The following is a 72,089-nucleotide window of genomic DNA, read 5'->3' on the forward strand; positions in this document are numbered from 1 at the left end:
AGCCCACCTCCCCCGCACCCCGTTCCCCAAGTCGCCGCCTCACCCCGTCGCCCCACGCCTCCCCCCACTCCTCACCGGAGTTCGGCCGCCACCGGAGCTCGAGGAGCTCGATCACGTCGCCCCTGGCTCCCTCTTGCCTCGTCGTCGCCTTAAACGGACGCCGGGGCCCCGCCGCCATCCCCTGGTACTCTCGCCGACGCCGGAGGACCACCGGAGCCCCATCCCCGTCGACCACCGCCTTCATGTTCGCCGGAGAAGAGCCAACATCGGCAGCCCCCTGTGAGCAACCCCCCCCCACCTCCTGTAGCCGTTAGATTGTAGATCAACGCATATGATTAGAATCCGCATACCCCTTCGGTTTGTAGTAAAAAAACCGAACCGGTTTTTCTCCACTTATTATTTAGCTGTACCTTTTGTTTAGATTACGGGCGTTTGCTAGTTTGTCGACGCAGCGCACACATCTTAGCCAATCAGGAGCTGCCACATACACCCCCCCCCCTTCACTAGTTAGTGTTTCTTTTTTTTAGTTTTAGTTTAAAAACAGAGGCAGATCAAGTTTTGTTTTCTCTATAACTTTTGTTCTAGGACTCCAATGGAGTTGATTCTTTTTCCCAGTAGATCACAATTTTCTTGTAGTTTCCGAAAACATATTATTTGCCTATGTTTGAAATTTCATAATTTGAATTAGATCAGATTTAGTTTAAATCTTGTTTTGCTTATTCCAGGAGTTCAAAAATAGCTTTTAATTTGATTCTTTTTGCTGCTGCTTCCTAGTGATCATATCTTTCAGTAGTTTAAGCTTAAATTTTTTTTAAATATCTTTAGTTGGGGTTTTATCAAAAACAGATTCTGTTTTGTTTATGTTAAGTGAATTTCTTCACTTTATGCAATGGTGTTTATATGTTAGTGATGTTACTTTGTTTGTTAGTGATTGTAGTACTTACTGTGTGTATTTTGTTTGTATCGATAGATCACCCGGAGTGCGAAGCGTGCTACTTAGAAGCACTTGACCACGACAACTATCAGCAAGGCAAGTCATTTGATCGTTTATTACCTATGTTTTATGCACTCAAGTTCTACCGTTCTACACCCTATTGCATGCTGAGTAGGTACTTGGAAATATTGGTTACTTGTTGTAGTATCATGTGGAAGGCACCAACAACACCGTTACTTGGCTCGAGACGACAAATTCTATTTTGCTATACTTGTGTAAACGGGGTTCTGGTTGAGAGTTTATCACAAGTGATGCGAGATTAATTTAATAATCAAGACCGGTTAAGTCAAGACTTACAAGACCTCGTGATGCAATGCAACTCTGGGTGAAGGACGGTTTAGATGGGCTCCCTGGAGAAACCAGTGGACGACCCGGGATGCATGGGGAAGTGCCATGACATCTGGCGGAAAGCTTCACCCAGGCTCGAAGAGATGGACGGAGGCTTCAAAACCCAAGGCTTACCTGCACAGCCACAAGTTATTATGGGCTCTGGCTTGGTTGGACAACGCGGAGACTCTGGACAGGCGGTGCCAGCAGATGTAGAAGAACGGTAGGATTGGATGGGCACCAACAGGGGATCAGACGGACCCGTTGAAAGACCATGTTTTGATCATCCGGTCTTCAAACACCCTGAAATGCGAGGACATACCCGGAGGCGATCAAATCTTGTGGGGAACGTGTGCAAAACTGTGCATAGTACCCAAACCTAATTGATTAGCCATGTCCACGGTCATGGACAACTTGAGCCGGAGGCATTGAAATTTTCTAGAACTCTCAACACAACTTAATAATGATGTGGGTATTATTGACAACTCGGGTACGAGAATTGGTTGGCGGAACCATCTCGTTAACAACCAACAATGTAGTAATATTTTGCTTTAACCCTCTCTTGATGTAGGAGAAAACTCGCTTTTCACTAAAAACTTATAGCCCCACCTCCCATATATGCATGTAGAATAGATGATTATTATTTCACCCCCTCTCTTTGATGACTTGCCGGCATATTCCATAGGCTGACCTACACGGCTGCAACGTATCATGTTGCAGAGTACTTTTCCGACCAGGAGTGAGGCTACGATCTACGCTCGGTGATATGCCCTGGAGTCGGATGGACTCGTCTACTTTTGAAGCTTCCGCTAGTCTTCGTTAGTTTATCTCATGAGATGGCCTTCAGCCACTTTATTGTAATTCATTATTGTAATAAAGTACTCCATATGAGATTTCGATTAATAAAGCTATGGGATTGAACTCTCGATATATACATTGATGTACTGTGTGTGTACCAGCATGATCTTGGGATGTTACGGAAACACCAGAGACTTGGTCGTTTCAAGTCAGGTCGCTACAGATATGGTATCAGAGCACACGCTGACCGTAGGACGTAACCTCTAGGAATGGAAAAGCCTTAGGAAGAAAACTATTTTTCTTATGTCTATAAATCTTCTATTTCCTCTTCTGCTCATTTCTTACTTCTCTCTGATGTTCCAATGTTTTTAGATGGCCACCTTGTCCCCGTTAAGTTCACGGAGTTTTGCCAGCCCGACACCACTATGCCTTTCGAAAAGGAGCTGATGCAGATCACCAAGGACTTGAGGATTGCTCTGCCGACTATCACAGGGAAGCCTACTTTGTCTTACTCGGAGGATTCACGCTACAGGATTGAGGTGCACATCCCCGGAAGGACATTCGAGCCGCGCACTGAGCCTGTGGACTTCAAGTTCATCGCACCCAGCTGGATTCTCGGAAGGGACATGGCGGTCCATTGTGGACTCATACGTATCAAGGAAGTGTACAGAGGCTTCCCTATTTCACCGGACCTATTCACGGTATCCCGGAGAGGAGAAGATGGAGAAGTCATCTCAATCAAGACCAAAGACGCTCTCATGTCCTATGCCCAGACCTTGGAGAAGCACAGCGGGACTCTGGAGCATCGTGTGGTCAAGGATGCGAGGAAGATCAAGCAACTGTCGCTCCGCGAACTCGAACTCGAAGAAGCAGCCCGGGAAGCCCACTATGAGTATGAATTGGAGGTAAAGGACTTCTTGGAGAGGATCGAGAAGCTCAAGGCTCGTGTCGCATATCTGGAGGAAGAACTGGACATGGGCGAGAACCTTCATCCTGAAGGAGACGTAGCCCCCTTGATCAGCAATGAGGAGGACTACGAAGTAAGCTCCACCGAAGGACCCACCACCATGCTTTTCTGAGGAGGACACTTAGACTAGTCCAACAATTTATCTTATCGTTAAACGCTTAGACCGATGTTTAGGTTATCGAAACGTGTATCCCCGTGTGTGAACCTTTTGTGATGATACTGAATAAAATGTGTGGTGTGATACTTGTTTGTTGCATTTCATATGGCTAGTGTAATTACTCTTTAGACCATTGTTCTATGCTAATCCCACCCCTCTACAAACACCAGATGCCTCCGAGACGTGACCCTGCTTCCAACTTCCCGCCGGAACTCACATAGTTGATTCAGCAACAGAATACCCTGATGTAGCTAATCATTCAGAACCAGAACAATAACAACAACCATCATCCACCCCAGGCCGAAAATCTCACCCGTTTCTTGAGGTTGAACCCTCCGAATTTCTCCAGCAGCATTGAGCCCATTGTGGCAGATGATTGGCTCCGCAAGATGGAGCGGGAACTAATCACTTCTAGATGTACTGAAGCTGAGAAGGTGCGCTTGGCCGCGCATCAACTTGAAGGCCCCGCAGCTGCATGGTGGGAGAACTACACCACCACATACCCCATTGCTGGAGTCACTTGGGAGCAGTTCAAGCAAGCCTTCCGCACCGCTCATGTCTCAGCTGGGGCCATGAGTCTGAAGAAGCGTGAGTTTCGCAACTTACGCCAGGGAAATCGCTCTGTGGCTCAGTATGTTGATGAATTCAGCATGCTCGCTCGTTATGCACCTGGAGATGTGGCCGATGATGCGGCAAAGCAGGAAAAGTTCTTGGAGGGACTCAACGATGGCTTGAGCATTCAGCTGACTGTAGCCAACTTCAACAACTACCAGGAGCTCGTAGATAAGGCCCTCATCTTGGAGGGGAAACATCAGCAGATTGAGAACCGCAACCGGAAGTATGGCAATGGGAAGTTCAACTCCGGCACTCAGCAGAAGACTCGCTACACCCCCCTATTCAGGGAATACCGGGACTGGATCCAGTAAGTTTAGAGGACACGTCCAGCATAACCACCCAGTGCACAACCATGGAGGCCACAACCATGGAGGAAATGGGAACCACCGCAACAACAGCAACTTCAAGAATGGCGGTACCGGCACTCAGCATCATTTCGCTCCAGCTCAGAAGGACCTGACTCATATCACCTGCTTCAAGTTCTAGAAGACGGGACACTATGCCACTGAATGTCCCCAGAACAAGCAGGGAAATGGAAATGGCAACGGCAACTCAGCAGCAAAGAAGCCCAATACTTTTCCCCGAGCTCAGGTGAACCACATTGATGTTGAAGAGGTCTATGATCACCCCGATACTGTGGTTGGTAAGTTTTTGCTAAATTCACGTCCAGTATTGGTACTTTTTTATTCTGGTGCAACGCATTCATTCATATCAAGGGTAGTTGTGGAAAAGTATAGTTTACCAAGTAGAACCCTCAGCCAGCCTATTAAGGTCAGTTCCCTAGGAGGCATGATGATAGCCGGGATAGGATGCCATGCTTTGAGTCTCAACATTGGGAACCATAACTTTCCCACCGACCTCATCATATTAGAGTCTCAGGGATTGGATGTAATCCTAGGCATGGATTGGTTGGCCAAGTACAAAGGGAATATTGATTGTGCCCTTAAGTCTATTTTGCTCACCACCCCCGAGCAAAAGCGGATTAAGTACGTATCCCAGCGCCCGACACGGAGTAATCGGGTAAACTCTCTCACGGGAGTAGTCCAGGAGGAAGTACCGATTGTGCAAGAATACCCAGATGTATTTCCGGATGAATTGTCGGGCATGCCACCGGATAGAGAGATTGAGTTCCTGATTGAGCTATTACCCAGAACAGCCCCGATACCCAAGAGACCCTATCGGATGCTCGCAAATGATTTAGTAGAAATCAAGAAGCAAATTAAGGAGTTGTTGGACAAACGGTATATCCGCCCAAGTTCTTCACCTTGGGGAGCGCGAGTGCTCTTGGTTGAAAAGAAGGATAAGTCCTTGAGAATGGTAGTCGATTATCGTGCATTGAACGAGGCGACCATCAAGAACAAGTATCCCCTGCCGATGATCAATGACTTGTTTGACCAGTTAGTTGGAGCCTGAGTGTTCTCCAAGATCGATCTTCGATCCGGGTATCATCAGCTGAAAATTCGTGAACAAGATATACCCAAGACAGCCATCACCACCCGGTATGGTCTGTATGAGTACACGGTCATGTCATTTGGACTGACTAATGCTCCGGCATATTTTATGAATCTGATGAACAAGGTATTTATGGAATACTTGGACAAGTTTGTCGTGGTGTTCATCGATGACATACTGATATTCTCCAAGAATGAGGAGGAACACAAGGAGCACTTGTGTATGGTTTTGGAGAAACTTCAAGAGCATCAGCTGTATGCGAAATTCAGCAAATGTGAATTTTGGTTGAAGGAAGTCGGATTCCTCGGACACGTCATTTCAGGAGAAGGAATAGCAGTGGACCCTGCCAAGGTCGCAGCAGTCACCGAATGGGTAGCACCCACTTCAGTTGACGAGATCCGCAGTTTCCTCGGACTTGCCGGATATTACCGGAGGTTCATTGAGAATTTCTCAAAGATCGCCAAACCCATGACAGAGTTGTTGAAGAAGGAGTCCAAGTATGTTTGGACTGAGGAATGTGAAGCCAGCTTCCAAGAGTTGAAGAAACGTCTGGTTACAGCCCCAATGCTGATATTGCCGAACATTCGGAAAGATTTCTAGGTTTATTGTGATGCTTCTCCTCAATGACTTGGAGGAGTGCTCATGAAAGAAGGAAAATTTGTAGCCTATGCATCCAGGCAGCTCAGAACTCATGAGATGAACTATGCCACACATGATTTGGAGTTAGCAGCCGTAGTGCACACTCTCAAGACCTGGAGACATTTCCTGATCGGAAATAGTTGTGATGTTTACACTGATCACAAGAGCCTGAAATATATCTTCACGCAGAAGGAGTTGAACCTCCGACAGAGGAGATGGATAGAGTTGATCAAGGACTATTGTTAGAGCATATATCTCCATATGTGGTTTTGGTAATTGATGACAATTCCTATGGACTAATGGTTGCCTTAAGTTATATTTATAGGATTTGTCCATAGGCACTTCTTGAAGTCCATCTGTTGGGTTCAAGGAGTTTATGTGATGACCAAGAGGGTATTCAAGGTATTATCCAAAGAATGGTCATACAGACACTAGGTTGATCACCATCTCAGACAAAGAGTAAATCAAGATGATCAACACACAAAGCGTATAAGATGTACCGAGAGGGATCAAGTGATCCCATGGTATGGTAAGCATTGTCCATTACGTGTTTGTGTACTAACCCATGGTCTTTGTGAGAGTCCTATGTGGGGGTTCGGTGTGCTTCCATGGGCTTGCGTCAAAAGGAAGATCTCATACAACCCACGAAGGATGACGTCATGTGGTGATCATCATCAAGATTGTGGTGTGCAAGTTCAAGTGGATCCGCACGAATATATCATTGAAACTATTGTTAATGATCATGTGTTGATAAGGACAAGCTCATGTGCTAACAAGGACAAGATCAAGATAAGCATTCCTCAGCACTACATGCTTGATTCTTGTGGATGTTCACATGGTGGACAAATGAAGATGAATACATAAGCTAGGCTTTCCACATTGTGTATGGGAGAGCTGCTTGAAGACTTCATCATGTCTTGCTTTCAACTTGAGCCAAGAAGGAACAACAACATCAAGCTCAAGTGAAAGGGCTAACTCAAAGGTATGAGTTCCTTTGACGTTAGTGGTGCGGAGTGATGATCAGCGAATAAAAGTATACACTCAAGTATGGATCATCAATACCCCTTTTATGATTCTTGAGTCTTTAGGGATCCCGCACTATTAAGAGGGGATCACAGGTTTTGCGATGAACTTGCTCAAACCACATCTCTACTTTTCTGCTCGTACCACATCTCCACTCCTCTGCTGTTATCTGAAAACAGAACCAGTGCCTCGGACATCCGGCTTCCTCCGGACGTCCGAGGGACGGACGCCCGACCACTTCGGAAATCCGGAACCTTATACTAGAGAAATCCAGACTCAAATAACTCGGACTTCCGGCTCTCTCCAGACGTCCGAGGCCCGGACGTCCGGCTCTCTCCGGATGTCCGAGGGTCGGACATCTGAGGCCCGCACGTCCGGCTCTCTCCGGACGTGCGAGGCCCGGACGTCCGACTCCCTTCAGAAAACCGGAACCTTGCACCAGAAGAAATTTGAGTCAAATAACTCGGACTTCCGGCCTCCTCCTGACATCCGAGGGCCGGACGTCCGGCTTCCTCCGAACGTCCGGTCCCTGTTCGACTACACAGTAGTTCCATATATATATATACATCCCTCGGACGACCGACCCCTATCAGACGTCCGACCCCTTGTGGGAGTCCGGACATCCGAGAACTGCTAGACGTCCGACCACTGTCAGACTTAAGTGACCCCAACGGTCACTTTCCCTTCTCCAATATAAATACACCCCCCCCTCCCACTTCATGAGAGGGGGCCCAACACAGCCATATCCTCATAAGAACACATTTCTACCTCACACACATTTGCTCACACCAAATCTTAGATCCCAAGAGCATTTGTGAGCGCCTTTGAGAGTTGTTCCAATCAAAAGATAGATCGTCTCCCTCTCCTCCTCTCAATCCAAGCTGTTTGAGATTTGAGCAAGTTTTGAGCATTCCCCGTGATCTTGTTACTCTTGGAGGTTGGAGACTCCTAGGCGGTAGGAGTTCTTCGGAGAGGAATCAATCCGTGTGATTTCCCCCGGAAAAGTTTGTGAGGGTTTCGAAGCCACCTCAAAGGCTTACCACTAGTGGTTGAGAAACGCCTTCGTGGTGTTATCTCAAAGGGAGAATAGGGTGAGCCTTCGTGGCGTTGGTGTGCCTTTGTGGTAACATCCACCTCTCTAACGGTGACTAGCTTCCCTCCAAGGAAGTGAACATCGGAATACATCTTTGTCTCAGTGACCTTGGTTATCCTTAACCCTAACTCCTTACTTGTGGTTTACTTGTGTTACTTGAGCATACATACATTGCATATTGTTTGTGCTCATTATATTGTGTTGGCTATTTATTTGTACAAGATTAATCGTTCAAGCATACCCTCTATATCCACACGTTCACACTTGCAGCTTTTGATATATCGTGTGCTATAGTGTGATCTAGTATCTTGTGTCGTTCACCTTCTTGTCGTGTGATATAGCTCAAGTAAGTTTGTGTAACTTACTTGTGCTTGTTAGTAACCGTGTTGTGTCCATCTTGGTAGATCGTGTTGTTGGTGCATGTTGCGGTGCCTATTGCATTTAGGATTTGTGCTTGAAAAGTATCCTCTTAGTTTCTTTCCGCATTAGGTTTAAGCCAAATCCGAAGAAATTTTTAAATAGCCTATTCACCCCCCCCCCTCTAGGCGTCATCGTGGTCCTTTCAATTGGTATCAGAGCAAGGTCTCTCTTTAATTAGGTTTCACGACCTAGAGAGTATCGATGTCGACTATTGGATTAGTGCACAATGACACCTTTGACTTTGATGGCACAAATTATACCCTATGGAGAATTCGTATGCTTCATCACTTTCGGGCCATGGGCCCAAATACTTTACGAATTGTTCTTGTAGGGATTGCCGACAAAAAGGATGATGCATCTTCATCTACTAATGAAATGTATCTTGATTGTGAGGCTTTTCTTGCCATTCATTGAACCATAAGTCCTGAAGTGTTTAAGTCTATCTCGACTTGCAAGTCAGCTCATGAAGTTTGGACTAAACTTGAATATATATATGGTGGGTCCAATCTTGTTGAAGATGATATTATGATGAAGGAGTTGGTGCATGAGCTCTTCACTCTTTTTGATCTTTAAGAGTCCACCACTACTTCCATATCCGATTGCTTGCACACCTCATCATCTTCAATCTCACAAGGTAATGATATGGTGAGTGAAGAAATATATGTTGATGAAAATGTCATAGCCTCTATGGACACGAGCATATCTAGCACCACACATAGTGTAAATTATTGTGCTGATAGGTCATGCATTTCACCTAAAGATCCCTCGACAAATGTCTGTGGTGATATGCCTGCTTTCCCGTGTCCTCTTGATCAAAATATCTTGTTTCTCCCTAGTTGCTCTATGACTAATCATTTAGGGGAAATCAAGAAATATGAAGTACTTTTGACTAATGAAGAATCTGATTCACCAAAAGAATCATCATCAACTCCTCCAGTTCACATGTGCCTCATGGCAAGAGGTAATAATGAGGTATCATCTTCCCTGTGCAATAACGATGATATTTGCAATCAGGATGATGATGATGACTTGACTGAAAATATCTATGTGATCAGTACAATTCTTTATAAAGCTAAAAATAACGCTCTTCAAAGATTCCAAGATGTTTTTGCTTAATTTGAAAATTGTAATGATTCACTTAATCATGAACAAGCTAAAAGTGAACAACTTGAACATGAACTTGAGGAGAGTCATCAAGCATGTAGAGACTTAAGATCTTCAAAAGGAGAGATTGAAGTTGCTCGTGATAAACTTAAAAAGGATTTTGAGGTCCTTCTCCTTGAATGCAATAATGTCAAGGGAGAGCTCATCAAAACCTCTAAGATCTATGAGGAGCTTCAATCTACTCATGAGAAGTCTCTACTTGCTACTTACTCCTCTCATATTGTTGATGATACTTGTACATCTAACTCTACCTCATTTGAAGTATCAGCATTGAAGGAGAATATTGAGCTACGTGCTCAACTTGATTTACTAACTAGAAATTATGGGAAGTTGGAAGAAAACCATGTAATGCTCACAAGCTCTCATGCCGATCTTCTAACATCCTATAATGTGCAAAAGTTAGCTCATGAGGCTATCATCAGCAAGGTAACATCAAGTGAGCCTCATGTGGACAATGGCACTACTTCTAGTCAAAGTACTATATTTCCATGTGCTAGTCCTCATAATTCGTCTACTCATAATGTTGCTACCTCGTGTGATGAATTACTTTCCTTGCCTTGTTGCTCTAACATTGAAGCTTACACTTCCTCTAGTACTTGCATTGATACTAACCGTGCAGAGGAAATCGAAGAGCTCAAGGCCCAAGTCACTTCTTTGAAGAAAGACTTGGAACAGTGTCATGAAGGGATGTCCACACTCAACAACGTCCTGTGTGAGCAAACACCTCCGAATGACAAAAATGATGTTGGAGTAAACTCAAACAAGAACAAGAGGGGCCTAGAACAAGTCAAGAATTCGGCCAAAATCATTTGCTTCAAGTGCAAAGTTAAACGGCACCATATTAGATCTTGCCCTCTGAAGACGAAGTCTCAAAGTCACAAGCAACAAGGGAAGCGGCCACAAACTCAATCACATATTCAGATACAAGTTGAAGGAATGCCTCTTCCCAATAAGACCCAAGCCAACACTCCCCGAGGTGAGAAATCAACTGGGAAGAAAGCAAAGGGTAGATGTTGCTACTTATGTCGTGATAACGGTCATGTCGCTTCGTCTTGCACAAGAGGTAACTTATCCAACCCAATCACTATTGATGATATCTATTCCCTTGGGAAGGATAAGGTTGGCAATGTGTTTGCCAAGTTTGTTGGTACTCAAAATGGTGTCAAGAAAAGAACCATTTGGGTTGCCAAGCCTATTGTGATTAACCTCTTAGGACCCAACGTAGTTGCGGACCAACAAGCTCAAACTTGATCAATAGGTGACTATGGAGGACATTAGAGACTTGGATACATAATGAAGAATTAAGGGGTCTTCATCATTCATATTATCTCAAGCAGAGTCATTTGGATTATCGATTTTCTATCTTATATCCAATATGCCTCCTTACGGTAACTTATACTTAAACTGTTTACATTGTTAGGTGCTTGCCCCTTTGCATGTTGTGCTTTTGTACCTTGCATGCTTTTGAATATGTTGTGCTTCCAACTTGCTTATCTTGAGTAATCGAGTATGTGTATGTTGGTTTGCATATCATGTACATGTGAGTCTTGTATTGAGCCTTTTTGCATCTTGTTTGTATTTTTGTTGGCTCTTGTGAGAGATTAATGGATTATCCCATTGTGGGGGAGTGATGTGCTTTGCACACCTCACAATCCTATAAATGTGTATACATGGGGAATACCACTTAGTTTTGATATTTCAAGATTATCTAGTTTCTGTGTGGTATGTCTTACTCATGAGAAATTCAAATTCTATATGGTCCATTAAGTATCTCTTGTTGGTTTTAATTTGCCACTTGTTAATATTGTTGGTTTATCACATTATGGGGGAGTAATATGCTATGTGCATATTACAAACCTAGAAAATGTGTACATTTGAGGCGTTGCCACTTAGTGTTGATATTGTAAATTATCTTGTTCCTAGGTGGCATGTTAGCTCTATAAGTGTCATTTGCTTGCGTTTTATGGGTAAAGATGATCTTGGATATGTTTGCGATCTACCAATGAGTATCACTTCCAAAATACTTCTTGTCCTTGACAATTGGTATTCCCATCATGTGATAGGAATTGCTAATCGTCTTTACATTGGATTTTGTGTTTCATTTGTCTTCCTTGCCTCTTATGGATCTATTTTAACATGTCTAGTGTTTTTATAGATATAGAGAAACTGATGATCCCATCGTGTGCATTTTGTATTTAAATGCAAATTCTATATAATGCACGTCCCTTGGGGGAGCTATCCTATTTTCTTTAGAACACTCTCTTTATTCACCCATCATAAAATCTTTTGATCCCCATCAAGTGTGTGTTGATGGGAGGCAAGTCTTGCTCTTTATGATGCTTTGTGCCATCATGAAAATTTGTCGAGGGCTTGGTTTGTTGGAACCTAGCTCTCTTTTGGAAATTAGATACCTCGTGTTTGTTTTCCTTCAATTGGTTTCTTGTTTCCTTTTATTTGGCATGTGTCAATGGATATCTCATTCCTTGAGGTATCTTTTAATTGATATCCTTCAAGTGATAGTTCTTTTTTGTTTAGGATCTTATTATCACTCGATACCTTGTCTTTTGGTGACTTATCAACTTTGTGTTGAGTTGATTCTTGAGAGTCTTGAGCATGCATATCTACTATATACAACTTCTTTTGCTTGCTTTCCTTCTTTGACCCAATATATAGGGGAAACTCCACCTTGTCACAAATTGGCTAAAGTGTGCATGAAATTCAAATTCATATCTATATGCACATATGTATGTGGAGTTTGTCCTATGTATTGCTGGTTTTCTAACTCTTTGGTCCCAATGAGTTTGGGCACCATTTTGTTTGTTTTGCTGTTCCAGGAACAACTGGAGATGCATTGGATGCTCGGCTCACCTACAAGGAAGGTGTTGAGACCATGTGATTATTGCAGCCAAGTTAGGATGATCAAAGAACAACTATCTACTACATCAATCCAATGTTGTCTCGGTAACAAGTATCCACTTCATGCATTCTTTTCTTGCAAAGACCCCAACCTATCTTTTCTTTTCCAGGTTGCATCATGGCATGAATCTCTTGATTCGTTCTTGTAGTACTTGTTTGCTTTCTCAAAGCATCCGAACGATGATGTTTTACTACTAGTTGGGATGTCTTTGATGTTCGTATGTTGGAAGTTCATATTGTACAATAAGAAAATATTAGGCCATGTGCTATGCTTCCAAGCAAAAGATCTCATTGATATATTTATGACTTCCTTTTGGATATCTAGTTTGTTCCTTCTTGTAACCATTTCGTGTGTACATCCTTCTTTGTGGATATATATCATCATGATTGTCTTCTACTTAGAATCTTTTACACATGATAGAAGTTACATCTCTAATTGATATCCTCTTTTCTTTCACGTCCATCGTTACATTTCCTTTTTCAGTTTTTGCTGGCTTCGTGAAAGGATTTGTTTTGAGTGCGTATCTTATTTTCCTACATCTTGATGCACTCTTTGGCCGTGAAGATTATATTTCCTCATGCTTGTCTTGATGAGGGTTTTCCCATTTCAATTAGTATCCCTCCTCTTGACAAGGTTCTTACTTCCTATCTTCACAATGGGTTGTCACAAGCGTTGGTTCATATTTTGTTTATTAGTAAGCTTGTGAGCCCATTTTCTAGTATGTGTGTGTGGGAATGATATGTCTTGCACTTTGTATCTCATTTCATCAAGACTATGTTGATGAGTAATGCTCATCCTTATCTTAGTCTTCGCAAGTGCTTTGCCATGACTCACACACATTACTTTGGTTGAGCCTATTCTTAAGTTGCTTCTTTTACATGTTGCTCAACCATTTGTTTTGTGCAATTGATATGCTTATTGTCTCATCTATCTTCTTGCACTCGTTGTGTGTTTTTATTAATTTTGGGGGAGCAACGATCCTATTTTGTGCACCTATATCAAATACAAAAATCTCATATTAGTGCACAAATCATGGGGAGCTTCTCTAGTTTTTGATAAAACACTATGTTGCCTTTATCATAATATCTTTTATTCGTGTGATTCGAAGGACCATATGATTGTTTGTTCCATCTGGAATATTTTGATTGCTTGCCTCTATTTTTGTATGTCTTTGTGGCATACGATCCTTTTATTTGCAATCTTTGGGTCCTCAATATAGTTTGTTTTCCTCCAACTACTTATCATTGTATTTGTGTATTTCTCTGCACTCATTTCCTGAGAAGTACACACTTTTTGGAGGACCACCTACTATATTGGCTTTCTAAACTTTTCATCCATTTTGGCAATCGATGCCAATGGGGGAGAAGTTTAGAGAGTTTACTTTGGATATGTTTAGAGGGTTTTGCTTTTATTGCGTAAGCATTTACATCTTGCACGCATGCATTATTACCTTGTATGTGTGCGCTTGGTTATGCTTATTTCCTTATATAAACTCTCTTGAAGTGGTTGTCTTCAATTACCAAAATGGGGGAGATTGTTAGAGCATATATCTCCATATGTGGTTTTGGTAATTGATGACAATTCCTATGGACTAATGGTTGCCTTAAGTTATATTTATAGGATTTGTCCATAGGCACTTCTTGAAGTCCATTTGTTGGGTTCAAGGAGTTTATATGATGACCAAGATGGTATTCAAGGTATTATCCAAAGAATGGTCATAGAGACACTAGGTTGATCAACATCTCAGACAAAGAGTAAATCAAGATGATCAACACACAAAGCGTATAAGATGTACACAGAGGGATCAAGTGATCCCATGGTATGGTAAGCATTGTCCATTACGTGTTTGTGTACTAACCCATGGTCTTTGTGAGAGTCCTATGTGGGGGTTAGGTGTGCTTCCATGGGCTTGCGTCAAAAGGAAGATCTTATACAACCCATGAAGGATGACGTCAAGTGGTGATCGCCATCAAGATTGTGGTGTGCAAGTTCAAGTGGATCAGCACGAATATATCATTGAAACTATTGTTAATGATCATGTGTTGATAAGGACAAGCTCATGTGCTAACAAGGACAAGATGAAGATAAGCATTCCTCAACACTACATGCTTGATTCTTGTGGATGTTCACATGGTGGACAAATGAAGATGAATACATAAGCTAGGCTTTCCACATTGTGTATGGGAGAGCTGCTTGAAGACTACATTGTGTATGGCTTTCCACATCTTGCTTTCAACTTGAGCCAAGAAGGAACAACAACATCAAGCTCAAGTGAAAGGACTAACTCAAAGGTATGAGTTCCTTTGACGTTAGTGGTGCGGAGTGATGATCAGCGAATAAAAGTATACACTCCAGTATGGATCATCAGTACCCCTTTTATGATTCTTCAGTCTTTAGGGATCCCGCACTATTAAGAGGGGATCATAGGTTTTGCGATGAACTTGCTCAAACCACATCTCTACTTTTCTCCTCATACCACATCTCCACTCCTCTGCTGTTATCTGAAAACAGAACCAATGCCTCGGACATCCGGCTTCCTCCGGACGTCCGAGGGACGGACGCCCGACCACTTCGGAAATCCGGAACCTTATACCAGAGAAATCCAGAGTCAAATAACTCGGACTTCCGGCTCTCTCCGGACGTCCGAGGGCCGGACGTCCGGCTCTCTCTGGACGTCCGGCTCTCTCCGGACGTCCGAGGGCCGGACGTCCGAGGCGCGGACGTCCGGCTCTCTCCGGACGTCCGAGGCCCGGACGTCCGACTCCCTTCAGAAAACCGGAACCTTGCACCAGAAGAAATTTGAGTCAAATAACTCGGACTTCTGGCCTCCTCCTGACGTCCGAGGGCCGGACATCCGGCTTCCTCCGAACGTCCGGTCCCTGTTCGACTACACAGTGGTTCCTGATATATATACATCCCTCGGACGACCGACCCCTGTCGGACGTCCGACACCTTGTGGGAGTCCGGACATCCGAGAACTGCCGGACGTCCGACTACTATCAGACTTAAGTGACCGAACGGTCACTTTCCCTTCTCCAATATAAATACCCCCCCTCCCACTTCGTGAGAGGGGGCCCAACACAGCCATATCCACATAAGAACACATTTATACCTCACACACATTTGCTCCACCAAATCTTAGATCCCAAGAGCATTTGTGAGCCCCTTTGAGAGTTGTTCGAATCAAAAGATAGATCGTCTCCCTCTCCTCCTCTCAACCCAAGCTGTTTGAGATTTGAGCAAGTTTTGAGCATTCCCCGTGATCTTGTTACTCTTGGAGGTTGGAGACTCCTAGGCGGTAGGAGTTCTTCAGAGAGGAATCAATCCGTGTGATTTCCTTCGGAAAAGTTTGTGAGGGTTTGGAAGCCACCTCAAAGGCTTACCACTAGTGGTTGAGAAACGCCTTCGTGGTGTTATCTCAAAGGGAGAATAGGGTGAGCCTTCGTGGCGTTGGTGTGCCTTCGTGGTAACATCCACCTCTCTAACGGTGACTAGCTTCCCTCCAAGGAAGTGAACATCGGGATACATCTTTGTCTCAGTGACCTTGGTTATCCTTAACCCTAACTCCTTACTTGTGGTTTACTTGTGTTACTTGAGCATACATACATTGCATATTGTTTGTGCTCATTATATTGTGTTGGCTATTTCTTTGTACAAGGTTAATCGTTCAAGCATACCCTCTATATCCACACGTTCACACTTGCAGCTTTTAATATATCGTGTGCTATAGTGTGATCTAGTATCTTGTGTCGTTCACCTTCTTGTCGTGTGATATAGCTCAAGTAAGTTTGTGTAACTTACTTGTGCTTGTTAGTAACCGTGTTGTGTCCATCTTGGTAGATCGTGTTGTTGGTGCACGTTGCGGTGCCTATTGCATTTAGGATTTGTGCTTGAAAAGTATCCTCTTAGTTTATTTCCGCATTAGGTTTAAGCCAAATCCGAAGAAGTTTTTAAATAGCCTATTCACCCCCCCCCCCTCTAGGCGTCATCGTGGTCCTTTCAACTATGACATGAGATTGCATTATCACCCAGGGAAGACAAATGTTGTAGCCGATGCCTTGAGCCGTAAGAGTTATGTGAACACTCTCATAGCGGGAGGATTACCCCAGGAGTTAGACGATGATCTCAGAGAACTCAAATTGGAGATAGTTCCAAGAGGATTTGTAGCAACGCTGGAAATCCAGTCCACCTTGACCGAAAAGATCCGTGAAGCACAGAATTCAGACAAGGAGATAGCTGAGATAAAGCAGAGAATGAATGACAGGAAGGCTAAAGGTTTTCGTGAGGATGAACACGGAACTATATGGTTTGAGGATCGCATCTATGTACCCAATGATCCTGAACTCGGGAAGTTGATACTTCAGGAGGCCCATGATTCCCCGTACTCGATACATCCAGGCAACACCAAGATGTATCTGGACTTGAAAGAAAGTTTCTGGTGGACAGGAATGAAGAAGGACATTGCCGAGTTTGTAGCAATATGCGATGTTTGTCAGCGAGTAAAGGCCGATCATCAGAAGCCAGAAGGATTGCTTCAACCTCTGCCGATACCTAAGTGGAAATGGGAGAAGCTTGGTATGGACTTCATCACAGGATTACCCAGGACCCGTTTTGGTTATGATTCTATCTGGGTTGTGGTCGATCGTTTGACCAAGGTAGCTCACTTCATTCCCGTGAAGACTACCTACACGAGTGCTAAGATGGGCAAGATATATATGACCAGGATCATATGCCTGCATGGAGTACCAAAGAGTATTGTGTCAGATAGAGGAACTCAGTTCACTTTGAAATTCTGACACCAACTACACAAAACCTTGGGAACAAGATTGGAGTTCAGTACAGCTTTTCACCCTCAGACCGACGGACAGACCGAGAGAGTCAATCATATTCTGGAGGACATGTTGAGACCTTGCGCACTAGACTATGGGTCTAGCTGGGACGACAATTTACCTTATGTCGAGTTCTCATACAACAACAGCTATCAGACCAGTCTGAAGATGGCCCCTTTCGAAGCCCTATACAGAAGGAGGTGCATAACACCATTGATGTGGGATGGTGTTGGAGACCGACAATTTTTGGTCCCGACCTTATCCGAGATTCTGAAGAGAAGGTCAAGCTGCGTGACCAACTCAAGATAGCTCAGTCTAGACAGAAGAGTTATGCTGACAGCAAACACAAGGAAGTAACCTATGAAGTGGGAGACCGAGCATACCTTCGGGTGTCTCCACTTCGAGGAATCAATAGATTTGGTGTAAAAGGAAAGTTAGCACCCCGATTCATTGGCCCCTACAAAATTCTTGAACGTAGAGGCAAAGTTGCATACAAACTGGAATTGCCGGAAGGATTGTCCGGAGTTCATGATGTCTTCCATGTTTCCCATTTGAAGAAATGCCATGCTGAGATGGTTGATGTTCCGTTGAGAGATACAATGCCCCTAGAGGCCATACAGCTTGACAGTGATCTGACGTATGAGGAGAAACCCGTCAGGATTCTCGAGACTGCCATCAGAGTTACCCGCAGCAAGATCATCAAGTTCTACAAGGTTTTGTGGAGTCACCACACTTAGGAAGAAGCCACCTAGGAACGAGAATAGGATCTTCGATGGGACCACCCGCACCTATTTGCTAGCCAACCTGAATCTCGAGGGCGAGATTCATCTTAAGGTGGGTAGGTTTGTAACATCCCAAATTTCCTAATTTGGAATGTTTTACAATTGTAGCTAAGCATCTCTACATATTGGTTGAAATAAAGTTGGCATTGCATTTCTTTCAAATTTTCCTCTTTGCATTTCTATTTATTCTTCGTGCAAGAAGTGCCGGGAAATAATTTCTTGCAAGCAAGAAAGAGAGGAGGAATATGACCCTCCAAAACCAGGGGCACTTTTGATATATTTTGAGCCAAGGAAACAAAAAAACTTTATTGAGAAAATAATTTCAAAAAGAAAATAAAGCTTTTAGGGTTTTTTTGGAAAAAACATTTTTTTTAAGTTTTTATTTTGGCCTTGGAAAAATGTTAAACGGATAGAGATTTTTTTCCTGAAAATTTTGGTATATAATACCCCTATTTTTGGATTTTATTTACTTACCTTTTATTTGTTTTTATTCCCTGTTTTTGAAAAATAGGAAAGGAGGTTTATTTTAGTAAGTGCATCGGCGTGAGATAAGGCCACATGGGCCGAATCCCCTTGCCAGATCCGAACCGATTCGGATCGGTGGCCGATCCCCTGTGCCTCGCCCCTCCTCTCTGTGACTGTGGCCCCCACTGGCCGATCCCCTCCCTCCCTCGATCTTCTTCCTTCCCGAGCCGGTCTCCTTCCAAAAGCTCGCACGCAGCACCGGAATCCGATCCCAGCCCCGATTCCCTCCCCCCTATATAAAGCCAACCTCCCCCGCACCCTGTTCCCCTAGTCACCGCCTCACCCCCTCGCCCCACGCCTCCCCCGCTCCTCGCCGGATTTCGGCCGCCACTGGAGCTCGAGGAGCTCGAGCACGTCGCCCCCGGCTCCCTCTCGCCTCGACGTCGCCTTAAACGGACGTCGGAGCCCCGTCGCCATCCCCTGGTACTCTCGTCGATGCCGGAGGACCACCGGAGCCCCGTCCCCGTCGACCACCGCCTTCCTGTTCGCCGCAGAAGAGCCAACATCGGCAACCCCCTGTGAGCAACCCCCCACCTCCTGTAGCCGTTAGATCGTAGATCAACGCATATGATTAGAACTCGCGTACCCCTTCGGTTATTAGTAAAAAAATCGAACCGGTTTTTCTCCACTTATTATTTAGCTGTAGCTTTTGTTTAGATTACGGGTGTTTGCTAGTTAGTCGACGCAGCGCACACATCTTAGCCAATCAGGAGCTGCCACATACCCCCCCCCCCGTTCACTAGTTAGTTTTTCTTTTTTTTCAATTTTAGTTTAAAAACAACGGCAGATCAAGTTTTGTTTTCTCTATAACTTTTGTTCTAGGACTCCAATGGAGTTGATTCTTTTTCCAGTAGATCACAATTTTCTTGTAGTTTCCAAAAACATATTATTTGCCTATGTTTGAAATTTCAAAATTTGAATTAGATCAGATTTAGTTTAAATCTTGTTTTGCTTATTCCAGGAGTTTAAAAATAGCTTTTAATTTGATTATTTTTGCTGCTGCTTCCTAGTGATCATATCTTTCAGTAGTTTAAGTTTCAATTTTTGTTAAATATTTTTAGTTGTGGTTTTATCAAAAACAGATTCTGTTTTGTTTATGTAAAGTGAATTTCTTCACTTTATGCAATGGTGTTTATATGTTAGTGATGTTATTTTGTTTGTTAGTGATTGTAGTACTTATTGTGTGTATTTTGTGTGTATCGATAGATCACCCGGAGTGCGAAGCGTGCTACTTAGAAGCGCTTGATCACGACAACTATCAGCAAGGCAAGTCATTTGATCATGTATTACCTATGTTTTATGCATTGTAGTTCTACCCTTCTACACCCTATTGCATGTTGAGTAGGTACTTGGAAATATTGGTTACTTGTTGTAGTATCATGTGGTAGGCACCCAACAACCCCGTTACTTGGCCCGGGATGACAAATTCTATTTTGCTATGCTTGTGTAGACGGGGTTCTGGGTGAGAGTTTATCACAAGTGATGCGAGATTAATTTAATAACCAAGACCGGTTAAGTCAAGACTTTCAAGACCTCGTGATGAAATGCAATTCTGGGTGAAGGACGGTTTAGATGGGCTCCCTGGAGAAACCAGTGGACGACCCGGGATGCATGGGGAAGTGCCATGACATCTTGCGGAAAGCTTCACTCACGCTCGAAGAGATGGACGAAGGCTTCAAGACCCAAGGCTTACCTGCACAGCCACAAGTCATTATGGGCTCTGGCTTGGTTGGACAATGCAGGGACTCTGGACAGGCCGTACCAGCAGATGTAGAAGAACGGTAGGATTGGATGGGCACCGACAGGGGATCAGAGGGACCCGTTGAAAGACCATGTTTTGATCATACGGTCTTCAAACACCCAGAAGTGCGAGGACATACCCGGAGGCGATCAAATCTTGTGGGGAACGTGTGCAAAACTCTGCAGAGTACCCAAACCTAATCGATTAGCCGTGTCCACGGTCATGGACAACTTGAGCCGAAGGCATTGAAATTTTCTAGAACTCTCAACACAACTTAATAATGATGTGGGTATTATTGACAACTCGGGTACGAGAATTGGTTGGTGGAACCATCTCGTTAACAACCAACAATGTAGTAATATTTTGCTTTAACCCTCTCTTGATGTAGGAGAAAACTTGCTTTTCGCTAAAATCTTATAGCCCCACCTGCCATATATGCATGTAGAATAGATGATTATTATTTCACCCCCTCTCTTTGATGACTTGCCGGCATATTCCATATGCTGACCTACACGGCTGCAACTATCATGTTGGAGAGTACTTTTCCGACCAGGAGATAGGCTACGATCTACGCTCGATGATATGCCCTGGAGTCGGATGGACTCGTCTACTTTTGAAGCTTCCGCTAGTCTTCGTTAGTTTATCTCGTGAGATGGCCTTCAACCACTTTATTGTAATTCATTATTGTAATAAAGTACTCCATATGAGATTTCGATTAATAAAGTTGTGTGATTGAACTCTCGATATATACATTGATGTACTGTGTGTGTACCAGCATGATCTTGGGATGGTACGGAAACACCAGAGACTTGGTCGTTTCAGGTCAGGTCACTACACGTGAGCTCTCCATTCATCAAGCGAGCTAATATCAAATAACCTCTTCTCACCAGCAAGTTTGAAATCAAAGTTGAGCTCTTTGATGGCCCAATAAGCCTTATGCTCTAGCTCAAGAGGTAAATGACATGCTTTACCATAAACCATTTTGTACGGAGTCATGCCCATGGGATTCTTATAGGCAGTTCTATAAGCCCACAGTGCATCATCGAGCTTCTTAGACCAATTATTTCTAGACCTATTGACAGTCTTTTGCAGAATTAGTTTAATCTCTCTATTGCTTAGCTCTACTTGACCACTGGACTTAGGATGATAAGGAGATGCAATTCTATGGTTGACATCATACTTAGCAAGCGTTTTACGGAAAGCACCATGAATGAAATGTGAACCACCATCGGTCATCAGATATCTAGGGACTCCAAATCGAGGGAAAATAACTTCTTTAAGCATCCCGATAGAGGTGTTGTGATCAGCACTACTAGTTGGGATAGCTTCTACCCACTTAGTAACGTAATCAATAGCAACTAGGATATGAGTATACCCGTTGGATTTTGGAAAAGGTCCCATATAATCAAAGCCCCAAACATCAAATGGTTCAATGACAAGTGAATAGTTCATAGGCATTTCCTGACGTTTACTGATATTACTTATTCTTTGACATTCATCACAATATAGGACAAACTTACGGGCATCCTTGAAGAGATTGGGCCAATAGAAACCTGATTGCAATACCTTGTGTGTAGTTCTATCTCCCGCATGGTGTCCTTCGTAAACCTCGGAGTGACATTTCTATAGGATCTGTCCCTGTTCATGTTCAGGTACACAACGTCTAATAACACCATCTACTCCTTCCTTATAAAGGTGAGGATCATCCCAAAAGTAATGTCTCAAATCAAAGAAGAATTTCTTCTTTTGCTGGTATGTGAACTAGGTGGTATATATTTGGCAACGATATAATTTGCATAATCATCATACCACGGTGCACTACGTGAAGTATTGATGACATTCAGTTGCTCATCAGGAAAGCTATCATCAATAGGTTGTGGGTCAGCAAGAACATTCTCCAACCTAGACAGGTTATCTGCTACGGGGTTCTCAGCACCCTTCCTATCGACAACATGCAAATCAAATTCTTGTAGCAAGAGAACCCATCTGATAAGTCTAGGTTTAGCGTCTTTCTTTTCCATGAGGTACTTAATAGCAGCGTGATCAGTGTGAATAGTGACTTTGGAATCAACTATGTAAGATCTGAACTTTTCACATGCAAACACGACTGCTAAAAATTCCTTTTCCGTAATAGCATAGTTTCTTTGGGCACTGTCTAGAGTCTTACTAGCATAGTGAATAACATTCAACTTCTTATCAAGTCTTTGTCCTAGAACAGCGCCAACGGAATAATCACTAGCATCACACATGATTTCAAAAGGTAAATTCCAATCAGGTGGTTGAACAATAGGCGCAGTTATCAAGGCCTTCTTAAGTATTTCGAAGGCTTCCTCACAACCATCGTCAAAAACAAAAGGAATATCCTTTTGCAAGAGATTGGTAAGAGGCCTAGAAAAATTATAAAAGTCCTTAATAAACCTTCTATAGAAACTAGCATGACCAGGGAAACTTCTTATACCTTTGATATCTGTGGGGCATGGCATTTTCTCGATCGCATCAACCTTAGCCTTATCGACTTCAATACCTCTTTCAGAAATTTTATGTCCTAAGACGATGCCTTCATTAACCATAAAGTGGCACTTCTCCCAATTCAAGACAAGATTGGTATCTTTACATCTCTATAAGACTCAATCAAGGTTGCTGAGGCAATCATCAAAAGAAGACTCGTAAACGGAGAAGTCATCCATGAAAACCTCAACAATATTTTCACAAAAGTCAGAGAATAGCCATCATACATCTTTGAAAGGTGCCAGGTGCATTACATAAGCCGAAAGTCATACGTTTGTAAGAAAAGGTACCGAAAGGGCAGGTGAAAGTGGTTTTCTCCTGATCAGATTGTGCAACTGGTATTCGGGAGAAACCAGAATAACCATCTAGAAAGAAAATGTGTGTGTGTTTGGACGGTCTTTCTAGCATTTGGTCGATAAAAGGCAAAGGGTAATGATCTTTCCTAGTGGCTTTATTCAATTTCGTAAAATCGATCACCATCCTATAGCCAGTAATAATCCTCTGTGGGATCAGTTCATTCTTATCATTAGGGACAGCGGTAATACCTCCCTTCTTAGGGACGCAATGCACCGGACTCACCCAATCACTATGAGCAACCGGATAGATAATACCTGCTTCCAGGAGCTTTAGTATTTCTTTTCTTACTACCTCTTTCATCTTAGGATTTAATATCCGTTGATGATCGGCAACTGGTTTGGAATCAGGATCGGTTTTAATCTTGTGCTCGCATAGAGTGGGACTAATGCCCTTAAGATCATCAAGAGTATATCCGATAGCAGCACGGTGCTTCCTCGGAGTTTTTAGTAACTTCTTTTCTTCATGCTCTGAGAGGGTAGCACTAATGATAAGAGGATATATGTCTTTTTCATCAAGATAAGCATACTTAAGAGTATCTGGCAACTGGTTAAGCTCGAACACAGGATCACCCTTTGGTGGGGGTGGTTCTCCAAGCAGTTCAACATGCAAATTATTCTTAAGGATAGGATATTGTTCAAAGATAACTCTATCTATCTCATCCCTTTCATCCATATGCATATCATTTTCATGCTCAAGCAAGTATTGCTCTAAAGGATCAGTAGGAGGCACGGCAATAGAAGCTAGGGAAATAATTTCATCCTTACTAGGAAACTATTTTTCATGAGGTTGTCTACCAAACTTGGAGAAATTGAACTCATGTGACACACCTTCAAAGACAATAGTGACAGTTTGCTTCTCACAGTCAATATGAGCATTCACAGTATTGAGGAAAGGTCTGCCAAATATGATGGGACAAAAGCTATCTTGTGTGGTAGCAAGAACGAGAAAATCAGCAGGATATTTCGTTTTACCACACAAGACTTCAACATCCCTAACAATTCCCAAAGTGCAGATAGTATCTCTATTGGCAAGCTGAATAGTGACATCAATAGGATCCATCTCAACAGGTGCAATCTCGTCTTTAATTTCATCATATAAGGATTGAGGTATTGCAGTAACACTAGCACCCACGTCACATAAACCATGATAACAATGATCTCCTATCTTAACAAAAACAACAGGTGTGCCAACAACAGGCCTATGTTTGTCTCTAGCATGTGGTTTACCAATTCTAGCAGCATCTTCACATAAGTGAATATCATGCCATCAACATTGTCGGACAGGAGATCTTTGATAATAGCAATGCTAGGTTCAACACTAATTTTCTCAGGGGGTGTAGGTGTTCTAATGTATCCCCTACGTATCAGAGTTGAAACTTTAGAATGATCCTTTATCCTAACAGGGAAAGGTGGTTTCTCAATGTAAGCACTGGGAACAACATGATCATTATAAGCGATGACTCTCTCTTCAACTGGATTGAGTTTACCTACATTGACTTCTAAGGGAGGATGATATCTAAACCACTTCTCTTTAGGGAGATCAATATGAGCAGCAAATGATTCACACAATGAAGCTACTACCTCAGAGTCAAGTCCATATTTAGCGCTAAAGTCACAAAAAGTATTTGTTTCGACAAAGGATTTAACGCAATCAAACTTGAAATTTATACCTGACTCCTTACCTTCATCAAACTCCCAATCTTCATAGTTGCGTTTATTTCTTTCCAATAAATTCCATTTGAAGTCAATATCTCTCTTCATAAAAGAACCGGTACAAGAAGTGTCAAGCATGGTGCGATCATCATGAGAAAGCCGAGCATAGAAGTTTTGAATGATAATTTATCTTGAGAGCTCATGGTTGGGGCATGAATATAACATTGATTTAAGCCTCCCCCAAGCTTGAGCAATGCTTTCTGTGTTGTAGTTTCATGATCCAGTATCATCACATAGCCTATACCATGTCAATGCTTTATGCCTCAAAGATAAGGGAAAGACTTTCTTCTTGACCTCATCCTCGGGCAAACCTGCAAGCTTAAATAAACCACAAACTTCATCTACATAAATTAGATGCAAGTCGGGATGTGATGTTCCATCTCCTGTAAAAGGATTAGCCAGCAGTTTCTCAAGCATACCCGAAGGAAATTCATAGCAAATATTTTCAGTAGGTGCAACAGGTTGAGGAGAAACTCTTTGTGCTTCCGTTCGAGGTGAAGATACCCCGAACAAGCTCCTCAAAGAATTAGTTTCCATAGTTACAAGTGACAATAAATTTCAGCACACTATATAAATGGTTCCTTACCAAATTCCACTTACCAAAGGCGCTTCACTCCCCGACAACGGCGCCAGAAAAGAGTCTTGATGACTGATACGTCCATTTTGCATCATGTTTTCATGTTGATATTTATCGCTTCTTTGGCTGTTATTTCACTTCACGGTACAATTCTTATGCCTTTTCTCTCTTATTTTGCAAGGTTTACATGAAGAGGGAGAATGCCGACAGCTGGAATTCTGGCCTGAAAGTGGAGCAAAGTTGAGATACCTATTGTGCGCAACTCCAAACGCCGTAAAAATCAACGAGGATTTTTTCCGGATTTATAAAAAATACTGGGCCGAAGAAGTGCCAGAGGGGCGCGTGCAGGTGGCCACAAGCCTGCACAACGCGGCCACCCCCAGGCCATGCCATGAGGGCTTGTGGGCAGCCTACTGGCCCACTTTCCCCCCTCTTCTGCTATATGAAGGGTTTCGTGTGGAAAAAAATCAAGGAGGAGCTTTTTCGTGGTTTAGCCGCCGCCACGAGGCGAAACTTGAGCAGAACCAATCTAGAGCTCCGGCAAGACGATCCTGCCGGGGAAATTTCCCTCCCGGAGGGGGAAATCGTCGCCATCGTCATCACCAACACTCCTCTCGTCGGAGGGGGAAATCGTCGCCATCGTCATCACCAACACTCCTCTCGTCGGAGGGGACTCGTCACCATCACCATTTTCATCAGCACCATCTCATCTCCAAACCCTAGTTCATCACTTGTAACCAATCTCCGTCTCGCGACTCCGATTGGTACTTGTAAGGTTGCTAGTAGTGTTGATTACTCTTTGTAGTTGATGCTAGTTGGATTATTTGGTGGAAGAGTTTATGTTCAGATCCTTGATGCTACTCATTAACTCTCTGGTCATGAATATGATTATGCTTTGTGAGTAGTTACTTTTGTTCCTGAGGACATGGGATAAGTCATGCTAATAGTAGTCATGTGAATTTGGTATTCGTTCAGTAAAAGAAACAACACAAAAATATAACAACAAAAGAAAAGAAATGAAATCAAAAAAATAAAAGGGGTGGGTGTGGGGATCAAACCCACAACCCCCTGGTACACCCACCAGAGGCGCACCACTGGGCTAGGCCATCGAGGCTTACCAGAGAGAGGGCCTTAAGCAAGGTAAGCCCTCTTTGGCGCTTGCCCTGCAACTAGACGGAATAAAAGAAAAAGAAAGGCACCCGAGGGGATTCGAACCCACGACGCTGGCGACGGCGCGCAGCTCAGTTGCCACTGCGCCGAGCTGACTGAACTTAACAGAGAGGGGGGTGGTGCCCTTTTGAGCAGCCCCTCTGCACCTGCACCTAATACGGCGGCGGCCGGAGTAGGGGAAGATGGCGAGGAGGCTACGGGTGCTCATCGACGGGGGTGACTACCGACGAGGGATGCGGGGACCTAGGGGAACTCGTTCCCATGGCTAACTCGGCGAGAGGGAGGCTGCAACGGCGGCGCAATGGAGTTGCTTCTCCCGGCCATGGCAGAGCACGGCGGCGGCGACAACCATGCACAACGAGGGGACAAGCACACGGGAGAGGGGGAGAAGACGACGACGCTCACCCAGGGGCACAAAGACGAGGACGAACGACGCTTGATGGAGAGGAAGAAGAGGCTCGAGGCGACGGCGACGACTCTACTCCACTCCGCCCGAGACGACGACGACGAGGAGGGGCCGTCAGAGGAGGGGATCCACCCTCCTAGCATAGGGAATGGATCGAGGGAGGATCGAGCATCCTCCCTATGCGCTTGTATTTGACGGGGAAGCACCGGCGATGAGGGGAGGGACGACGGCGACGCGGCGGCGTTCTCTCTGAACTCCTCTCTCTCTCTCTGGATCTTACCTGTAGAGGGGGAAGAAGGAGGGAGAAGGAGGTGGCGGCGGGGAGAGGGAACTCTAGAGGGTCACACATGTCGAGGGGGGTTAAATAGGCGACGGGATGACGACCTCGACGTCCGTGATGCCACGGTGGCGAGCTCTCTCACACGCTCGACGCTCTCTGACGAAAAGGAGGGGAAAAGGGGTGAACGGCGTCACGAGGAAGAAGAGGGACGGGGAGAAGGCGGCGCGGGCGAGAAAAGGAGGCGAGGCCCAGGTGGAGAAGGAGTGAGCCAGCCCACCTGGGCTTCTCTGGCGCCTGGGCAAGTCCAGGAAAAAATATAAAGGTGTTTTTCCTTTAAAAAAATAAAAGCCACAACCAAAATTTACAGAGAAAAGTAGAAGGGTTTATTTAGAAAAATAAAAATAGATAGGGGTTGAGGGATTTATGCCCTATTTAATAAAAATCTAAACCAAATTTTTAGACAAACTAAATTACACAAAAACAGGAATTTATAATGCTGTTTTTAATTAAAAAACATGGACCTAAAGGCTAATATTACAATGAGAGTTACCCCATCAACCACAAGTAATTTCTCTAAATGTTTAACATTTTTAAAACAGGTTCAAACAAAGTCCAACACACAAGTTGAAATAAACAAAGGAGAAGGGGTTTTAGCATTGTTTGAAAGCATCATAATTTGGAAGCATTGTTTGAAAACATTGGTTTGAAAACACCACAACATCTCACCGCTCACAAGCAAGCTAGCACTACCATGATGGATCAACTAGCAACACAAGAATGAAAGCAATGCATTTGATGAGGATGCCATGATATAAGATGATGACATGAAATGAAGCCACATGAAATGATAAAATTTATAACATCCAAAACATGGTTCCACAAAAATAGGAAAGGATACAAACAAGGAAAGGATTACATCTCGGTTGTTACACCAAGTCTCCCTGGCCAGCTAGGAAGCACCTACCGGCTAGGGGCAAGACGGCCAACTCTGTCTGGCCGGCCAGGAAGCTCCTGCCGGCTAGAGGCGAGACGGCTACCTCCCTCTGGCTGTCTAGGCCAAGCCGGTCAGCTAGAGGCAAGGCGGTCGTGCCCAGGCCAGCTAGTTAAGAAATTAGCCGGCTAGAGAGCTCAAGTCACATCAGACCGTAGGTCATGACGAGACCCTTAAAGGTGGCTACGCGTCAGCCAATGTACTGGCTTGGGGTGCACGACAGGTACAGCGTCGGCGGCCATGCCACTGACCTACTCCGGCTCCGATCCATCATCATGCACAGTGTCGGCCCGTCAAACCCCCACTCCATTACTGCACTCGGCGTGGGAACAGTGGAGACGGCCGTACTGGTGGCCCATGACGAATCTCGCAAGACGACGTCGGACGTACCACACGTGCCCTGCGTCAACCTTACGCGAGAGCCTCACTGGCTAGCCGGCGGGTTCCACAACCAGACGGGACATCGCAGCCGGCGGGCCCCTCCAACGACAAGACAAGACCCCCGTGTGCCCCCTGGCCAGCCGGCGAGGCTGCTAGTCGGGTCCCAGTTTTGTACTTTTATCCGTATTGTAGGTCGGTGGGTTCGTCTATAAAATCCGCGGACCCCCCTCCATGCAGAGGGTCGGTCAACTCAACACACACACACACACCACACAGGAGAGTTAGACGCGAGCCGGCTGCTCCTTCTTCCTCCTCCGCAGAACAACTCCAGGAGCACATTGTAGCCCCATTGATACATTATACACTCCGGCAGGATTAGGGATGTTATCTCTATGGAGAGCCCTGAACCTAGGTACATCGTGCGTTTCATGCTTGTACCAACCTCGTCACCAGCGCCCTCCGGTGTCACTTCGGTTCCCACCATCTCTAGCCTACCCATGGCTTATGTTTTGAGTAAACACCGACAAGGAGGACTCATAGGCTCAACAAGTAGGTGTCTTCCACCCTGTCGCTAGCAGAATACGTGGACCTACACACACAACAAATAACTTTGCTCCCAACGAGTACAAAGAGGTTGTCAATCTTTCTGGGCTTGTAGTTTGCAAAGGATCAAAACACAAGCCGGGAAGTAATAGTGATTCCAACGGAAAAGTAAATGAAATCGGTAAATGATGGAGGTGTAAACAATGATGGTGACATGGACCGGAGTCACATGATGTTCACTAGTGATGTCTCTCTCCCAAAAGACGATAAACAACTATGCTTGGGTAAACAAATCACAGTGGGCAATTGACAGAATTATGATCGCACCGCAATGCTAATTATGCTACTTGATAGTTAGAGGTTCAATAGTAATGGGTAGTACGCCAAGAAAAGTAGACCGTTTATTCGTCAGCATCTACTTACTAATCATCCACCTTGAGATATCTCTCCAGAACATCTCGTCGGTATTAAGTTGCGAGCTCCACCCAGAGTGTAGACTCAAAGCAACGGACAACTGCATTAACGAACTATGCGTAAGGTAAACAATCCTTGCAATCGTGGTCACAAGCACCGTTGTTTTCTCCCTGGTGGCAACAAGCACATCCCCTAGTCTCATGTTTCTGTCACTCAAGCTAGACATTGAAGGGAATGGACCCACAATCATGCATAACGCTCCCTCTTGGAGTTACAATCTACTACTCGGCCAAAGCAATAAATAGCAACGGAGAACATGCATGAATCACTAAGGAACATAATATAAAAGGATAATCAAATATATAACTCATAACAATCTGAACATAATCTCATAATCCATCAGATCCCAACAAACCGAGCATAGAAATAGCAAGAGAATTACATAGATGCCTTGATCATGTAGGGCAGCTCACAAAGACTAACCATTGAAGCACAAGATCGGAGAGAAGACATCACATAGCTACTGGTCATGGACTCATGGTCCAAGGAGGACTACTCACGCCACGTCCGGGAAGCGTCCATCGCAGTGGAGAAGCTTCCGGAGGTCAATCCTCCCTCTGGCAGGGTGCCGGGAAGAGGTCTCCTGATGCTCCCGATCTCCGAAGCGCGGCGACGACGGAACGATGGAGAAATTCGCGATTCCAGAAGTTGTGGAAGGGTTTCCTCTCGGGACTCTAAATATAGGCCAAAGAAGGGCACCTGAGGAGGTGGTACCCACCCAGGCGGCCTCCTGGCGCGGCCTAGGGCCTGGTCGCGCCAGCAGGTCGCCTGGGAGGCCCGTGGCCCCCCTCTAGCCCACTTTCGGTGATCCGGAAGCTTCCATTTCGCTGATTTTTTATATATTTTTTCTGGAATTTTTCAGGCTTCGGAAAATTGGGTAAAATCCCCTGCAAAATAGACATCAGCAGACAGAAACTAGCACTGGGTGCACTGAGTTTGTAGGTTAGTCCAAATATGTGTAAAATGATAACATATAACAATGTCACCCAAAAGATCATGGAACAAGCAGAAATTATAGATACATTTGGGACGTATCAACATGCAGTACTCATCGATGGAAGAGTTGTCATGATGACAGCCGAAGAACTCCTGTTGCAGGAAGACAAGATGCTGAAGTTTGTTCTCGGTGAATAATGTGTTGATCTTGTCCCATACGGCACTCGCGGTGTCATTTTCGGTGACGGCCGTGTGAAAGATGTCCTTCGAGATGGTTTGGTAAAACCATCGGATGAGTGTGGCCTCAATGGCAGACCACTCCGGGTCAACCTTCATGAAGTCGGCGTCCATAGAGCCGTCGATGTGCTCGGTGAGATAGTACACGCGAAAGACAAGGTTGAAGTAGGTCTTCCACGCGTAGTACGAGCTGGTGGAGTTGTCGAGGCGGACGGGGACCCGGGCCTCAATGTTGAGATCGCGGATGGCGGGGCGGAGGGCTCGGGACCCACGAAGGGGTTGGACGAGCGGATGGTGGAGGAACCGAGAGAGGCCATCGAAGGGTGAGGCGGTGGTGGTGGGTGGCGATAGGCCGCTACGGGGTAGCGGCGGCGGTGCGGTAAGGCGCGACGGCGGCGGCTGCGTTGGTGGGTGGCGATCGGTTGCTACGGGGCTGTGGCGGTGGGTGCGGTGCGGCGGTGGCAGTGGGTGGTAGGGAGAGGTGGCACGACGGAGCGGCTTCGGCGGCGACGGCGGGTCAGCAAGGATAGAGGTAGGGGCGGCGGAAGGGAGGCGGCACTGAGCGGCGGCGGCGTGGGAGGAGTACGCGACGGCGGCTTGGTGTGGAGGTGGTGGGTAGTGGCTGCGGCGGTAGAGGGCGCAGCGGCAGCGACGGCTTAAACCCTAGGGTCTGGACCGGGATGATGATACCATATAGAGAGCGGAGTTGACAATGCAATAGTTGATGTATTGATGGGTGTCAAAGGCACGTATATATGAAATACAAGCAGGCTTCTATCTCAAGTATACAAGACTAGGAGATGGGCCAGACTATACGCAATATACATGCAACATATGTTCAACACTTTCAATGTATTGACAAGTTACATACAAGGTATTATAACATGCCTAACATCTACTACCTCTGTACCATAATATATGTCATTTTAGCAGGTCAAATGAACTGCTAAAACGTCATCTCTACTATTAAAGGGGATCTGCCGTCTGTCGTGATGGTTCGACCTCTTCATTTGACACGCACAGCCTCCCCTCGTACGTGCAAACCTCCCACCAATTTTCTTTTCCAATGAAAAACCTCCACGGACGAAAAAACGAAGAGAAACCCACGCTCCCCCCACCCCCACCATCTCCGGTTATTTCCTAAACTGTCATTTTTTATGACCAGATCTATCTGCCCTGAGCGTCGTTCGTCCCCATCTCTCCTCCGCTGCCATCACCCATCTCATCTCCCGCTACCTTCATCTCTCCACCATCACTGCTGCAGTCCCTAGGTAGCCTCCATTGCCTCATATCTCCTCTCCATAACTACGACCGATCTGGCAGTGAGAATCCAGAAGGGGAGGCGCCCAAGGCAAGAAAGACCGCCGCAAAGACGAGTCTTGACACTCGTTGTCACAGTCAAATCAAAATCAATCGGGCTTTCTCTCCTTCTCTCATCTCCCCTCCGCCTCGGAGTCCTCGAATCCCATTGTCGTGCCCTACCGCTGCCGCCGTGCCGCCCTCGCCATCCCCCGGATCAGGCGCCCACGTCCCTGAAGGAGTTCAACGAACCAAGCAACATCCACATCTTAGGTAAAGCCCTGCAAGAAACTCAAACTTGTGCAACTCTTTTAAATTGGGTGCACAAGTCTTCTTCCTCCGTCTGCATCTCCCTCTCAGCCCTTTTAAATGGCGCGCTGAACAGCGGTTGGCATTGCAGCTCCAGGCCGTGATCATGGCGCCGCCGCTCGTCGTTCTCCTCCTCCTCCTCTGCCTTGCCGTCTCGTCGAGAGACGCCGCCGTGCTAACCCGCCGTGACTTCCCCGACGGGTTCATCTTCGGCGCGGGCACCTCGGCCTTCCAGGTACTTCTACATCCACCTTTCACTCTGTCTCTGTATGTTGCAAGCTGAGCAAAGTTTCATGGTTCAAAACATGAATAACGCCATGGACAAGGAAGTGTTGTAACATTTTTTACCCTTTAGGTGGAAGGGGTTGCTGCAGAAGATGGGAGGAAGCCCAGCATCTGGGACACCTTCACCCATCAAGGTCAATTCAGATTATGATTTGTACTATTACTCATCATCACCAGTATCGTTCGTTCGTTCATTTGCAATCCAACAGTTGCAAAACATATCTTGTGATGGCCTCCAGGATCTAATAATTTCTGGGACTATTGCGCTGATGAGCATGCCAGGTTACTCCTATGATAAATCTACCGCAGATGTTTCAGCAGATCAGTATCATCATTACAAGGTTAGTGTCGCGAGCACCGGTTACCTAAAAATAGGACACATATGGGGTACGGACAGATGCTAACTAATCAAATAATTTAAATTTCTTTTCTGACATTAGGATGATGTAAAACTTATGTATGAGATGGGTTTAGACGCATACAGATTCTCCATCGCATGGCCCCGGCTTATACTAGGTAACCATATAGTAGTTGAGTAGTACATCTCTAAACTTTTTATACTGGATGCCACATGTGTAGATGGAAGAGGGGTTAACCATATAGTAGTTGAGTAGTACATCCCTGATATTTATTTACTGAATTCCGACTGTGTAGATGGAAGAGGAGAGATCAATCCAAAGGGCCTGGAGTACTACAACAACTTAATAGATGAGCTGATACGTCATGGTAAAGATTAATTTCTCTATCTGAATTCTGAAATGGCACAAACATGTTGCAGTAGTCGTCCCCTCCTTGCTGCAAGTATAAGAAATCACACATGCTTGGACATGTTCTTCACTCTGATCTTGGTCAACTGACATTTCCTCGCATGTGTTGCAGGCATACGACCTCATGTCACAATCTACCATTTCGATCTCCCCCAGTCCCTTCAGGATGAATATAATGGACTGCTCAGCCCCAGATTCATGTGAGTGCAATCTTCAGGGCACCATCTCTAACACCTGCAAATCAAGGCGTCTGGACTATTAACACGAAGATCCAGAGTTTTCAGATGCTCTACATAAAATTGAATTTGCTATGTTGCTGAGACGATTACACCGCGTATGCTGAAGCCTGCTTTGAGAGCGCATTCAATATGAAGCAGAGGGACTACTATGCCGACGCATACGCCATCGCAAGTAAGTAGATTAACTATTAGATGTTGCCATCTATCTTTGTTTAAGAAATATGTCATCGCTAATGCAATTCAACCTCACTAACATGCAACATTCTTGCGTGGGTTCAGATCCGTACAACGCTATCCAAGAGGTATTTAAAGGGGAATCTGCTGTCGTGATGGTTCGACCTCGTATGACCTCCCTCGCTAGCACTGCCACCGCTAGCAGTTTCATCGATTTTTTCCATTCCTCCATAAACCGATCGATTAAATACAGAAAAAACCGGTTCACATGGAAAAACCTCTACCTCCCCGTCCTCGTCCCTCTCTTCTCCTCCCCCTATCTCTCTGCCTCGCCCACGTCTCGCCTCTCCCGTATCGGCGGACCGGATTTCAAACCCGCGTCAGGTCGACGAGGGCCAGGTCTTCGCCGCCACCGCTCCCCTCGATCCATCGGCGTGCCTGATCCCGCGGGATCCGCCCCCCGCCGGCGCGGCAGAGACCCACCATGGAGGCCATGGAGGAGATGTCGCAGCTCTCCGAGTCGATACGCCTGGCGGCCTCGCTCCTCACGGACGACGGCCCCTCCGACGACTCCGCGCCCAGGCGCCCCTCCACCTTCCTCAACGTCGTCGTCCTCGGCAACGTCGTAAGTTTCGGGCGAAGCCCCACGTGCCTGATAACTGCCGCCTCGTGCCCCGATCTAATCCGTTCCGATCTGTTTGTGCAGGGTTCCGGCAAGTCGGCCGTGCTGAACAGCCTCATCGATCATCCCGTGCTGGTGAGATTTTAGTCTAGCACCTCGGCTCTCCCCACTCCTTCCATGTATCTCCCTTGGCGTTGTTTGTTAATCGGATTGGATTGTATTGGATTGGGTGGCGTTGTGTGGTGCAGCCGACGGGGGAGAACAGGGCGACTAGGGCGGCGATCGTGGTGGACCTGCAGAGGGAACCGAGCCTCAGCACCAAGTCTATCGTGCTGCAGATCGATACAGATCATAGTCATACAGATCATCTGTAGCTTACTAGGATATAATTAGTTTTTTTATTTGCATACAATGTCGAAGTATAGCTTTTCTTGAAACACATCTAAATTTGAAGTGGCATATTATTTTTTAGGAATAGTTTACGTGTGAATTTTTTATGTGATACAAGTGTAATCTACATTATTTTTCATCAATTGTGATGTAGGGCAACAAACTAGTACATCATAAAGGGAGTATATGCAAGGATATGACAATGAAAATGGCCTGTGATTTTGCTTTGCAAAAATTTGAAATGTCATCGCCACCGGTGCATAGTCATACCTACTGCATCAGTCAGCCGTCTATGGATTGCATCTCACGGCCAAAGGTTGATCCCTCAAACCAGAAATTTTCTCTCTAGAATCTGCTAGAGCTTAGGCAGGGATCAACCCCAATCAAACATGTTGTCAACAGTGCTATTCCTCACGTCACATCACCACGTAGGAGCGGCCCACCTACGGTCGATACCGCAAAAAAGGGGGGCCGTGAGGTTGATGAACTCCAGTGTTCTCCACCACTTGCCGCAACCGGGCTTCGGGAATTCCCTGGAGCCGGGGGCCTTGGCGTCCGGAGCCACTCGTGGTCGCGGCGACCACGCGGGGCCAAAGCCCGGGATAAGGTGAGCGCCCGCCGCGCCTGGCTCACGTGTGACCACCGTCGCGCCACATGTCGCGGGCAGTATATTCCACAGCCGCCGGATTCACCCCTTCGTCTCCCCTTCCTCCGCCTCGATCACACGCGCTGCCGCCCATACGTACTGACACACACACAAAACACACACACAGATACATCGATCTCCTCCGGTCCGGTCCGGAACTCCACGCGCACGATCCCGTGGTTCTCCCGCATCGTTGGAGCTCGCTCGCTCCGCCGCCCGACTAGCTCGGCTCAGCTCAGCCCCGGTCAGGTACGCACCCACGCCGGCCGGTGCTCCACCGCCCGGTTCGATTCTGCTCCGGTGACCGATCACGCGGTGGAATTAGTAGCTGGCGTGCGAACGAATTGGTGCAGGTGAAGCCGTACGTGAAGGATGCCGTCGGTTTCCAAGGCCGGCGTGTGCGTGCAGAGGCCGACCACGAGCGGCGGCGGGAGGAGCAGGGAGGCGGCCCGATCGGTGGCGGCGCCGAGAGCCCGGCACGCGAACTCCAAGGCGATGCACCACGCGGCGCGGGGCCGGCATTGCTCGCCTCCCAAGGCCGTCGCGGCGCCGATGCCCGCCACGAAGAAGGTAAACACCTCGCGACTCGTGTGTGCCACTCGAGCATTATCGTTTCCGGTTGACTTGCGCGCGCGTTCCTTGTTCGGATGCCATCCGTACGATCACCACAATCACTGTTAGCCAGGCTTTTCAGTTTGGCCAGTCCGTAAGCCCACCACCAAACATTAAGTACGTCTATAATATGCACCGCGAAAGTTCATCTAATTTTCTTTTTTACAACACGAGCAATGCTACGTCTACGTAAATATTTACGTACACGTGATAGTCTGATTTGGCAATAACTGATTGGATTAAGAGGAGGATGAGGCTCACCCACTCCTGAAAATCAGGGGGGGCATGTTTAGATTAATTGAAAGGTTTAGTAAACTTATGTAGGCTTTAGTACGTCCAGCATTTTCGTTACAACACAGTACGAACGCAGATACTCGTTTGGTTGCTATACGTATTGCCTCTGTAAATAAACATAAAAACGCTTAGATCAGTACTTTAATAATCTATGAACCCTCTTATCCTTACGGAGGGAGTACTTTCTGTCGAGGTAGATCCACAATATGAGATCTCCATTTACGCACGATTAAGTACGATTGGAAACTATAATAGGATGGAATCCTTTCTCTTGTTCATGGATTCTGGGTAACTACAATGTTCTACATTTCCCTTAGCTGAAACGGTCTGCATTTGTCGTCTATATTGTCTCAAATTGAATTACGGAAATACTAAAAATTTAATGCCAGATTCTAAGGATGACGAATCGAATATTTTTTAGGCAAATTATGTTGTCATGAAGATGGCAATTTTAGAGAAGGCCATGTGATTCACATTCCGTGCAACGTCCGGTCCAAGCCATATGACACATCCATATATGCATTACATATACATAATTTCCTTTTATCTAGTACGTAGCTAGGTTCCTTTGGTGACCAGTGACAATAAAACTTCACCATAGTTCGTCAATCTTTCTGTTTTCTTGAAACGAGAAGGGGGCCGGGCACTTGAATAGATCCCACTTCAGAAAAAAAAAAAAGGATCGACGTTTGCCATTGTAGACATTGATAGGTTAGTTACCTTTACACATTTAGACGTTTGGATATGTACACTTGGTATACAAAACCATGTAGGGCTAAAAAATAGAAGATAGATCCTCATTTGTAGTCTGTTCTTCGGGTTTTTTTTTGTGATTTGATAATTCGTAAAATTTATCTTTTTTAGCGATTATGGTTAAACTTCATATGTCTTTGGCGAAGATGGCAACATAGTTTTATTTGAGGCATTTCTCATATCATCTCACAACAAGTTCGTCGTACAACGGTTTGGCAACCGTAAACTAAACTTAGATATTTGGATAGTTTTCTAGTAAATTATCCAAAAACCAACTTAGAGATGATTAGAATACAACTTCTCCGTCAACCATAGAGATATAAAAATGACCAGATCGAGTTTAGCGACAACGTTTTTTCTTCTTCTTTTTAGTCTGCGATGTAAGAAGGAAATGACAATCACCTTGATAGCTAATGTCATAATGTTGCAATGAGTGCAATTGAGAGTTTGAGAAATGAATGATGTGCCCCCAAGCCTCCCCTACTAAATGTTTGGATTGGCAAAATATTGCTCAAGGTTTTGCTTTCTTATGAGATGATCAAAGTTGGCAACAAAAACAACTATAGTTGACAAAAAAATGTCCTCCAAATAATTTGCAACCATCCATGGACCAAAATATTTGGTCAGGACAACATATTAGTACGGTGTACCGTGGGACTTTCGAGCAATTTTCGAAAGCTTCCATGTACCGTGGGACTGGTTTTGGGAACCTTTCACCAATTTTGGGAATATTTGTTCCTTTTTTCTTCTTCTCTATATTTTTTCTTTACTGTTTTTTCTTTCTTCTTTTGCTTATTTTATTTTCCAAATTCATGAACTTTTTAATCAGTCTGGTTTGTTCTATGAACAGTTTTTTACATTCATGATTTGTTTTCCAAATATTACATAATTTTTTTAACATATTCATGAACATTCTTTATATGTACGAAATTTTTTGAAGTGCTGTGAACAATTTTTTAAATGTTACAAATATTTCTTTATATTTCATGAAAAATTGTTAAAGTTGCATGAACAATTGTTTTATATTTCCAACAGTTTTCTTAACATATTAATATATTTTTAAACACGTGAAGGTATGCTAGAGTCTAAAACTTGGACTGGTACCATTTATTGTAACATAACCTTTCCGTGAACATTTTGAAAAGTTCATAATTGTTTTGATTACATTAATGTTTTTATACATTTTATGGATATTTTATAAAATACTATAATGTCTTTTTAAGCGTGTTAACATTTTTTAAATGGCACAAACATTTTTTTAATTGTATGAACAATTTTTAAAGTTGTGCGAAGAAAGTTTTACATTGCACAAACATCCTACTAAACCGTTTGCAAATCAAATTGTTAGAACATTTTAAAAAGAGAAAAATAGATAAATAACTACTCTTATATTATACTCCTTTCGTTTCAAAATAAGTGACTCAAAAATTACTCAACTTTACAGTAACTTTAGTACAAAATTGAATCACTTTTGAGTCACTTATTTTGGGACGGAGGGAGTAGGATAGAGGGAGTATCATACATGCTTACGTCGATAGTGTATGACCGACTATTAGATGCGTACGTGGTTATGGGCCTGGCGTATTTAACAGGTGCTGGAGGCGATGCTACGTTCGGTCTTGCACTAAGCGAGATTTAGACACTCCTCTCAGCACCTGGGCATATGGCCGATCAGTTTTTTCTCCATCGGACGGTCATTGACTGTCTGACCAAGAAATATTTATCGTTATCTCTATATGAATTTGAAAAGACGTAAAGTTTTATTGTCCGCTTGTCCTTTGTCTAACTTTAGGTACATTTGCCGCTTCCTCTCTTGCTTTTATTAATTTTCTGCTTTGTTCATCAGTTTTATTTAAAAACAGCCTCAACCCTCACTTTTTATTGACATACCAATTAAATTTTATTTTTAAGCGAATGAATATTTAGCAAATAAGTATTTATCAAACATCTCAGCCGTATTAATACAAGCAAGTAAATCACAGGTTAACCTGCTGAATGTCTATGTCCTCGTGACAACACACGAACAATTATATAGTTTACTTACCAAAAAAGGGGCATGGCTCCCTATTTTTGTCTTCGGCGTTTCTCCCTTCTTTCGTTGTCCAAATTTATTGTAAATTTCCCCTTTCTCTTCCTATCAGTTGGAGTATCTAAAATAATATAAATTGCTACGTGACTCAGAACTATGAGACTGTCATATAATAATCGAGTACACGCATTTTACAATTTTCTTGTGCTGCATCGAGACATAAAGTAGGCAGGTTTGGAGGTGGTGTTTATGTGCTCGAGCTCAAATGCGCCCGGGTGAATAACAAAATACAAGAAATTGAGAAAAATATTGTGCAATTGTTGATAAATTTTTGGATTGCCCACAAAATTTCAGCATGAAATGGCATTCATGAAAATAGTGGCAAAAAAAAGATTCTTCAACAATATTATTTTTGAAAGCATTTTGAGAGTGTTGATTTGTGTTTTTGCCAAGATTTTCACGGATGTCATTTCATGATAAAATTTTCCAAGCACTGAAAACATTTTTCAAAGTTCGTCACGAAAAACAATTCAGTTTTTTTTGGATTTTACTGTTCATCATGAGCATAAGGTGACCTTTGGGCAGGTCTCTGCCATTCGGGTTGCAACTCAAGCCCCTGGTTTCACCAAATCAGAAAAACAGGCACACCTTTTTTTTTAGAGAAGGAGGTTAAACCCCCGGCCTCTGCATCAATCGATGCATGCAACCATCTTATTAATTATTTCACAAAGGTCTAACAAGAGTATACATCAATCCATCTAAAGCCACCACTCACACCTACAAACTCGATAATGGTGAGTGCTCTCACTCCACATATCTAAGACCGGTGTTGTTTCCAATCCATCCACATAACGTATCGGGAACAACAGCCGGTGCAACACACCTAAAACGCACACCTTACGCACACGTTTTACCAGCCGACATCATCCTCGAACCACTGACCCATCTTCAGGAAAGAGATTCGCATCATCCTTGCCAGTCCAATCATCCGTCGATGCCACCACGACGCCCAACGGCGCCACCGCCCTGCGCTCATCCGTCCATATGCGAAGACTCCGGGAGATCTGTCGTGCGTAGCACCTGCCAACCAGGCATGACTCAGCGTAGCACTTGTCGGCCAGGCATGACTTGACAGCTCCACCGAAATTCCGTGCAAGACGAAGCCGCTCCACCTCCTGCCTCAGTCTGCCAACGCTGCTCCACAAACGATGCTTCCAAGAGAGAAACGGCACCGCACTACCGCCATCGTCCGATCTGGAAGACCAGATCCTAGGGTTTCCCCCGAAGCAGTGCCCACCACCAGCAACCGTTCAGGACCCACACAGTGCCCACCACCACTCAGCCCTCAAGGCGACGCCTTCAGGAAGGCCACGACGTCAAGGACGCCGCCGCCGCCCACCGGAGTTAGGGTTTTCACCCGAGAGGCAAGGAAGGGGAGCAGAGGAGCAGATGTATACCGACGTCTCCAAAAAGAATAACGGCGCCCTTGAGCGTCGTCGTCGGCGCGGCTGGCCTGGGCCAACCAAGGGGTTTCCCCCAATCCGAATCTCCTCCACCGGCTTCACCCACAGGAAGGGCCCCGGCAACCACGCCGGCACCGCCAAGAATCCGCAGGAGAGAGGCCCACAGATCAGGACCTGGGGGGCGCAGGTGGCGGTGCAGGCAGCGCCCGATGAAGGGGAACAGCACACCTCCACAACGACGCTTCCAAGAAAGATAGCGGCACCCGCGGGCGTCGCCGTCGCGGCTCCGATGAAACCAGAGCAAGGATTTCTCCCGGAGTTGCGCTGGATATCCACCGCCACCGACCGCTGAGCATGGCCGCCACGCACCATCACGACCCCCAGCCAAGGCCACTGCACCACGCGCCCTGGACACTGCTCGTGCCCAGCCGACCAGCGCAGCCGCACCCGGCTGCCGCTCCCTACCACCAGGGCCGAGCGCCCCGCTAGATCCGGCCATGGAGCCCCGGATCCGCCCTCCACCGCCGCCGATTGGCGAGATCACACCGGATCCCGCAACCGCCGACGCGGGGCCCCGCCGACAGAGCCCGAAGGCCGACGCGAGGGGCCCCGCCGCCGCCATCTCCGAGGCGCGCGCGGCTTCGCCGGCGTCCCCTCCGGCAGCGGCGAAGCAGGAGGGAGGCAGAGAGGGGGTCCGGTGGTGGTGCGGTGCGTGTCTCTACGCGAAGAGGATGCGCGTCGGCGACGTGCTCGCGAGGCGCCGGACTGGAGGAGCGCGGGCCGGGCAGATCGGGAGCCGGGGCAGCGGCGTGGAACTGGTGAGATGGGGTGGCGGCGGCTCCGCACTGAAAGTTTATCTTAAAAAACAGGGGATGCATACGGCCATTTTAGTATGAGTACCAAGATAAACATGGTCCTCAGAATTTTTTTAAATGAGTATCAAGAATTTTTAATGAGTGGTTTTACCACATGCTAAACTTGATCCTCAATAAATGGGAGAAAACTCTCTGTGCATCACCTGTCAATTCTAGGAATTGAACTCGGGTCATTGGGCTGCACAACCGCATGCCGAACCACTGAGCCAATGCTCTCTTTGCAAACAGGCACAACTTGGCCTAAAAAAAAAGATTCTTCAACAAATATTTAGCAAATAAGTATTTATCAAACATCTCAGCCGTATTAATACAAGCAAGTAAATCACAGGTTAACCTGCTGAATGTCTATGTCCTCGTGACAACACACGAACAATTATATAGTTTACTTACCAAAAAAGGGGCATGGCTCATTTGAGCTCGGATGAACAGTAAAATCGGAAAATTTTCAAAAAATGTTCAAAAAATTCTGAAATGTTTTTGAGACCAACTTTGACAAAAGTTCTAAGTGCATGTAAAAATTTGGCATGAACTAACATTTCTACAAGGCGTGGAAAAATAAACAAAATAGACACTCTGAAAATGCGCATTTTCAGAGCATCCATTTTGTTTATTTTGTCACGCCTTGTAAAAATGTTAGTTCATGCCAAATTTTTGCATGCATTTAGAAATTTTGTCAAAGTTGGTCTCAAAAAAATTTCAGAATTTTTTGAACATTTTTAGATTTGTTTTCGATTTTACTGTTCACCCGAGCTCAAATGAGCTCGGGAGCAGAAATGCACTTTCGCATGGCTCCCTATTTTTGTCTTCGGCGTTTCTCCCTTCTTTCGTTGTCCAAATTTATTGTAAATTTCCCCTTTCTCTTCCTATCAGTTGGAGTATCTAAAATAATATAAATTGCTACGTGACTCAGAACTATGAGACTGTCATATAATAATCGAGTACACGCATTTTACAATTTTCTTGTGCTGCATCGAGACATAAAGTAGGCAGGTTTGGAGGTGGTGTTTATGTGCTCGAGCTCAAATGCGCCCGGGTGAATAACAAAATACAAGAAATTGAGAAAAAAATTGTGCAATTATTGATAAAATTTTGGATTGCCCACAAAATTTCAGCATGAAATGGCATTCATGAAAATCGTGGCAAAAAAAAGATTCTTCAACAATATTATTTTTGAAAGCATTTTGAGAGTGTTGATTTGTGTTTTTGCCAAGATTTTCACGGATGTCGTTTCATGATAAAAAATTCCAAGCACTGAAAACATTTTTCAAAGTTCGTCACGAAAAACAATTCAGTTTTTTTTGGATTTTACTGTTCATCACGAGCATAAGGTGACCTTTGGGCAGGTGTCTGCCATTCGGGTTGCAACTCAAGCCCCTGGTTTCACCAAACCAGAAAAACAGGCACAACTTGGCCTAGGCAAAGAGCTATTTCCTTCCAAGCTCCATTACATCGAGAACGTGAAAGGAATCGGGCCGGGAATCCACCGTAATACAGGGCCAAATGCATTTTGGCAATTTAGCAACTTGATTAAGCCGATAGGTATGCCCATTGAACAAATGACAAGGTCGTGATCACGCATGTAAAAACAAGAACCAGCTTACTTTTGGGTTTTGATATCCCCAAATGCAACCGCACAGTACAAGTAACCACGGGCAGTTTGACAGCAGCAGCCAAGTAGCATCAGGGTAAACCAGTGCATGCATGAGTGGCATTCATTTAACTTGGCAGCGTCATGAGAAAACCACGTACTAGGACAGTGGGTTTTCACAACCTAACATAGGATGCAGAGTACTTTGCATTCTAATCCATCCTAATCCAGGCACAGGTGCTGCCCATGTCTCTGTCTCACGTACACAAACACTCGTGCAAAGTATTGTCTTTCGTACTCGAGCCATTTCTATTCAAAATATGCCGGGACCTGTCTGTTTATTCTTTTTAAGAGAGAAGGAGCTGCACTGTATATGGTTGCTTCCCTGGACAAATTTGTGATCTGACGCACCCCGTATTGTTGTTTCATATGGCTGCGAGAAACCACCGCGTTGCTTAGAAAACCAGAGGCTCAGTTGCCCACAGGTTCATTAAGATACTTAGCTACAAACCAATTGTACCGTAGGACAGTGACTTTGATTAGCAACGTTAGCAACAGGTACACATAATGATAATGGGAGGTGCCAGGGCATGTAGGTTAGAGCCGGTGCCTGCCTCAATCTTATCAAATGTTTGTCACGCAGGGCTAGTAATTTCAAACTTTGAATTATTCTTGGTACACATTTTTTTAACACGGTACAAATGCAAGCGCTGGTATAAACGAATCGTTCTTGATACTCATTCATGACGCTATAAATTAATCTTATTTATTTTGAAACTATAAATTCAAAGTACAAAGTTTTGCATCTAAGGTTTTTTTTCTTCTTCAAAGTTTTTTTTCTTCTTCGAACCATATAGGAGATTAAAACATCACAGTACAATCTAAGGAAAAAGTTTGAGAAGTTAAACATGTGACCAATAGAACACAGTATTTTCCAGCTGTATATAGTACTCCCTCCGTTCCGTATTGTAGTTTGTATAGATTTTTTAAAGTCAAACAAAACAGCACAGTATAAACTAAGGAAAAAGTTTGAGAAGCTAAATATGTGACCAATAGAATACAGTATTTTCCAGCTGTATATAGTACTCCATCCGTTCCTTATTGTAGTTTGTATAGATTTTTTAAAAAGTCAAACAAAACAAATTTTGGTCGAGTTTATAGAAAAAATTATTTATATATTCAATTCCAAACATATACAACATGAAAATACGCGCTATATTTTGGATAATAGGGAAGGTTTTTCTATTTTGTTAAAGAATTGCTGAAAACATGGTAACTTACTGTCCATAATAACCAGGGCATCCCAAATCTAGCTGTGTGATTCTTGTAAGTAGCTAAGTTCCAATAATTCAATCCGGAACCCGAGCTTAGATGCACCTGCTGAACAGTAAAATTGAAAATAAAAGAAAAAAAATAAAAAAAATTGATTTTTTTGTGGTAAAAGATGCAGGAGCGCGTGAAGTTCGTGCAAAATTTCAAATCATTTGGTCATTTGAGCAGTTCTCAGCAAAGAGACAAAATCAGGTCGAAACAATGCAAAACAGTAAACTTTTTCACAGACCCTAATTTTGTCTTTTTCGCTGAGATCTTCTCAGATTTCCAAATATTCCCAAATTTGACACGAACATCACGCATTCAATCATCTCTCATCACAAAAAATTCAGAGTTTTTTGAATTTTTCTAGTACTCCTTCCGTCCTAAAATAACTGTCTCAACTTTATACTAGCTCTAGTACAAATTTATACTAAGCTTAAGACACTTATTTTAGGACAGAAGGAGTATTTTAAATGATTTTACTGTCCCCGCTTCCGCTAAGTTCATTCTTTTTTTGTTTCTTTTGCGATGGGAAGGTAATTTCATTTCGAGGTGCCTTGTTATCTGAAAACATTTAACAGCTTTGGCTGATAACTCTTTCGGTGATGTTTTGACAAAGATTCGATGTGCATACTTTTCAACAAGTTTAGCTATAATTTACCATAGTAGTAACATAAACATGCCCCCCTCCCCCTCCCCCCTCTGTCGCGTTTTTTCCTACCGACGATGTTCACTATTTCATGTAGTTGCCTCGCTGCTTGAACTAGTTTTATACTTTTATCCAATGAAGTTTTTATAGTTTGACTTGACCTGGTATATGGAAAAGTATGGTAATATTGTTTTCGTGGAGGAGTATATGCTTATATATGCAACATCTACATATAGCACGAAAAATATATTTTATAATGAGATTACAAATTTAGCATATGTACCATTTCATAATCATGTCATCAAAGAGGGGTGTCTTTTTGGGTGATGACGGGTGCAAGGCACAAACCCCGTATAATGCTCTATCTCATAAAATAACTACCAAAATACGGGTTTGCACGAAAAAAGTTTCCGTTCAGACCCCGAAAACGCGTTGGATCCGTATGTATTTTTACGGGGCACGGTAAAAAACTCCTAAAAACACAATTTTCGCATCCGCTTCTACGGTGCACTGTATCGAGAAAAATCAATTGGCGGAAGCCCAACTGCCACGAAAATTTCAGCGTCCATCGTCCACGTCCGCCGTGCGTCGCCCCGGACATCGCCCTGCCCGTCCCCGGCCGTCGGTCCTGCATGGATTGGCAACCGAAGCTAACTACCTAGTTAGCTCGTGAATGGATTGGCAACGGGAGCTAGCTAGCTAGCTCCTCGATAGATTCGCGCGAGCCGTCATGGATGTCAGTGGCTCTATATTTGGCCGTTTCGTGTGTTCTTTGTCGGCTTTTAGGAGCAAATTTAGTTGACCACGGACACGGACGAAAGGAAGAAGAAGATGTAGGGAAAAAATACAAGCGAAAAATTGATTTACAGTTTAAGTTTAAGCGGTCTGTTCGGCCGCAGCTCGACCCGACATTTTCAGTTTCGCGTTTTAAGGGGTCTTGTTCGAAACCTTCTTCCTTCTTCAATAAAATGTCAAATCTTTTGTCATACTTACCCAAAAAGGGTTCCCCCGCTTTCTATACAAAGCAACCAACCGATACAACCAACGATAGATGCTGGGGCAGATAGCACAATCATGCCCAAAAGAAAGACAAAAAAAATAAGAGAAAGAATGCGAGCAACACCGGATCAACGAAAGCTTTAGTGTCCCGCACTGTTGCGCCCACCGAATAATTCCACCACACTTCAGTGTCATCGGATTATCGTGTGTCAAGCAACACCTTCAAGAAAGACGGCGACAACGACGACTCTGCTGCCCGTACAAGTCCTAGGATTTCTCCCGACACACGAAGGGGAGCGGGGGAGAGGTACATCCAACGCCCTTCAGGAAGGGAGGGGCGCCCGCAGGTGCCACCGCATCGATGTCGATCAGATCCGAGAGAGATTTCTCCCGACCCCTCGCACCCACCATCCGAAACCAATCCTTAGCTCCACCATACCAACTACCCACCAACATGCGCCACCACAGTCACGCGGACACCACCGTCGTCTCACCACAGCAAACGCAGCGAGGCCGGCTGGACTGAGACACAACCACCGTACACATCGACCGATAGTACTACAACCGCGTGGGAGGGGACAACCTCCACCGACACACGCGGTAGCAGACCAGACGTAGGCGCACGGGCATGCTTGACCCCCTGCCCAGCTGGGCCCAGATCGGGCCCGTTAACACCCCCCCCACTCCGCACTGCAGCAGACGCAACACAGGAGCCGCCGCCCCATCGCCCGTATCGCGCCAGACTAGCCGGAGACGACCCGCTAGAGACAACACCGGCCCACCCTGACCCAGACCAGCATGATGCTGCCGGCCAAGCCCCGCCTCCAGCCGCCAAGGGGCCGCGCCGTCGCCCGAGCTGCCTCGGGGCACCGTCTGCCAAGGACCACCGCCATCGGAGCACGCCGCCCAAGTCGGGAACTATGACGGGAAAAGGCAGGGGCGCCACCGCCAGCCTCACGGCGCTGCGCGGGCAAGCGCCCGGCCATGCCTGCCGACGACAGCGGCTAGAGGGAGGGAGGGGGGAGAGGTTTTGGCGGCGGGGGAGGAAGGGGCCGCCCCGGTCGCCTCGCTCGGGGAGGAAACGCGGGTGTGTCAATCAGACTACTGAGAATTACGATGTTTTTTGTCATACTTAAAAAGAAAGAAAAGATTTCAGATGGCGAAACTGCTGAGCGCGGTCACGCTGGTGTGCCCATCAGCACGGCTGGCACAAGGACGCGGTGGTCTGCTCCCGGCCGGCACATAGCGCTAGCGGAGCAAAGCATCAGGGCTGGGTAGCGCGTGTTTTTGTTTTTTATTTTTTTGATGAACTGGGGTAGGGCAGCGCGTGCTGTTGCCGCAACTGCCCAGGCCGGTGGTCGTTGCGTGACAGCACGGAACCGTGCACGGCGTACGTGCCGATCCCATCCCATCCGCTCCGGTCCGGCCACGGCGGGAGGTGGAGCAGCAATCCAAAACGATTTGATCTGATGGAAAGCCACCGTTCGAATGCGGAACGCTCCCTGCTCCGGCTGCTGTCTCGCGTTGTGTTGCCTGGCTGCTGGCTTATCTCCGTTTGACCGGCGGTGGACGATCCCCGGTTCCATCCTTTTCAGAAGAGGCCGCCACGCGGCCTTCCTTTCTAAATTTATATAAACAGAAATGTCTTCGCCCGGCACCACACGGCGCCGTGCAGGCTGTCGAGCACGTTCTTCAGGTCGAATCGATGTACGTATTTTCCTAAGATAAGAGAGCGTGGTGAGTTTAACCTGTCACGCGCACCATTTCCTCCTAGCTTCTACCCGCTGCTGGCTGCCCAATTCCTCTGCATTTTTCCGGGTTCCTAACAACCATGCATTTTTTATACAATATATATATATATAAATGGTTGTTGACGGCATGTAAACTCCTCGGGAAAAAAGGGATCATATCCCTGCAGAGATTAGGGGAGGGGACGTGTTGCTGAGCTGCGAGCCCATCCTCCCACGCGCATGCACCAGCCCATCCTGCCACCACGGCAACGGTATCCGTTCCGTCCCGCGAGCGCGTGGTGTGGGCATTGGGGCTGGTGTCACGTTGGCTCGCCGCTTCGTACGTCTTCGCACCTTGAGTTGGGCATGGGCAGCTGGGTGTCAACTGACGTGCACCTTCAAAAAAATAAAATGAGTGGGCACCTTGAGTTGGGCAGCTGGGTGTCAACTGACGTGCACCTTCAAAAATAAAATAAAAAATGGCATGCACCTTAGGCTTCTTTGGTTGAATTGGTTCAAAGGGTAGGAATTGAAAACTTGTAGGAAATGAGATGTCATGCATCTTAAATCCTATACAAAGGAATAGAAAAGGAGATATATCCTTGGTCCTCATCATAGGAAAAAAGAATACTGAGTCTAGGCTAATGTTTGTTTTTGTTGGAAATGTGGAGGATAGGAGGGAATTCCTTCATAGGAACATGAATCGATTCCTACAAACCAAAGGACTCCATAGTTTTTTCTTCTATTGAATCCCTTCAAAATTCCTCCAAATCAAAAGAGGCCTAAATTGAAGATACCATGGTGGCCTGTAATTTTGTCCATGCATTTTCCGTTTGCATTGAAGATAAAACAACACAAAATTACGTCAAGCAAACAGAACTCGCGTAATCAACACTTACTAAACAGAAACAGGTACATACCGAGCTACATATATTCACAGTAAGAGAGACAGAAAAGAGTACTCCATCCGTCCCAAAGTAAGTATCAAGATTTTAGTTCAAATGTGAACAATTTTGAACTAAAACCCCGTACAATAGGCAGATGTAAGTTGCCCGGATTTATAATTTGGCCAGGTGAATTCGCGTGAAGCGTGAAGAAGGTGTCGGTTAACGGGAGTGGGATGGTTGGTGAAGAAGGTGTCAGGAGGTTGAAGAAAGCATCTGGCTGTTCGTTTTGCATCGGATGGCTATTCAGTCGACTTACACACTTATACCTAATCATTTTTACAGTCCCGACACTTATTTTGAAACGAATGGAGTATACAACAGTTCGCGGTAAGGATGGATTTGTTTTCACACGTTACGCCACTTGGCAGGTAGGTTAGCAGAGGAGCACACGCCTACCCGGCCCCTCCCCGGGCTGGTCCTTCCCCCACATGCGACGATCGCGCGGTGACGCCTCCCGGTGGGTCTTACCGGGGTGCCACGCCATTTCTACGTGTCCAAGGCCTCGGCACCCTCCCCTTGCTATAAATAGAGCCCGGCTTTCACTCCATGAGCATCCAACAAGTTGTAGTAGTGTTCGTCGTCACTGCTAGCCGGCCGGCGTGGTAGATCTGTAGCATTGTGTTGCACTCACTAATGGCTCCTGCTCAATGCGCTCGCGTGCAGAGGGTGTTCCACTTCGGCAAGGGCAAGAGCGAGGGCAACAAGGCCATGAAGGACCTGGTACGTCATCCATCCATCCATACATCCGTCAATCTTATATATATATGTGTGTGTGTGCGCGCTGATGATGATGATGTACTGAATCATCGTGGATGATGGATGCATGTCATGTGTGCAGCTGGGCGGGAAGGGCGCCAACTTGGCGGAGATGGCGAGCATCGGGCTGTCGGTGCCGCCGGGGTTCACGGTGTCGACGGAGGCGTGCGAGCAGTACCAGCTGGCGGGGAGGGCGCTGCCGGCGGGGCTGTGGGAGGAGACGCTGGAGGGCCTGCGGTGGGTGGAGGAGTACATGGGGGCGCGCCTCGGCGACCCCGCGCGCCCCCTGCTGCTCTCCGTCCGCTCCGGCGCCGCCGTGTCCATGCCCGGCATGATGGACACGGTGCTCAACCTGGGGCTCAACGACGAGGTGGCCGCCGGGCTGGCCGCCAAGAGCGGCGACCGCTTCGCCTACGACTCCTTCCGCCGCTTCCTCGACATGTTCGGCAACGTCGTGAGTATACCATACTTCCTCTGATTACTAAATACTTGTTGTTAGGAAAAATTGTACAACACACTTGCATGCATGGCTCCTCTGACTGGCTTAAGCTTAGCTCCATGGACTATGGATCGGACTAGCATGCATGCATGTATTCACTAACTCACATCGCTTGCTTGTCGTAGTACTAGTTAATTTGCGTGCGTCGACTAACCGTTGCTTTGGGAGGGAGCGACCTAGTACGTCTGACGCGGGTTGCGTCGCCGAGACGTTGGCTGCTGCTGCTGCTGCTGTTACATTCTGAATTCTGAAGGTGACAAGGATTACGTTGGGGTTCTTGTCCGCTTCCAAGGGTATCCTTGGGGTACGGATGACGCCCGGTAGTGTAGTTAACCGGTGAAAAAGATTGTTGGCTGAAAAAAGTAGAAAAACGAAATCAGTAGATTTAGAAAGAGGCGTTTTTTTTTTGGTTTCATTCAGAAGTATTTTTTTTGCTGTTATTGTCAGCACAGTTAATCGGACTACCAAGAACAGTTTTCGTACGACAACAATGCCGTAGTTTGACCGCAACTGTTTCTCTCGGAAGGAATTGCTGATGAAGGCGACCGCTGTCTTACAGTTTGACACTACTGTTATTTCTCTCCGCCCTGAAATAAGATAGAGTGAAAAGAAGCTAGGATACTCTTTGACGCTATTACTTCTGAAATAAGACAAGGGAACAACAGGACAAACTTTGACAAAATAATAGGACAAACATTCTTCCGTAGCACAACATGTTTGCTTTCATGAAAAGATTTGTCTTGTTCTTCACTAGGAACCATGACAATTAAATCACTCGGTTGGGGCTGATGAAAGACATGACAAAGGATTCAGCTCCAACTTCATTGATCCATGACATCTGCAACTGCAATATTAATTCACATAGTAGGCTTGAACCAACCTGCTGCCAAGTTGGTTTTGTCTTTTACGTAGCAGTTTCTTTTGCATTCCTCACTAAATAGCAGTTTCTTCTGCACCAAAACTTCGGTCGGCCTTTTGTTTACACTTTACAGTGATTCCTAGCAACTAGTAGCAGGACCCTTGTTTCTTAGTAGGACCTTTCATTTTTACCAGGTTATGGACATTCCTCATGCACTTTTCGAAGAGAAACTCGAAGCCATGAAAGCAACCAAGGGGGTGCAGAACGACACCGACCTGACTGCCAATGACCTCAGGGAGCTAGTGGGTCAGTACAAGAACGTCTATGTCGAAGCCAAAGGAGAACAGTTTCCCTCAGGTTGGATTCATGATTTTCACCCTTATACATATGTTCCAAGTTCGTATATTGAAACTAAAATTGTGTTTTTGCACCCAGTTGATATGTGTGTACGTTGTTTCTTGCATTGGCATAGATCCGAAGAGGCAACTGCAGTTAGCGGTGTTGGCCGTGTTCGACTCGTGGGACAGTCCGAGAGCGAACAAGTATAGAAGCATTAATCAGATCACCGGACTTCGGGGCACCGCCGTGAACGTGCAGTGCATGGTGTTTGGCAACATGGGGAACACCTCCGGCACCGGTGTCCTCTTCACTAGGAACCCTAGCACCGGAGAGAAGAAGCTTTATGGCGAGTTCCTAGTCAATGCTCAGGTATATATGTTGCCCAAGTTTGGTCAGAATAGACTATGCAATCAAGATAATGCAGTGTGGAAAATTTAGTGAATGACTGTGCATAATTTTACTGTTTTTTTTTCCTTATGCAGGGTGAGGATGTGGTTGCTGGAATCAGAACCCCGGAGGATCTTGATGCCATGAGGGATCACATGCCGGAGGCCTATGCAGAGCTTGTCGAAAACTGCGACATACTGGAGAGCCACTATAAAGAAATGATGGTGTGTTAGTTTATCCAACGAATTTGCAGGAAGCTCTATTGAGCGGCCTGTCAGTGTTGCTGTTTTAAAAACTTATTCTGAAACATCGTGAAGAACTTAGCTATCTAATTAGTTTACACAACCAAGTTGTAACAGCATGGTCTTTGATCATTTTCAAGCACCACTAATTACAGTGCTCTCTACAGTTTCTCACATGACATGAGTGCTCTTTGGTCATGATCCTGCCTTAATATGTCAAAAGATTAACCTGAACCTCTACTATTTCCAATGGTGAATAACTTGCATTTTTCATGTGTAATGCAGGATATTGAGTTTACCGTTCAAGAAAATAGGCTCTGGATGCTACAGTGCAGATCCGGAAAGCGTACTGGCACAGGAGCTGTGAAGATTGCTGTAGACATGGTTAATGAGGCTCTTGTTGATCGCAATACAGCGATTAAGATGGTAGAACCAGGTCACCTGGACCAGCTTCTTCACCCACAGGTACAAGTTAATCAGTTACGCCCAAATGGTGTATGTAAATGCATGCATGTAATTTTTCAGTGCCTCTGTTATCCCAATAAATTATCTTCTCTTTCAGGATATACTTGAATTACTGATGTTCCTCGTATGAATTTTATTTGCAACTGGATAATGGCAATATATTGACACAGTTTATTACTCTTATGTTATGAAAACCAGTTTGCCAACCCTGAGGCTGCTTCATACAAAGGCAAAGTTATTACTACTGGCTTACCAGCATCACCTGGTGCTGCTGTGGGACAGATTGTATTTACTGCTGAAGATGCTGAAGCATGGCATGCCCAAGGGAAATCTGCTATTCTGGTCTGTGCATTTCCTTATCATCCTCCTTTTTATAGCAGGATGTCTCCTTCATTTTTCTATGTCATTTTGGGTTGAACTTGTCCTATTCTTGAGTTATCCTGATATTTTCTGAACTCTTTAAATGTAAAGGTGAGGACTGAGACCAGCCCAGAAGATGTTGGTGGTATGCATGCAGCTGCTGGAATTCTTACAGCAAGAGGTGGTATGACTTCTCATGCTGCTGTTGTAGCTCGTGGTTGGGGAAAATGCTGTGTGTCAGGGTGCTCAAGCATCCGTGTAAATGAAACTGAAAAGGTGATTGAAATTATTTCTGCAGATATGTAGGAAATACATTGTTAGATGCAACGCTTCCTTCCAGAATTAAAATTCAGAATGAGATTACGATAACTCTATGTTCATCATTTTTGTATTATACAGTTGCTTACTTTGGTATGTCTGTACGCATAGGCGGTAGCTATTGAAGACAAGATGCTCTACGAAGGTGACTGGATATCACTCAATGGATCAACTGGTGAAGTGATCCTTGGCAAACAGCCACTTTCCCCACCAGCCCTTAGTGCTGACTTGGAAACTTTCATGTCCTGGGTTGACGAAGTTAGGCAGCTCAAGGTAAACTTACTAGGAATGAAAACAAGAATAAAAAAGGATGACTCTAGTTGAAATTAACTCAAAATGGCATCAGTCTTGTTAATTGGCTCTGTTCAATATTGCAAAAACTTCAACAGAAATCCTTATTATGCATACGTTGCGTGTACTAGGTCATGGCTAACGCAGATACCCCTGAGGATGCATTGGCAGCAAGGAAGAATGGGGCAGAGGGAATTGGACTCTGTCGGACAGAGCACATGGTTGGTGTTAACTTTTTAGTTACTGTTTTTTTTTTGTTAGGATATTTATTTTTGTAGTAAACTTTTCAAAACGTGAACTTTATGGACACATGTCTGCTCTTGTAGACAATGAAAAGAAAAACTAATGTTCTCTTTTGTATATTTTGCAGTTCTTTGCTTCTGACGAGAGGATTAAGGCTGTGAGGCAGATGATTATGGCTCCAACTGTTGAACTGAGGCAGAAAGCACTAGATCGTCTTCTGCCTTATCAGAGGTCCGACTTTGAAGGCATTTTCCGTGCTATGGATGGTATGTGGAAAATCTCTACGTATTCATATATATTGTTCTGTCTCAATATATCAGGTGCACTAGAGTTCAAATACCCTGAGCCGGCTTGCTTCCTTATAAGAATTGTGCCTCTAACCTTGAAGTATTTTTTTGGCACTCATGTAGTTTAGGGTATAGAATCCCCCGCAAAAAAAAAAAAAAAAAAGAGTTTAGGGTGTAGAATTCTGGCAGGGCTTGTTCATTCTTTTATTGAAAGTGATATATGTAATGGCATGTTCCATAGAAACTGATACCAAATAAACACTTACCATCGATGGCATACAACATTAGTTATAGATTACACTTTCTGCAATGGAATCCAAACTACATTTCTGTCACACAGAACCGTCTGAACATCAATGCTTGTATTCCAGGGCTCCCGGTGACTATTCGGCTGTTGGACCCTCCACTTCACGAGTTCCTTCCAGAAGGGCATGTCGAGGATATTGTGCGTGAGCTATGTGCTGAAACCGGAGCCGCTGAGGATGATGTCCTTGCAAGAATGGAGAAACTTTCAGAAGTCAATCCAATGCTTGGTTTCCGTGGTTGCAGGTTGGTGTTTTGATTTGTTTAGCTCTTTCTGGAGATTAAATTATATCCATTTGATAAACAGAATAAATGTTTTTCATAATTCCAACACAACCACTGTTGAATGAAGTTTTCCCTTCCTATTCATCTACTTGTCTGTTCTCCTCTATGTTCTTGTATAGCAGGCTACCTTATTCACAATTCTGTTTTCTTTCCTTTACTAATACTGGTGATGCTAATGTTTCAGGCTTGGTATATCATATCCTGAATTAACAGAAATGCAAGCCCGGGCCATCTTTGAAGCTGCCATATCCATGACCAACCAGGGTATTCAAGTATTTCCAGAGATAATGGTTCCTCTTGTTGGAACACCTCAGGTATGTCTTTCTTCGCGTGTATCTTCTTTGGCTGGTATAAAGGTGTAACTTCACTTCACAGTTGATGCAGTTGAAAAATGATATAATCCATTTGATGGGATACAACTATGCAACACCTATTTATGGAAACCTGACCATTTATTTTCTTCTCAAACCACACTTGATTTTATTACTGCAATTTTGATTCAGCACTTGATTTTTCCTTCTGACATTTGATTTTGCCAGGAATTGGGACATCAAGTGGCTCTTATCCGCCAAATTGCTAAGAATGTTTTCACCAATATGGGGAAAACAATTGATTACAAAGTTGGGACTATGATTGAAATTCCTAGGGCAGCTCTAGTGGCAGATGAGGTAAAAGCTTGTGATAACTCTGTTCTTTCTGTAAAACCATATATGTTGGCCATTGACGTTCAGCATGTAAACTGAATAATACATGCAGTGTTTAGCAGAACTCTTGGTCGATAGGAGTTGTCAAAATGCAAATAATTAGTTTATCCGATATATCAATGAAAAATAAGCATGTACCTGACATCGTTGTGCTGGTTGCACGTCCACTGACAGATAGCAGAGCAGGCTGAGTTCTTCTCTTTCGGAACGAACGACCTCACGCAGATGACATTTGGTTACAGTAGGGATGATGTGGGGAAGTTCCTTCCCATCTATCTGGCTCAGGGTATCCTCCAGCATGACCCCTTTGAGGTAAATTTGTTACGACTGGGACCGTACGACTTCAAGTTTGTTCTAAGTACCACCCATATTTTAATCATTCACATACGTGAGCACCTCACATATCTAGCCACTTTGCATGTTCTTCTCTTCATCTTTTGTGTACAGCCATAACCTTATCATATTTGTAACTTGGCAACTTACCTGTCAATGAATATGCCAGGTGCTTGATCAGAGAGGAGTGGGGGAGCTGGTGAAGATTGCTACCGAGAGGGGTCGCAAAGCGAGGCCTAACTTGAAGGTCAGCATTGCACCGAGGACACTGTATCTGTTGTGCAGAATTCATTCTTAGTTCATTTGACTGACTGATTTCCTGTTTCCAAACAGGTGGGCATCTGCGGTGAACATGGTGGAGAGCCATCTTCAGTTGCTTTTTTCGCAAAGGCTGGGCTGGATTATGTTTCTTGCTCCCCGTTCAGGTTGGCTGAGATTGTTGAAATTCAGAAGATTAGCACTACTTTGACGCTATCTACAGCCGTTAACATCTTTTCATGGACTCCTTTTTTGCAGGGTCCCGATCGCTAGGCTGGCTGCAGCTCAGGTGCTTGTCTGAGGGCGTTGCCTCATTGTCGACCGGATCGCCTGCTGTTGGTGCATCTGGTGAAGATAAATAAGACATAGCCATGGACTTGTGGAAACTCCGCTGCCTAAGAATGGCCGTTGCATATATATGTATGCGCGTGTAAGCCTGAAATGGTTTGTTCTCTGCATTTTCCCTGAACTGCCATGGTAATGTACCAAACAGCGATGATGACGAAGATAAATCGAATAAAAGGTGGCGATTATCTGTGCTATCAATTCAAGTGATTCTGTTTCTTCTTTTGTTCAGTGGCTGTTACGAGTTTCTTGTGAAAGTAAAGCATGTGATCCCGTCCCAATTGCGTAAATCAAATATCTTTTCACTTGATTTTAAGTGAAAAAATCAAACTCCGTGAGTCCAACTTCTAGAGCAATCTAACTCGGCAAACAAAATTGATGCATTTTTTCGAAAAGGAGGCATCGCCCCGGCCTCTGCATCGAGTGATGCATGCAACCCTTTATTAAGTATCGGAATAATCCAAAGCAAGTACAGAGTGTAACGGTAATTCGTGAGCAGAAATTACAAGGCGATCAACGCCCAAGCCAAAGATATAAATAGGTGTAGTTGGCTAACTCCCTATTCTATCAGCATGTCGCCATCCATAACGGCTGAAGATAGCCTGAGCTACCATCTCCCATCGGGCACACCCAGTAACCAAAGGCTCCCTGGTTTCCACAGGAGAGTAAGGACCACATGCGGATCAAGGCGGTAGCCCTGAAGGTGACCTGCAAAAAATTAATACAATGTTGTCTGTTAAAAACTAGGTCATTTCTACAGTTCCATATAGCCCACAAAAGTGAAGATGTTCCAACTCGAATTAGTTTGGCTAAAGGAACATTAACCCCGTCCAGCCACGTCCCAAATAACATGTTAATGCTAGTAGGCGGGGTGATGTTAAAGGCAATATGGATTGAGCGCCATAAGATTTTAGCCATAGGGCAGTCCAGAAAGAGGTGCTTAATTGTTTCATACGGCTGACATAAGCTACACCTTCGATTTCCCTTCCAATTTCGCTTGGCTAAGTTGTCCTTAGTTAAAACAACTCCTTTGTGGACAAACCACAAAAAGATTTTTAACTTAAGTGGCACTTTAACGTTCCAAATATGCGAAGATTTTGAAATAGGTGCATTGTCAATAATATGGTCATACATTGGTTTCACTGAGAATGTACCATTGGAGGTCAGTCTCCAAGTAATACGATCAGGATCATCAGAAAGACTAACATCCATTAGCCTTCTGACTAGATGTAGCCATCTACCCCATCTATTGCCAACTAAGGATCTGCGAAACTGGATGTTAAGAGGAGTCTCACGTAACACTGCCGCAACAGACGTCTGTCTGCGCTGGGCAATATTATACAGCTGCGGATATTGTAGAGCTAGTGGCACGTCCCCTAGCCAACTATCCTCCCAGAATCTAGTAGATTCACCATTACCTATGATGAATTTAGTCCTGTTAAAAAAAGCCGTTTTAGTCCTCATTAGACCCTTCCAAAAAGGTGAATCTCCCGGTCTCAAAGTGACCTGTGCTAAGGTTTTTTGCTGTAGATACTTGTTCTTCAGAATTTGTACCCGCACACCTTCTGATTCCACAGAGAGCCTGAAAAGCCACTTGCTGAGCAGACACCTGTTCTTAACCTCTAAATTTTCAATCCCCAACCCTCCCTGATCCTTTGGCCTACAAATAATATCCCATCTAGCCAGCCTATACTTGGTCTTGATCTCATCACTCTGCCAGAAAAATCGAGATCGGTAAAAATCCAACCTTTTTCGCACCCCTACTGGTACTTCAAAAAAGGATAGAAGAAACATTGGCATGCTTGTCAACACCGAGTTAACTAAACCCAATCGTCCTCCATAGGATAGTAGCTTGCCCTTCCAGCAGCTCATTTTTTTCTCAAACCGATCCTCTATGCACTTTCAGTCCTTAATAGTTAACTTTCGGTGGTGAATAGGGATCCCTAAGTACGTAAACGGCAACGTACCACCTTCACAACCAAAGAGTTGATTATATGTGAGCTGTTCTGCTTTGGCATCCCCAAAACAGAAGAGCTCACTTTTATAGAAGTTAATCTTCAGCCCAGATAGCTGTTCGAATAAGCATAAAATTAGCTTCATATTTCTGGCTTTTTTGAGATCGTGTTCCATGAAAAGGATTGTGTCATCCGCATATTGTAGGATGGAGACCCCCCCATCTACTAGGTGTGGCACTAAGCCCCGTACTAACCCTTTGTCATTAGCCCTCCTGATCATTAGCGCTAACATATCTGCTACGATGTTAAATAGAATAGGTGACATAGGATCTCCTTGCCTAAGTCCCTTGAGTGTCTGAAAGAAATGACCTACATCATCATTAACTTTAATACCGACACTACCCTTTTGTATAAAACAATCGATATGTTTTCGCCAAATCTCGCCAAACCCCTTCATACGTAGAGTTTGTTGCAAGAAAGACCATTTGACCTTATCATAAGCCTTTTCGAAGTCTACCTTAAAAAGTACTCCGTTAAGTTTCTTGGAGTGCAATTCGTGCAGGGTTTCATGCAGAACGACCACTCCTTCAAGAATATTCCGACCAGGCATAAAGGCTGTCTGCGAAGATTGCACCACAGAATGTGCCATCTTAGTTAGCCTATCTGTTCCCACCTTTGTGAAAATTTTGAAGCTAACATTGAGCAGACATATGGGACGAAATTGTTCAATACGCGAAGCACCCTCTTTCTTTGGTAACAACGTAATCGTACCAAATTTAAGATGAAAGAGGTGTAAGTGCCCGGAAAACAGATCGTGAAACATAGACATAAGATCATACTTAATGATATGCCAACATTTCTTATAGAACTCAGCTGGGAACCCATCTGGCCCCGGTGCTTTACCATTGTTCATACCCTGAATCGCTTGTAACACCTCTTTCTCTAGGAATGGGGCGGAAAGACACTCGTGTTGGGGAACGTCGCATGGGAAACAAAAAATTTCCTACGCGCACGAAGACCTATCATGGTGATGTCCATCTACGAGAGGGGATGAGTGATCTACGTACCCTTGTAGATCGTACAGCAGAAGCATTAGTGAACACGGTTGATGTAATGGAACGTCCTCACGTCCCTCGATCCGCCCCGCAAACAATCCCGCGATCAGTCCCACGATCTAGTACCGAACGGACGGCACCTCCGCGTTCAGCACACGTACAACTCGACGATGATCTCGGCCTTCTTGATCCAGCAAGAGAGACGGAGAGGTAGAAGAGTTCTCCGGCAGCGTGACGGCGCTCCGGAGGTTGGTGATGACCTTGTCTCAGCAGGGCTCCGCCCGAGCTCCGCAGAAACGCGATCTAGAGGAAAAACCGTGAAGGTATGTGGTCGGGCTGCCGTGGAAAAGTCGTCTCAAATCAGCCCTAAAACCTCCGTATATATAGGTGGGAGGGAGGGGACCTTGGGGGTCGGCCGAGTCCAAGGGGGAAGGCTCCCCCCCCCAAACCGACTTGGACTTGGTTTGGTGGGTGGGAGTCCTTCCTTCCCTTCCCACCTCCTCTTTTTTTTTCTTTTCTCTTTGATTTTCTTCCCTAGGCGCATAGGGCCCTTTTGGGCTGTCCCACCAGCCCACTAAGGGCTGGTGTGACACCCTCAAGGCCTATGGGCTTCCCCGGGGTGGGTTGCCCCCACGGTGAACTCCCGGAACCCATTCGTCATTCCCGGTACATTCCCGGTAACTCCGAAAACCTTCCGGTAATCAAATGAGGTCATCCTATATATCAATCTTCGTTTCCGGACCATTCCGGAAACCCTCGTGACGTCCGTGATCTCATCCGGGACTCCGAACAACATTCGGTAACCAACCATATAACTCAAATATGGATAAAACAACGTCGAACCTTAAGTGTGTAGACCCTGCGGGTTCGAGAACTATGTAGACATGACCCGAGGGACTCCTCGGTCAATATCCAATAGCGGGACTTGGATGCCCATATTGGATCCTACATATTCTACGAAGATCTTATCGTTTGAACCTCAGTGCCAAGGATTCATATAATCCCGTATGTCATTCCCTTTGTCCTTCGGTATGTTACTTGCCCGAGATTCGATCGTCAGTATCCGCATACCTATTTCAATCTCGTTTACCGGCAAGTCTCTTTACTCGTTCCGTAATACAAGATCCCGCAACTTACACTAAGTCACATTGCTTGCAAGGCTTGTGTGTGATGTTGTATTACCGAGTGGGCCCCGAGATACCTCTCCGTCACACGGAGTGACAAATCCCAGTCTTGATCCATACTAACTCAACTAACACCTTCGGAGATACCTGTAGAGCATCTTTATAGTCACCCAGTTACGTTGCGACGTTTGATACACAAAAAGCATTTCTCCGGTGTCAGTGAGTTATATGATCTCATGGTCATAGGAATAAATACTTGACACGCAGAAAACAGTAGCAACAAAATGACACGATCAACATGCTACGTCTATTAGTTTGGGTCTATTCCATCACGTGATTCTCCTAATGACGTGATCCAGTTATCAAGCAACAACACCTTGTTCATAATCAGAAGACACTGACTATCTTTGATCAACCGGCTAGCCAACTAGAGGCTTGCTAGGAACGGTGTTTTGTATATGTATCCACACATGTAAATGAGTCTTCATTCAATACAATTATAGCATGGATAATAAACGATTATCTTGATACAGGAATTATAATAATAACTATATTTATTATTGCCTCTAGGGCATAATTCCAACAGTCTCCCACTTGCACTAGAGTCAATAATCCAGCCCTCACATCATCATGCGAATTACATTGTAATAAATCTAACACCCATACAGTTCTCGTGTTGATCATGCTTTGGCTGTGGAAGAGGTTCAGTCAGCGGGTCTGCTACATTCAGATCCGTGTGCACTTTGCATATATTTATGTCCTCTCCCTCGACGTAGTCGCGGATGAGGTTGAAGCGTCGTTTGATGTGTCTGGTCTTCTTGTGAAACCGTGGTTCCTTTGCTAAGGCAATGGCACCCGTGTTGTCACAGAACAAGGTTATTGGATTTAGTGCGCTTGGCACCACTCCAAGATCCGTCATGAACTGCTTCATCCAGACACCCTCCTTAGCCGCCTCCGAGGCAGCCATGTACTCCGCTTCACATGTAGAATATGCTACGACGCTTTGCTTGGAACTGCACCAGCTTACCGCACCCCCATTAAGAATAAATACGTATCCGGTTTGCGACTTAGAGTCGTCCGGATCTGTGTCAAAGCTTGCATCAACGTAACCTTTTACGGCGAGCTCTTCGTCACCTCCATACACGAGAAACATCTCCTTAGTCCTTTTCAGGTACTTTAGGATATTCTTGACCGCTGTCCAGTGATCCACTCCTGGATTACTCTGGAACCTACCTGCCATACTTATGGCCAGGCTAACGTCCGGTCTAGTGCACAACATTGCATACATGATAGAACCTATGGCTGAAGCATAGGGGACGGAGCGCATATGCTCTCTATCTTCATCAGTTGCTGGGCACTGAGTCTTACTCAATCTCGTACCTTGTAAAACTGGCAAGAACCCTTTCTTGGACTGTTCCATTTTGAACCTCTTCAAAACTTTATCAAGGTATGTGCTTTGTGAAAGTCCTATCAGGCGTTTTGATATATCCCTATAGATCTTAATGCCTAGAATGTAAGCAGCTTCTCCTAGGTCCTTCATAGAGAAACTTTTATTCAAGTAATCCTTTATGCTCTCCAAAAACTCTACGTTGTTTCCAATCAGCAATATGTCATCCACATATAATATTAGAAACGCCACAGAGCTCCCACTCACTTTCTTGTAAATACAAGATTCTCCAACCACTTGTATAAACCCAAATGCTTTGATCACCTCATCAAAGCGCTTGTTCCAACTCCGAGATGCTTGCACCAGTCCATAAATGGATCGCTGGAGCTTGCACACCTTGTTAGTATTCTTAGGATCGACAAAACCTTCGGGTTGCATCATATACAATTCTTCCTTAAGGAAACCGTTAAGGAACGCCGTTTTGACATCCATCTGCCAGATTTCATAATCGAAAAATGCAGCTATTGCTAACATGATTCTGACGGACTTAAGCATCGCTATGGGTGAGAATGTCTCATCGTAGTCAACTCCTTGAACTTGTGAAAAACCCTTTGCCACAAGTCGAGCTTTATAAACGGTCACATTGCCGTCAGCGTCCGTCTTCCTCTTAAAGATCCATTTGTTCTGAACAGCCTTGCGGCCCTCAGGCAGTACCTCCAAAGTCCACACTTTGTTCTCATACATGGATCCTATCTCGGACTTCATGGCTTCTAGCCATCTGTTGGAATCTGGGCCCACCATTGCTTCTTCATAATTTGCAGGTTCATTGTTGTCTAACAACATGATTGATAAGACGGGATTACCGTACCACTCTGGAGCAGCACGTGGTCTCGTCGACCTGCGTGGTTCGACAGAAACTTGAACTGGAGTTTCATGATCATCATCATTAACTTCCTCCTCAACCGGCTTTGCAACGACAGAGGTTTCCCCTTGTCCTGCGCCACCATCCAGAGGGATGAGAGGTTCGACAACCTTGTCAAGTTCTATCTTCCTCCCACTCAATTCTCTCGAGAGAAACTCCTTCTCGAGAAAAGCTCCGTTTTTAGCAACAAACACTTTGCCCTCGGACTTGAGATAGAAGGTGTACCCAACTGTCTCTTTTGGGTAACCTATGAAGACGCACTTTTCCGCTTTGGGTTCCAGCTTTTCAGGCTGAAGCTTTTTGACATAAGCATCACATCCCCAAACTTTAAGACACGACAACTTTGGTCTTTTGCCATACCACAGTTCGTATGGTGTCGTCTCAACGGATTTTGATGGTGCCCTATTTAAAGTGAATGCAGCTGTTTCTAATGCATAACCCCAAAATGATAACGGCAAATCAGTAAGAGACATCATAGATCGCACCATTTCTAATAAAGTACGATTACGACGTTCGGACACACCATTAAGATGTGGTGTTCCAGGCGGTGTTAACTGTGAAACAATTCCACATTGTCTTAAGTGAGCACCAAACTCGAAACTCAGATATTCACCCCCACGATCAGACCGTAGGAACTTGATCTTCTTGTTACGATGATTTTCTACTTCATTCTGAAATTGCTTGAACTTTTCAAATGTCTCAGACTTGTGCTTCATCAAGTAGACATAACCATATCTACTCAAATCGTCAGTGAAGGTGAGAAAATAACGATATCCGCCGCGCGCCTCTACGCTCATCGGACCACACACATCGGTATGTATGATTTCCAACAAGTCACTTGCACGCTCCATAGTTCCGGAGAACGGAGTCTTAGTCATTTTGCCCATGAGGCATGGTTCGCACGTGTCAAGTGAATCAAAGTCAAGTGACTCCAAAAGTCCATCAGCATGGAGTTTCTTCATGCGCTTTACACCAATATGACCTAAGCGGCAGTGCCACAAAATATGGCGCTATCATTGTTAACTCTAACTCTTTTGGTCTCAATGTTATGTATATGCGTATCGCTATCAAGATTCAATATGAACAATCCTCTCACATTAGGTGCATGACCATAAAAGATGTTACTCATAGAAATAGAACAACCATTATTCTCTGACTTAAAAGAGTAACCGTCTCGCAATAAACAAGATCCAGATATAATGTTCATGCTCAACGCAGGCACTAAATAACAATGATTTAAGTTCATCACTAATCCCGATGGTAACTGAAGTGAAACTGTGCCGACGGCGATTGCATCAACCTTGGAACCATTTCCTACGCGCATCGTCACTTCATCTTTCGCCAGCCTTCGTCTATTCCGCAGTTCCTGTTTCGAGTTGCAAATATGAGCAACATAACCGGTATCGAATACCCAGGCACTACTACGAGAGCCGGTTAAGTACACATCAATAACATGTATATCAAATATACCTGATTTTTCTTTGGCCGCCTTCTTATCTGCCAGATACTTGGGGCAATTGCGCTTCCAGTGACCCATACCCTTGCAATAGTAACACTCCGTTTCAGGCTTAGGTCCAGCTATGGGTTTCTTCGTCGGATTGGCAACAGGCTTGCCGCTCTTCTTCGAATTACCCTTCTTGCCTTTGCTGTTTCTCTTGAAACCAGTGGTCTTATTGACCATCAACACTTGATGTTCTTTACGGAGTTCAGACTCTGCGACTTTCAGCATCGCAAACAACTCGCCGGGTGACTTGTTCATCCCTTGCATGTTGTAGTTCAACACAAAGCCTTTATAGCTTGGCGGCAGTGATTGAAGGATTCTGTCAGTGATAGCCTCTTGCGGGAGTTCAATCCCCAGCTCAGCTAGACGGTTTGAGTACCCAGACATTTTGAGCACATGTTCACTAACAGACGAGTTCTCCTCCATCTTGCAAGCATAGAATTTATCGGAGGTCTCATACCTCTCGATCCGGGCGTTCTTCTGAAAGATAAACTTCAACTCCTGGAACATCTCAAATGCTCCATGACGCTCAAAGCGACGTTGAAGTCCTGGTTCTAAGCCATACAAGACTGCACATTGAACTATTGAGTAGTCCTCCTTACGTGCTAACCAAGCGTTCTTAACATCCTGATCAGCCGTAGCGGGTGGTTCATCTCCTAGCGCAGCATTAAGGACATAATCCTTCTTCCCAGCTTGTAAGATTAGCTTAAGATTACGAGCCCAGTCTACAAAGTTGCTTCCATCATCTTTCAACTTAGCTTTCTCTAGGAACGTATTAAAATTCAGGGTGACTGTCGCGTGAGCCATGATCTACAATACAAATATATTCAAAGTGGACTTAGACTATGTTCAAGATAATTAGAGTTTAACTTAATCAAATTATTCGCTAAACTCCCACTCAAAAAGTACATCTCTCTAGTCATTTGAGTGGTTCATGATCCACTTACACTAGCTCAAGTCTGATCATCACGTGAGTTGAGTATAGTTTCAGTGGTAAGCATCCCTATGCTAATCATATCATCTATATGATTCATGATCGACCTTTCGGTCTCATGTGTTCCGAGGCCATGTCTGCACATGCTAGGCTCGTCAAGCTTAACCCGAGTGTTCCGCGTGCGCAAGTGTTTTGCACCCGTTGTATGTGAACGTTGAGTCTATCACAGCCGATCATCACGTGGTGTCTCGAAACGACGAACTATAGCAACGGTGCACAGTAGGGGAAAACACAATTTCGTCTTGATATTTTAGTGAGAGATCACCTCATAATGCTACCGTCGTTCTAAGCAAAATAAGGTGCATAAAAGGATTAACATCACATGCAATTCATAAGTGACATGATATGGCCATCATCATGTGCTTCTTGATCTCCATCACCAAAGCACCGGCACGATCTTCTTGTCACCGGCGCCACACCATGATCTCCATCAACGTGTTGCCATCGGGGTTGTCGTGCTACTCATGCTATTACTACTAAAGCTACATCCTAGAAAAATAGTAAACGCATCTGCAAGAACAAACGTTAGTATAAAGACAACCCTATGGCTCCTGCCGGTTGCCGTACCATCCACGTGCAAGTCGATATTTTCTATTACAACATGATCATCTCATACATCCAATATATCACATCACATCGTTGGCCATATCACATCACAAGCATACCCTGCAAAAACAAGTTAGACGTCCTCTAATTTTGTTGTTGCATGTTTTACGTGGTGACCATGGGTATCTAGTAGGATCACATCTTACTTACGCAAACACCACAACGGAGATATATGAGTTGCTATTTAACCTCATCCAAGGACCTCCTCGGTCAAATCCGATTCAACTAAAGTTGGAGAAACCGACACTTGCCAGTCATCTTTGAGCAACGGGGTTACTCGTGGCGATGAAACCAGTCTCTCGTAAGCGTACGAGTAATGTCGGTCCAAGCCGCTTCAATCCAACAATACCGCGGAATCAAGAAAAGACTAAGGAGGGCAGCAAAACGCACATCACCGCCCACAAAAACTTTTGTGTTCTACTCGAGAAGACATCTACGCATGAACCTAGCTCTGATACCACTGTTGGGGAACGTCGCATGGGAAACAAAAATTTTCCTACGCGCACGAAGACCTATCATGGTGATGTCCATGTACGAGAGGGGATGAGTGATCTACGTACCCTTATAGATCGTACAGCAGAAGCATTAGTGAACGCGATTGATGTAGTGGAACGTCCTCACGTCCCTCGATCCGCCCCGCGAACAATCCCGCGATCAGTCCCACGATCTAGTACCGAACGAACGGCACCTCCGCGTTCAGCACACGTACAGCTCGACGATGATCTCGGCCTTCTTGATCCAGCAAGAGAGACGGAGAGGTAGAAGAGTTCTCCGGCAGCGTGACGGCGCTCCGGAGGTTGGTGATGACCTTGTCTCAGCAGGGCTCCGCCCGAGCTCCGCAGAAACGCGATCTAGAGGAAAAACCTAGAGGTATGTGGTCGGGCTGCCGTGGAAAAGTCGTCTCAAATCAGCCCTAAAACCTCCATATATATAGGTGGGAGGGAGGGGACCTTGCCTTGGGGCTCAAGGAGCCCCAAGGGGGTCGGCCGAGTCCAAGGGGGAAGGCTCCCCCCAAACCGAGTTGGACTTGGTTTGGTGGGTGGGAGTCCTTCCTTCCCTTCCCACCTCCTCTTTTTTTTTCTCTTTGATTTTCTTCCCTAGGTGCATAGGGCCCTTTTGGGCTGTCCCACCAGCCCACTAAGGGCTGGTGTGACACCCTCAAGGCCTATGGGCTTCCCCGGGGTGGGTTGCCCCCCCGGTGAACTCCCGGAACCCATTCGTCATTCCCGGTACATTCCCGGTAACTCCGAAAACCTTCCGGTAATCAAATGAGGTCATCCTATATATCAATCTTCGTTTCCGGACCATTCCGGAAACCCTCGTGACATCCGTGATCTCATCCGGGACTCCGAAAAACATTCGGTAACCAACCATATAACTCAAATACGCACAAAACAACGTCGAACCTTAAGTGTGCACACCCTGCGGGTTCGAGAACTATGTAGACATGACCCGAGAGATTCCTCGGTCAATATCCAATAGCGGGACCTGGATGCCCATATTGGATCCTACATATTCTACGAAGATCTTATCGTTTGAACCTCAGTGCCAAGGATTCATATAATCCCGTATGTCATTCCCTTTGTCCTTCGGTATGTTACTTACCCGAGATTCGATCGTCAGTATCCGCATACCTATTTCAATCTCGTTTACCGGCAGGTCTCTTTACTCGTTCCGTAATACAAGATCCCGCAGCTTACACTAAGTCACATTGCTTGCAAGGCTTGTGTGTGATGTTGTATTACCGAGTGGGCCCCGAGATACCTCTCCGTCACATGGAGTGACAAATCCCAGTCTTGATCCATACTAACTCAACTAACACCTTCGGAGATACCTGTAGAGCATCTTTATAGTCACCCAGTTACGTTGCGACGTTTGATACACACAAAGCATTCCTCCGGTGTCAGTGAGTTATATGATCTCATGGTCATAGGAATAAATACTTGACACGCAGAAAACAGTAGCAACAAAATGACACGATCAACATGCTACGTCTATTAGTTTGGGTCTATTCCATCACGTGATTCTCCTAATGACGTGATCCAGTTATCAAGCAACAATACCTTGTTCATAATCAGAAGACACTGACTATCTTTGATCAACCGGCTAGCCAACTAGAGGCTTGCTAGGGACGGTGTTTTGTCTATGTATCCACACATGTAAATAAGTCTTCATTCAATACAATTATAGCATGGATAATAAACGATTATCTTGATACAGGAACTATAATAATAACTGTATTTATTATTGCCTCTAGGGCATAATTCCAACAACTCGTTGTCGGCCTGCCCGACCTGAGGAATATCCGCGATCTCATGCTCGTCCATAAACACAAAACTATGAGCCGGAGCACCAAACAACCATTTATAATAATTTATGATGTACAATTTTAGATTCTCATGACCTAGTATTGTACCCTCATCTTGCTCTAGTTGTATTATCCTCTTTTTCCGATGCTTTCCATTTGCAATCAAGTGGAAAAAATTTGTGTTGTCATCCCCTTGGATAATAGCCCTAACTTTAGCTCTAGCAGCCCATTTCATTTCCTCTTCGCGAAGAAGGATTTGAACTCTTTGTTCAGCATCATACTTCAAAGACCTCTCATGTTCATCTAGCAAACGAGTTTCTTCCTGACGATCCAGAGTGTCTATAAATTGGAGCAGTCTATCTTGCTCGTCTTTATAAACCCCAGAGATATTCTTAGCCCAACCTCTCAAGAATTGTCTAAGATGTCGAATTTTATTTTGCCATATATCAACACTAGACTTCCCTCCCCCCACATCCTTGTTCCATTCCCTAGCAATCATGTCCACAAACCCCTCACATGTGAACCAACTGGATTCAAAAGAGAAAGCATCTTTTTCCCTTTGTGAGTGACCTGGCCAGAATCTAGTAGGAGTGGGGTATGGTCAGATATAGCCCTTTGAAGTGCACAAACCATGACTAGCGGGAATTTCTGTTCCCAGTCAACACTAGTAAGTACCCTGTCCAATTTTTCAAATGTTTGATTATGTAGAGAATTGGCCCAAGTATATTTCCTACCTGAGAGATCAATATCCCGTAGGTTTAGGCTCTCTATAATTGTGTTGAACATAAAAGGCCATCTGCCATCAAAGTTATTATTGTTCTTCTCATCAGCTCTCCTGATGATATTGAAATCACCACCTACTACAAGTGGTAGGGTGTCATCTCAAATTCAAACTAAATCAGCAAGAAAGGCATGCTTTTTCTCTGTTTGTGCGGCCCCATAAACCGCAACGAGAGCCCATTGGAACCCATCTTCCTTGGTTCTGATTCAAAATTTGACCGAAAACTCCCCGAGCACCACTTCTCGAACTTGAAGTGTATGACAACGGACACCAAGTAAGATCCCTCCGGACCTTCCTCTTGGAGGGAGACAATGCCAATCAAATCCAGCACCTCCTGAAAGAGAGTTGAGAAATTGCGATGTGAAATTATCCCGTCCAGTCTCCATCAACGCGATGAAGTCTAGACTATGCTGTAACGTTGTTTCTGCAAGGAACCGAATTTTGGCCAAGTCTCTCAGACCTCTGCTGTTCCAGAACATTCCTTTCATATCTCGTCGTAGAATTTTTTAGCAGTCTTGAATCTCGCGCTCCTGCGTATAGCAGAAATCGAATACACCCTCCTCTTATAAGTTCGTTTTGGCATTTCAATAGCATACTCCTGGTCCATATAACCAGTCGTATCTTTGCCATCATCATTTAGTGTACCATTGGGTTGCTAGTTATGATGCAAAAACTCGTGTGAGTCCTCACCATCCTCAGGCGAGGCTAAATTTTCACATAGTAAATTCAAACCCCCCATATTGGATATGGCCTCATCATTCATTGGTTTAATGGCAGCTAAGTTGCAAATAATATCCAACGCCCTATCAACTTCTAAGTCCAATAAATCATTCATAGATTTGGAAACCTCTTTGCTCGTACTACCCAAGTTAACCCTCACAGAGGTAGCATTATCTATTATGTCTTGCGGAGAAAAATGAAGAATGGAATGCTCAGTATTAATAGACATACCTGTCATATTCTGAACCTCTTTCATTTTGGCCGCCCGCATAGCCCGCCCAATCTGCAAGTCATCCACATCGGGCTGAGACTGCACCCGTTGACTAGTCCGTCTCTCTGGACCCATCGGATTTGGGACGCCTCCAAACGCTATGACTTCATCTATAGAGATTGCAGCTGGCTGCGGTGTAACAACTGTGGAGAGGTAACTACCTGTCCCACCGTCGGCCGAGCCATAACAGGCAGAACGCCGTCCATAACCATGATGGCATCGTTAGCATCAACTATGACGACACCCAACTGAACGCCGCTACCTTCTGGCGCAATATCCAGGCCTGCATGCGCACCGCCATGCACCCGCTGATCAGCAGCGACAACGCGAACAACAACAGTATCGGCTGCGCAAGGTACAGGAGCAACCTGACTTGACGCAGCTGAGTGTGGGTCATCTCCCATGCATGCACCACCTCCGAACTGAGCCGCCATGAGCTTCGCGGCCGAAATAGCAGCGGGTGTAACGGCCGGCACCGGTGCTCCAGCACCTACCAGAGATTGCACCGGTGCTCCAACAACCGGTGAAACAACAGCATCCCCAACCCCAGCGGATCGGCACACTGGTACAACCTCCAAATCTGAAATAAAAGTCCCTGTTTGGTCTCTAACCTTTGCCTCTGCCAAATATGTCCCCAAGGAAACTGGTTGCAACTTATTCGTAGACTGCAGAATACCGATATTGCTCCTAGGCTTCTTACCCAGGAACCTCGGCAGTTTCGCCCTCGAGTAAGGATCCTTGCGCGTTGACCGACAAAATTTTGCCGGCGCAGAAGCAGGCTCAAAAGAACCAAACCGCAATTCAAGATCAGACGCAGCAGCCAAATGCTTAGTACCAGTGCCTAAGGGTTGCATAGACTGAGCGGGTTGTGATTGCGTAGTCTTCTGAGAAGAAAACTTGGGCCCTGAATCAAAAGCAGTATCCGTGTTATCCTTGGCTCCATCCGCATCATCCCCATCATTCATATTAGTATCCTTATCCGTGTCCGGTACATCGAAGAGAGTAGGACTCTCAATCTCCACCTGGAGAGTGTATCTCATCCCCTCATAAGTCCAAATGACCTCATCTGGAATGATTTGAATATCTAGCACACTCACCAGTATCGTCGTGACGCCTTTGGCTGCATGTGCACAAAAACTCAACAAACAAATGAAGCAATTATAAAATGATGTTTCCCCTACAAACTGTGGGGACATATGGTAGTTTCCTTAGAATGCTTGCCTAAGACCATCTTTAGCGTGTCTCATACGGGTCTCAAATGCCCCGGCGGTGGATCGGTCAGTCGCCGGACAAAAAAAACTAATCCATCCGAACACCTCAAACCGACCTCAAATGCCCGGTTGTCCACCGCTCCTTATATCTAGCTTAAATGTAGAGCGATCCTCGCGCGTTAGTCACATCAGCCCAACCCACCATCGACCCCACTCCGTCTTCACAAAAAACCAAATTTGAACCCTAACTCACTTCACTCTTCTCTCTCGCTTCGTCCCTTCTTTGATTTGGATCAAATCTGACAACTCCCGCGAGATGTCGAGCTTAGACAACCGCTCTGACTCTGACCTTGACATCAACGAGGAGTTAGCCCTCCGTATTGCGCCGGAGCCGTCCAACATGGACATGGGGGCAGCTTCGGATCTGCCCCGTCGCTGCTCCATGAGGGTTGGTGTTTGAATTAATCCGAGGTACTTCAATGTTTATTCGAGGACCAAGCAATCACACAAGCATGACATCGAGATTTGTTAACGAGATTTACCATCAAGGCTACATCCCCGGGGCCTGACTACAGACGCTCTTGCACGTGACACCATCACAATACCGCACCCCGGCCACGTGTCTGTGCTATTATGTTGGCATAGGTTACATCATGTGGCTAACCTTGCTATATATGAGAGGCCTAGGATACAAGTGTCCTAATAGGACACGACTCCATATCCTATCTAAATGCAATACAACTACAACTCCAACTGGAACCTACCTTGTACGTAATATTCGACACAATTCTAACAAACTCCACCTTGGCGAATATCCTCACCACCTACATTGGACTTGAGCTTGTCGCCATGAGCATCGCTGCAACTCCCAGACTTCATATGACTCCACCTGCAACTATAGCCCCTTCTCATCTTCTTTACAGTCAATACTCGAGTAAAGTTAAGTTTCTTATTACTCTACTTTGTGCTCCCAACTTCCGG

At 45.1% G+C, this 72,089-nt stretch overlaps 2 protein-coding genes across 2 annotated transcripts; both read left to right on the plus strand.

Moving 5' to 3' along the window:
- The first annotated feature begins 32,007 nt into the window (after nt 1-32,007).
- Nucleotides 32,008-34,530, plus strand: LOC123399854 (beta-glucosidase 32-like). The gene is made up of 11 exons (XM_045094239.1): nt 32,008-32,047; nt 32,181-32,278; nt 32,700-32,858; nt 32,979-33,042; nt 33,191-33,249; nt 33,349-33,424; nt 33,563-33,634; nt 33,788-33,875; nt 33,995-34,086; nt 34,194-34,246; nt 34,342-34,530. The coding sequence occupies exons 1-11, from the start codon at nt 32,008-32,010 to the stop codon at nt 34,528-34,530; spliced, it is 990 nt and encodes a 329-aa protein (XP_044950174.1).
- Nucleotides 34,531-35,805: 1,275 nt separating this feature from the next.
- On the plus strand, nt 35,806-56,474 carry LOC123441591 (pyruvate, phosphate dikinase 2). The gene is made up of 20 exons (XM_045117957.1): nt 35,806-35,995; nt 36,100-36,316; nt 49,663-49,719; nt 49,838-50,209; nt 51,308-51,470; nt 51,586-51,821; nt 51,935-52,063; nt 52,367-52,546; nt 52,745-52,888; nt 53,018-53,182; nt 53,336-53,497; nt 53,647-53,736; nt 53,886-54,024; nt 54,417-54,594; nt 54,818-54,947; nt 55,173-55,301; nt 55,512-55,649; nt 55,840-55,917; nt 56,004-56,095; nt 56,187-56,474. Exons 2-20 carry the CDS (start codon nt 36,119-36,121, stop codon nt 56,227-56,229), a joined length of 2,823 nt encoding a protein of 940 aa, XP_044973892.1. The 5' UTR covers nt 35,806-35,995; nt 36,100-36,118; the 3' UTR covers nt 56,230-56,474.
- The last annotated feature ends 15,615 nt before the right edge of the window (nt 56,475-72,089 follow it).

The sequence above is a fragment of the Hordeum vulgare genome, chromosome 1H (genome assembly GCF_904849725.1).
Source record: "Hordeum vulgare subsp. vulgare chromosome 1H, MorexV3_pseudomolecules_assembly, whole genome shotgun sequence".
Taxonomy (NCBI): domain Eukaryota; kingdom Viridiplantae; phylum Streptophyta; class Magnoliopsida; order Poales; family Poaceae; genus Hordeum; species Hordeum vulgare.

Bases quoted from the DNA above. Each gene is read 5' to 3' on its own strand.
- LOC123399854 (XM_045094239.1), top strand. From the start codon at position 32,008: ATGGTTCGACCTCTTCATTTGACACGCACAGCCTCCCCTC. The intron at 33,635-33,787 runs GTAAAGATTAAT...CATGTGTTGCAG, and splicing joins AGATGAGCTGATACGTCATG to GCATACGACCTCATGTCACA. The intron at 34,247-34,341 runs GTTCGACCTCGT...GATTAAATACAG, and splicing joins GGGAATCTGCTGTCGTGATG to AAAAAACCGGTTCACATGGA.
- LOC123441591 (XM_045117957.1), top strand. From the start codon at position 36,119: ATGCCGTCGGTTTCCAAGGCCGGCGTGTGCGTGCAGAGGCCGACCACG. The intron at 52,889-53,017 runs GTCTGTGCATTT...TTAAATGTAAAG, and splicing joins AAGGGAAATCTGCTATTCTG to GTGAGGACTGAGACCAGCCC. The intron at 54,595-54,817 runs GTTGGTGTTTTG...CTAATGTTTCAG, and splicing joins CTTGGTTTCCGTGGTTGCAG to GCTTGGTATATCATATCCTG.